This window comes from Lottia gigantea (assembly GCF_000327385.1).
Source record: "Lottia gigantea unplaced genomic scaffold LOTGIsca_5, whole genome shotgun sequence".
NCBI classification, from domain to species: domain Eukaryota; kingdom Metazoa; phylum Mollusca; class Gastropoda; family Lottiidae; genus Lottia; species Lottia gigantea.
In genome coordinates this window covers 929771-995240 of record NW_008709715.1, presented here as the reverse complement: position 1 = coordinate 995240, position 65470 = coordinate 929771, and the positions used below count along the sequence as shown (strand labels likewise).

General features: G+C 33.6%; 4 protein-coding genes across 4 annotated transcripts in view; 3 read left to right on the top strand and 1 right to left on the bottom strand.

The window, feature by feature from the left end:
* Positions 1–28897: 28897 nt before the first annotated feature.
* Positions 28898–40503, top strand: LOTGIDRAFT_106319 (hypothetical protein; the record flags this gene model as incomplete). The annotated part of the gene is made up of 3 exons (XM_009061769.1): positions 28898–29096; positions 37647–37746; positions 39774–40503. The coding sequence occupies 3 exons, from the start codon at positions 28898–28900 to the stop codon at positions 40501–40503; spliced, it is 1029 nt and encodes a 342-aa protein (XP_009060017.1).
* An 8295-nt stretch (positions 40504–48798) lies between these two features.
* Positions 48799–50360, bottom strand: LOTGIDRAFT_154035 (hypothetical protein; the record flags this gene model as incomplete). Its single annotated transcript, XM_009061768.1, has 3 exons — positions 48799–48894; positions 49740–49933; positions 50141–50360. 3 exons carry the CDS (start codon positions 50358–50360, stop codon positions 48799–48801), a joined length of 510 nt encoding a protein of 169 aa, XP_009060016.1.
* A 5098-nt stretch (positions 50361–55458) lies between these two features.
* On the top strand, positions 55459–58306 carry LOTGIDRAFT_154034 (hypothetical protein; the record flags this gene model as incomplete). The annotated part of the gene is made up of 2 exons (XM_009061767.1): positions 55459–55504; positions 56997–58306. 2 exons carry the CDS (start codon positions 55459–55461, stop codon positions 58304–58306), a joined length of 1356 nt encoding a protein of 451 aa, XP_009060015.1.
* A 4611-nt stretch (positions 58307–62917) lies between these two features.
* LOTGIDRAFT_154033 (hypothetical protein) overlaps positions 62918–65470 on the top strand; it is a gene marked incomplete at both ends in the record, with an annotated part of 2912 nt that continues 359 nt past the window's right edge. Inside the window, 2 exons of the mRNA XM_009061766.1 lie at positions 62918–62924; positions 64277–65178. Of these exons, the coding sequence (XP_009060014.1) occupies positions 62918–62924; positions 64277–65178 (909 nt within the window). The remainder of the gene's footprint in view (positions 62925–64276; positions 65179–65470) is intronic.

Genomic DNA, 65470 nt, shown 5'->3' with positions numbered 1-65470 from the left:
GGAACCACAGACCTCTGATTGCAAATTAAAATGGTGCAAATTGATACTACCAGTGTCCCCGATATACATAAAAAGTTCAGAAAACATTTTCTCGAAAACTCGTGATCTCGATGACGTACAAAGCTTTGAACAAGTTGCAATTTGAAGTCCTTTAAGTTTAATTACTGATGTTGGATACAGTTCAAGTGATCAAGAAGGCTGTACGCACGAGAGTTGACAAAAAGCTATTCCATGAAATTACTTAAGACTTTCATGAAAAATGTTGTTAATTCTTTAGGATTCCAAATTACAAACAGCTTTCTTTGACAAAAACAGTTGACGGAATTACATCAGGAATTATGGCAAATCAATTTCTATTTGTTGGTGTAGAAATAGTTATCAAGTGGAAAATTGAGAATTGACTGGGAAATGAGGTATTTCCCGTTCTTCCTGGACATTAAATATTTCATTATTCAGTGCGTAGTAACAGGCCTTTTTCTTAGAATCTTCACGATGGAGACGTCTTTATGTTCATTATGATCTATTCAAGAGTAATATAGCATGTGAAATATGACAGGAGAGTATAATAACGTTTATAATCGTTAATATTACGTTTTCGTTTATAAAAATATTGTAACTGTCTCCAAGTTCCCAGTAGATTTCTTTTATTTCTTATATACAGCGAGCAATAATTAGACTCTAACAACACATAATATACTGGATTAACGGGTAATTTTATGTAGTAAATATTCCGTTCCCAGTAAAAAGCGTGCGGATATCGGGGTTTCCGGATTACCGGCAACCGGATAAATGAGGTTCCACTGTATTACTTCAGTACATTTATGTATGTTTGAAAATAACAGAGTTTTATTTCTTTCTTTAGAAAGGGCTTTAGACGGGCAATACCAATTCCAGTGTGCAATGACAGAAAAAATGTTGCCATGCAGCAGCATTAGCCTACTTTTATTATTTCCAACCATTTGGGAATCTCTAACGTGTAGGTTTTACTGTCCCTTCCGAACGACAAACGCCTTTTCCATGTCAGACTCTCCTCCGAGAAGAGAAAACGATGGTCGATAAATTTGCATCATTCATTCCACTGTAATTGTGATAGACCATGCACTTCCTTTGCATCTTAGACGGTATTATATAAATAATTGATTCAGAAGCTTGTAAGTCTATTTCGTAACACGGGATAGGTAATTGGCCTCTATTACAGCTGTGTCTCGTCCTATTAAATATGTAATGTTTAATTACAGATCTTACGATTCCTTTGGAGATTTACTTTCCGTGCTCACTCTGTAATCACACTGGAATATAAACCAGACTAGCTATAGTCAGTTTAATTTAACATTCAGCGTTGTGGATCATTATGTCAGTCTTTGATTAATTGTTTCTTGGGTAATTTTTGTCCAAAAACCAACCAAATAAGACAAAGTTCAAATTATTGCGTAAGCTAGTCGGCAAGCGTCTTTCCTTGTCTCTCGATAGATATGAAAAGAAGTTATTTTAATGTTCGTCATTTGTATTCGTTCCAGTTATATTTTAATCTTCAGGATACGACACACCTCCAAAGTAAGTCTGATCTGTAGTACGGCCGGTTCCAGGGATTTAAACTGATTAAAAGCTAAGTCTTGACAACATGTGGCCACAATACAGCGGATTTCATAACCATTCCAAAATAATATTATACACAACATACATTGTAGCCAACATTCCAATGTTCGCTACATAGGTTGGTTGGTAGATGACAGGTCAACAGGATGATTTGGCGTGTAACAAGAGTTTATAGCAAAGCTAATAATATTGTACATCAAAGGGGTTTGCATGATATCATTATTTAGCCTTTACCGACAATGTCACATACGGTGTATTGCATAAAATAGCCAATTTACCCCGATATCTTGTTCATTTGACACAGTAAACTGAACTGTCAGAATCTAATACTGTATCAACATCGACTTTCAAATGAAACACTTCAAGTCTTATCATTAATTTAAAAACCTTTCCATATATAGCAATTTATTACTCTTGGCTGCATCCAAACATAGTTCCAATTCCAATCATACACATTTCTTAAAGTTTTAACTAGAAGTAGAGCAATTTCAGCCATTGATTTTAATGAAAAACGTGTACATGTTTATCTAAAAAGTGACACAAGAGTATACTGATTGCTCAGGGATAATAAATTAAGATTTGTAGGTGTATCAGTGATAAAATTCATTGATGAAAGTGTTTTGGTAGACACTATGTACATTTGTTATTTGACTTAAATTGCTTTCTGATCATACAAGAGTTCACTGATTGCTCAAAGATATAAACTCGGTCAAATTCTGGAGATCTGTATTTTTGTTGTAGTGATACAATCTATGGATTTGGTAGACACTATGTAGATTTGTTATTTGTCCTAAATTGCTTTCTGATTTTACAAGAGTACACTGATTGCTCAAGGATATTATTACTAATTTTATTACATGATTTTAACAAGTCAATTTCTTGCGATCTGCAAACGTTTCAGTGATACAATTTTATTGATTTAAGTATTTTTGGTAGACACTATGTCAATTTGCTATTATTGCTTTCTGAATTTAGTCTCAGATTGGTCTTGTAGAAGTTTCTTATATTTTGCTGCCTTTATTTTCGGGAAAAAACAGTCTGACCGTATTCACTCTTTTAGATTCTTTTTATTCTCTCTTCCGACCAGTCGTAGGAGTTCTGTCATTTCAATCGACAAGATCAAGTTGAAATAAAAGTACTTCAAATATCTCAAGCTTTTAATGTGATTTCATTAAAATATAAAATATTAAATAATTGTTCTATTTAACCTGAGCTAACATAATTTCACACATACTCAACAAGACGGACACTACCTTTTGACGTTGTTTTTTTTTTTCTCCATCCAATATTACATTGCATGGTTCTATTTTGTTACCTGATTGAGCTATTAAAACGATCAACGTTCATAGTGTGTGATGGGGCAATAAACAAGGACAGCCTTTTATTTTCCGATTTCCATATATATGTTCACTGATCTTTAACCTAAACAATCTGTAGCACGTGGAATCTCGATTTATTGACCACGCGAACTACTAGTCGACAAAACAAAAATGAAAATATTATCCGACAGTTATTTCATTTTTGTTTGGGTAATTCGATCCATGCCGGAATCAAGACCTACGATGGAGTATATCATGGCGGATTGACAATATTTCTGATTTCTTTCTTTACACTCAACACAAGACAAGACAAATATGTCTTTGACCCATAATGACCTTTGAATTTACAAGTAAAGCACGATTTTAGAATTTTATACCGAAAATAGACAAAATTATATATAAATGAACAAATTACACATAACATTTTATATTAGACAATTCCTTTTAGAAATTGAATCTCCTGCTAATCAGTGTTTAAGTGAATAAAATAAGGTTTACTTCAAAGACACATTAAACTTCACAAATGGTAAAAATTGTTCTAAAAATACCACGAAAAAGATGAGTTTTAAATAAGATTTTAAATTACAAACAGCCTTCTTGAAAATAACTGTTGACGAAATCACATCAAGAATAATGGTAAATCAATTTTTATTTGTTGGCGTAGAAATATGTTTTCAATTGTAAATAGTTACTTGTCAAAAGTCATTATTACCTGAGGAATGAGATATTTCTATTCTTTCCTGGAGGTTATTTCATACAGCTTAAATGGCAATTATTGATTAATTAGTAATAATTCATAAATACACTACTACTGTATTGTTTTATTTTTGAAATTTATTTCAGTTTCATTAATGAAACATAATATACATCCAATCTTTCATATTGGTGATCATAAAATATGAACAATGCAAATATCTGGATTACATGACTCGAAAAGTAAGAAGAATATGCTTTTCATCTAGCAGAAGCAACTGTTCCCTAGTTCATAAAATTGATAATCAATCAATAGAAGACTGTGGCATCTCCAGAATGGTTTTCATAGGGAACCATAGCATCTCCTATTTAACGAATCATGCCATCATTATCCTTAAGGCATATTTAAGATCAAAAGGGCTTAACAGACGAACCTTTTTAACACAGTATCTCACTTCTGTCGTATAAATTTAGAGAGACTGTGAATACGAGGACAATGCATGGGCTATACATGATTTTACATGATTTATATTCTCTGCTACCTATAATGCAGTTTGCATTGAAGATATGAGTAAATTTGAATCGAATTAACTTTAGTATTGCTCCTTGTTCTCCCAAAAAGCAAGGTTGACTTAGCAAATCGTTCAACGTTGGTTATAAATTTCATTCTGAAGCTAAGGTCACAGGTTCAAAAAGAAAACCTGGATCACCTATCCATGCCCGTACCTGGTTGTATGAATATTAAGTTTAAAAACCTCCAAGCTGTGTTGATGACATTACTCTGGGTTGGAGCACTGTTTTTATGTGGCAGTAAAATAGCTCAGTCAGTCATAATTTTAGCATTCTAATGCCACGGTGTTCAACCCTTATCACCAACAATGAAGGGCTTTCTGTGACTATTATCTGTACTGCTTTGAATATGGAAGTTCACAATTTTAATACCTCAATTTTCATGTTATTTTTAATACGGATGAGACTAATATTAATGTGTCTCATTCTTTTGGTCTCCATATTCAAAATATAATTTTTTTATAATTATAAAATGTCTGGAATTTTTATAAAAAATATTAAAAAGTGTTAACGGGTCAATGACTTTACGACAACTGTGCAATTATATCATTATTTTCTTGTCGAGGAGATGACATGTTGATATAAAGCTAATATCTCTAATGTCAACTCTGGTTAGAAATATCGTAGTGCCATGAAACCAATAATTTTTTCTAAATTTCACAGTCAAATTATTACATGGGTATTTCCCAAGACATGTCAGTCTCAGCTAATAATAAGCTAGAATGTCAACTCTTATAATTTTTTTAATTTCTTAAAGTTATATATTTTTTTTTATTTTTTTTTACGTTTCACAGTTAAATAATTACCCAGGTAATTAAGGATACATTACACTTGTTCACCATTTTCCATGACATTTCAGCATCTCCCATCGTTCCGAAAAGAGATGAATCACTCGAGATCAATATTGGAACTGTAGCAAGTAATGATGTGCCCAATACGTTATTTACTACGTACTACTACAGAAAGGCGTGCATCCTCGTTATATGCTAGACGATTTTAGCCTGTAATAAGATAATACGAGAAACAGGATCCGTCGTTGAACAGCGTGTGCATAATATTATTGTACTGTATTTATTACTTCGGGATTGAGATTTCAGATCTTTCGAGCATGCACTCCTAATCTGGACCAGCGTGTCATAAATCGATCTGAATCATCATTTCCTATACGATTCACAATAGGTATGACATCGGTAGCTTTCGCTCCATGTCAGTTAAAGTACATAGTAATATGACAGAAAGATCACCCAAAGAAGTAAAGGTGGATTTGCAGCAAACCGAACATTATTAACGGCATCGGCATTATCTCTACGAAACAGATTTTGAAGACCAGATGGCACTCCTGTGATCCACTGAAATCGCGTCTACCTAATGTAGTACTTGAGCTTCATTAGTTTTTAAACTAAGACGCAAACCATGAACTGCTTTTAAAGATATACTTTCCTGCTATACAATGGAACAAGAAAGACCAATGTTGAAAATTCCATATCTATATATATTTTGAATAAGTAAATGACATTCCAATAGATCCAATATCTTTTAGAATTCAAATTGACAACACCACTGGTATCTTAACCACTGAGAATTTCTATATACACGATCAGATGTCAAATGAAATAACATATCATTTATTTTCTTCGCTTAAAGAAGTGTGAAATTGTAAGGACTATTTCTCACAAAGTTTGAAATATTAACCCTAAAGAGGACCACTTAGGAAAGTTAATTACGTTGCCGAAGGAAGTATACGTACTTGTAAAACTATTAAACAACTCTCACAACACAAAGAAATAATTTCATAACGGGTGCATTAAGAAGTTGATGTCAAGCAGTTGTGTTGCAGATGTATTAGGATAATGGCGTAGGTTGAATCGTTTTTGTTCTAAACTAATAAAAATATCGTTTCTCGAAAGCGAATCAAGAAATTCAAGAATCATTTAAACAGATATAACAGTAGGCCTATCTGCTTTTAATGATATTCTTTTAGATGACATACTTCTAGATAAGTTAATGTCAAATACTACCAGAAAAACTTATATGACAAAAACGCAATTGGCCAATTAAATTTTTCAAAACCTTGGAGTACTCGTCATACAAAATTATCTCTGTGGATTATTTAAAAGGAACACCAGACCGACAAAGCCATACTGATTGGCTGAACTTTGGGCTAGCGGTACTCACCACAGAACACAGGATTCATAGTGGAACCCATTCGTTTTTAGACGTTTTTGAACCTTTACTCCAATGAAGTATGCTCTCGAGCTCAGTCTTGTTCAGCAGCAGAGTCATCGATCAAATTTTCAAAATTGTCTTAGGCCCAAAGCCTGCTCAAGGGGCGAGCTTTTAATGCTATCAGCGAGAATGCTATCCGGAAATCAAAACCTTATTTTCTAACTTCTTAGTGGAGGGGATCTCGCCCTAAAGATCTCTCCCAAAGAGGCGAGAGTTTTATGCTTTCAACGAGAATGTTGTCCCAAAAGGCCTTAGATGCAAGATCAACCCTAATTTTCCGAAGTTTCAAAACCATGCACAGTTTGTTATCAGTAGAGCTAAGAAGACGGAATTCGCTGAAATACTGATGTGTCTCCCTTACTGTAATAGTGAATTCAATAAAACCCGCGACTCTTGGTATGTATGTGTTTCTCCTTTCTGGGCTTGAGAGTTAAGCTACATTCACCATTCACTATCTGGATTATTTGAGATGGTGGTAACGAAGTAAGTCGACGAAATGGGGCGAGAAGATAAAGCCATGGAGGTCTCGTCATTTGAGACTTCAGACAATTAGTCCACGAAATGTGATCACTGATCAATCAGATCGCTCGTTTCACGTAGATTAGTCCCAATGAGAATAATGACTAAAAAGTGAATACAATTTAGAAAATAATTATTTGGGTTCGCAGAGTCAATTGATATTGACCAGACACATTGAACTAAAGTTAAAGAGAAGTATTATTCTATGGTGTAATAGAAGATGTTGTTTTCATTCATCAGTGTACAGAAGTGCTACAGAGTTTGACGTCACTCATCAACGTAGGTACTTTCAAGGCCTGGTTATCCTTTTTTACTATCTTAGTAACCTCGTATGAATAATGAAGTGTCACAGAGATTCTACAATCCTGATTGCTTCTTTTTAGGATTGTAACTAATGTTTCAGTGCCTTTTAGTTCTACAATTATTCTGTCCTTCCTTGTCGACGATATTGTAAATATATTGCTAATAAGTAATTTGCATATCTATTTCTCGACCATCAAGACGATACAACTCATTTCAAGGTCATCTTCTCAAAAGCGCCTTTTCTTAGAGTGTGCGTAATTCATAGTATTTTTAAGATCTAAATAATAGTATTATTACAAATATTCGAGTAGCCTTTAGGATTATATTTTTATGCATTTCAAATGTTATCATGACCTAATAGAAAGTTTTCATTTGGAATATAATTTGAAGCGAGAGAGATCTATTATAACTTCTTGAAAGACATTCCCCTGGCGATTGAAATTTTGTTCAAGTAACATCGTTGTGTTGTTAAGAGTTGAAACTCTTGGAAAATTCAATTTAGTTTAACGATGTAAAGCTCAGAATTTTGACAGGCAAACCGCTTGATGCTAACTTTATTAATGCCTATTATTATAATTGTAACAATACGATATCAGTAAGAGTAAAAAATGACAGCAAATTACTTCCTTGATGTCTGTTAACATGTTTACAAACGTTTTACAAGACAACTAACTCATTGACTATTAACAATTAAGTTGTAATAATATCTTTCACATTGTAAAATAGAATTGGAGCTTGTATCCAGTGGCGGAGCCAAGTTTACGTAATATTCTCTATTAAATAAATACGAAATAGATGATGATACTATTATATGTTTTAAGGACAGCATCACCATCGGTTACGTGCATTCGATTTATATCCGTTTAAACAGAATGTAAATAAAAGCTCCGCCGCTTAACGGACTACTTTTATCATTGATTGACGTGGCTACTACACGGCGTCGATGCCGTTCCTTCAAACGTCAACAGAGCCGAAATCGACACTTCACTGAATGATCACAGTATTTTCCAAATTCCCTTGAATGAGTACACTCTAAACAATAGCCTAGACCTATCTTGAATTCTTATTTTTCGTCTTTCAATAATTGCACATTCAACTTTTAGGTCGTAGGCAGTGGACTTTAAATAGTATGACCTACTTATTGCTGATTGAATGTTCATTCCTTAAATAGTGTTCACAGCTCACCTCGAAATTTCAAATCCTATGTATATATCCGCGTTTGATGGTTAAAATCGTCTTTTCTTGACATGTATAGAAAGAAATATATATAAATAGGAAAACAAATTCCTAGTTTGAGATATTTTTCTTTTACGTCTGCAGACTATTTACTTATATTCAAGCTCCGAATCAATCCCCGAAAATGTCGAATCTGTCCCTTTAAATAATTGCTTCTAACGGATTGTTTTAAAATTCTTGTGTAACAAAAATTATATCAGTTTACATTCATATCATATAGATGCAGGTTTTTCTTCACATGGTGTAAGTAAATAAAAGTAAATTTGGTTAAAATAAAAGCACAAACATAAAATATCGTATTCCTTTGACGAACACGAACAAAAAAAGTAACAAAATCTCCAGTGATATTGATATGTGTAGTTGTCATCTTCTTCTATGGATTGGCTTAGATTCATCAGTCACATTTTGAAGTAATGTTTTTCGTGCAAAGCCATGTAGTATGATATAAAAAAAAATTCTTCCCAGGACAGCGGCATTAGCCTGCTCTTTTCCATCTCTCCAGTTGACGTTCACAAGCTGGTTTTTTTCCCATCCAAACGACTAGACTCTTATTCTATGTCAAACACTCCGACCTACCTCACTGACATAGGGTGTTACCTCGACTGAACCCCGGACCTTCGGGTTAACGTACAAGCATCTAACTCAATGAGTTACTGTGGTTCCACTAGACAGATCATCGTACCATCAATATTTCTGATCATACTGCTATTCGCAATATCCTTAGAAATGTTTTGTATCAAAGGGACACTTTCGCCATCCGTGTTTTGAAGTATTTTTAAAGACTAATTAATATATAAATCCCAAATCAACCCCCGAAATGGCGAATCTGTCCCTCTAAACATTCTGTATTGGTGATAATGTGTTTAGAAAGAAATTTTCATGTCAATATGACTTCAAAGTTATATATAATAATAGCTTCAATACGTTTCTATTGGTGGTTGAATAATGGTCTTGTCAAAGTATCAATACTTAATCTCTATACATGTCGGTTGACATATACCATTAAAAAGAATTTATGTATAATGTGGATTCTAATCTCAGCATGTGAAAATCTGGTAACCATGAATAAGTCATCTTTCGTCATTTATCATTCAACCATTCTGTAAAAGGGTACAGATGATCTGTGTAAACCTTTAGTTTGAAATTTAGAAATGATATTCAGCGTTGATTAATGATCGTCTCAAAGCATAGATCGTATCGCATCAAAGACGTTAAGTTAAAACAGAAACCGTTGCAGCAAAGACATCAAAATCTCATATGAAAGAGCTGTAAATAATGTACCTCAAACGTTGTTTCAGACGCATACATCAATGTTGGTTTATAACACAGAATCAAATTTAATCCTCAACGGTCTGGAAATTTTTCTACAGAAGCGTGCAAAATATGAGCTATAGTGAGTGACTATCACCCGAAGGCTGGTCGTCTGATGTATTCGCAACATTCTACAGTCGATGTAATGATTTACAACGCAAATGAGGCTGTAAATCTTAACGATGAAAACCATTATTATTCAATTCTCCGAAGACAGAAGAAAAATGGCAACAGACAAATTTTTAATTTTTCATAACATAAGTATTTCTACTTGATAAATCATTAGTCATTTGATGCTACTTTTTATTTTGTTTTCTCATTCCACATGAGACACCCTAGAATTACAAATCGCTAGTCGTAGGAAGGCCAGGGAGGTAACACATGTGATAGTTCATGACTGCCACTATGCATTTTGCATCTCTAAATGAATGATTCAATGGGCATTCTTTGGTGAAGATTTCGTAATTTTAGGCCAGTCTTTGTGGATTCAGAAGATAAAAGACCACTATACAACCTTCAATGAATATATACAAAAGAATGATTAATGATTAGTGCTTACTGACATCACGATTCACAAGTAGGGTTATATTGTCAATTGATATTGTAATTCAAAATATTTCAATTTCTGTCGAGTTTCTAATCTTTTGTCAAATCATTTCTAAAATAAAATCTGATATACCATTGGATCTAGGATAAAAAGAGAAAACGATCTTTGTAAAGGGAATCTCGATTCAATTTTTTCAGGAAAAATACTATGTATACTTCGTGGAATTACTTTATTGTTGAGAATTTATGAAATAAAAAGTTTGTAATGCTTTCAGCGAAAGCAATAAGTATTATAAATATGCAAGAAAGTAATCAAACAATATTTTTCATTCTATTCGATTTTTTTTAAAATCCTGTGATAAATGATCGACAGATACCAAGTCTTAATTTTTTTATATTACGAAAATGTATTTGAAATGGTTCAGTCATTTATCATTTGTGATAAATGTCCTCTATTGAAACTACTTACATTGTTAATCTCTTCAAAACAATACCAACTCGCTCTGAATCACACTACTTTCAGATTAAAAAAAATAATGAACATTCTCCAGAGTCTTTTGATAATAATAATACCCGAGGACCAACTTTGATCCAATCGAAAATACTTGGAGGCAAGCCTCGACTAACAAGGAAAATTTTCTCAAGAGGCCACATTTACCAGAATTCTACTAACCTCTTAGAGCAGAGCAAGGTAGGCCAGCACTCTAAGTAGTTTGATCTGTAAGATATGGTAAAGGAAATACATTTACAACGTTTTCGATGGAGGTATTCATTCTTCTATTTCGCTCGATTTAGCTCCCCACGTCTGGATGCTCTGATTTAGAAATATGAGAATATAAAAAGCGCAATCTGATATGGTCCATTATTGTCTCAGATAATAACTGTGGCAAGAACTTAAATGTGGCATCACGATCAGAGAGTCTGAGTAGTGAGTGGTTATAATAACAGTAATAGCAGAATGTGTTATATCACACGAGATTTTAATCTCGAGGCTTTGGGACTTATCTGAATATCACTTTATTAATCAAATATATATTAATAGTTGTGAAATATAACCTATACTGTCTGATATTTATAACGACAAACACAGATACATGATACGTTCAGTTAACTCTTTCTTTCTCATTCAAATAGAAAGACTCTTTGAATGATATCATTTTTCATGCCATAAGCTACAGAATTCGACGAATTGATACGACATAAATAGATGAGAACATGCAGAGTATCTCTAATACAGTGTTATTTGGGTATTGAAACCGATGCAGACATTTAGTTTTGTTTAAACTATTCATTAACCATTGAAAATAGATATGAAGGATAAAGATAGAATTTTACTAATACTTTATCTATTGAAAAGGAATATTTTTGATACGTTTCCTGAAATGCAATCGTTCATAAATTGATATGAAGATTCACAAGAGACATTTTACCTAATGAGTTTCATATTGAAATTTCATACTTTTCATGAACTGAAATGCAACGATTCCTATTTCGAATGAAAACGTACTGTTATTCCTTTATTTTGAATTCTGCAACTCTGTGGAAGCGCATAATATAGTCGCAACCCTACTATTAAACGTCTGAGATCGTTCTCTTTCGAGAACTTAAAAAAAGAAATTGATTCAGTTCTTTCAGGCACATATTTTTGGGGAAAAGGTATAAAAATCATATTTTCAAATTTGCTAGAAATGTATCTAGGGTTCAAATGCGGGAACAAACCATTTTTCTGGGGTAACCATTGAAAACTAGCCACTGAATGTAAGAATGGGAAGAATAGAGTATATCCACCACCTGCTTCTTATTTCATAAAGTAATTCACAAAATTGCCAAAATTTTCATGAATTATTAATGAAGTCTGAGTAAAGATAGTGACATGTATGAATGATAAAGTGAAAATGAAGAATGAGACAACCTTTTCAGTTTGAGAGCTAATCTAATTAATATGCCTGTTTGATATTTTCAAACTTGGCTTCTAATGAAGATTGCTGTCGATGTCCATTGATTGATAATAAACTTAGAAATAGGTCCAAAGATATTTTAAGACGGATATTAGATTGTATCTATGATAATCTGGAATCTATAGTACTGTGGCTTATTATCGACAGCTGTCCTTCCATACGACATCTTTACTATCAATTATTAAACTGACACTAACACCAGCTTATAGCTCTAGTCAGTTCCCAACTATTTTAACTTATCCTTACTTTGACAACTATTCTTGAGGCTTCATTTCCTTGTCTTTGAAATTCAAAGTTAAATGATGTACTTGGTATTCCAATTCAATTACTGAAAAGATTACAAGACATAATTCTTTCTAACTTCAGACTTAAGAACCACGTAGCATCGGACCTAAAATGGTTACCAATAATCTTAACATACTCTCGCCATTCAACAATTGGCAAGTCCTGATATTTTCTTTATAGTTCAAGGACAATTAAAGGCATTGGATTTCACCGCTTGCATTTCAAACATAGTCTAACTTGACCCGTTTATTTCGAAAGGTGTGAAGACAGCACCTTTAAGATAGTGCTTCTCGATCTCGGTCCATACGCACCCCCAGGGGGTGAATTCGAAATTATTTATACACAAAGGGGGTTAGGGTGGAAAATTTTTTAAAAATTTAGTATGAAAATTGGGTAATAGTTCCAACAAGAAATCGGTTATCCATAGAATTACTTCTGAGCTCAAGTTTTCCACCTGGAGCAAATCACCAGTTCATGAAGTTTGACAAGGAAATCATCGAAAACTATCTTAATTTGAGCACAAAGGAGTAACTTTTTAACTTACTAGCATGGTCCAGGTATTAATTTTAAGTTTTTTGATGTTTACCAGTGCTAGGGATGAATGGCAGATAAATTCTTCTCTTGGAGAGATTTTGATCATAAATGTTGAGAATAAAAATAAATCGTATTAATTTAAGAAGATAAAAAAACTCTCGTTTTGATGACCAGGTGATTTTAACTTTGACGCATGTCACTTAAGTTTAATATAGTGTATCTGTGGAATTTATACTTATAATAAACAGCACGATATAATATAATTATATACTTCCCACTCGAGTATAGACATAATGAACTCTTGTTTGGCTTCATTATTATATGGCATTTGACTTTCTTTAACATTCCTGAATGATGGATTTTCAAATCTTTAAAGATTTGTACTCAGGTACAAGCGAAAGTACACTACCATGTATCATCAATTAGAATTTGTTCAAACTAAATTTGGAAAGCCTTTAGCGATGTGTAAAGACTATATATATATATATAGGTGTTGATATACAATGTGTAATAAACATCTGCTTCTTGCTTTTTTTTCTTGTTTGCCCAATGAGTGACCGAAACGAGAAAGTGAGGAAAAGAGCTCAAATGGAAATCACTTCAAACGACAAGGAACTAGTACATAAATGTAATAAAACGAAGAAATAGAAAGATTTTAAAAGTTCATTTGTATCCGACGGGGGTCCATTGTTATATAATCAATCAAACTGTTACTATCATTACCAGCACAAGATTGCTTTCTTCTGCAACCAGGAAGGTAGCGGTTGGTACGGAAATTCCAGTCCTATTGGCTTGTCTTATAAGACTACCAGAGGAAGTTACAAATCTTTATCCATTTAGGTGATATATCTTCTATTACCAATGGTACCAAACTGTGCTGTCTGTCCATTCGATACATAATTAAAATCATACTAATATAAATCATTCCCGGCGTCTTTACCTTCCGCGTTAGTAAAAGTACTGGACACTAAGTACACTAATTTAAATTAAATTCATTATTCCGGTTAAATCCACTAAAGGCGACCACCTAAGGCCATGTCTGTTCTCTCTTGACTTATATATTTTTAAACACGTTTGCTATGTATCAAATAATTCCTTCAATTTTAAACTACAATACATGTGATAATATCAAGCCGATTTGATAGCATGTAGAAAAAGCCATAACTGAAGCATTTAGATAATGACACACGTATATAACTTATAAGGCCCGGGAATCTCAGATGATACACTTTGATAATAGTCACTGTAATTACTAGGTCAAAATGAAATATAATCCTATATACAGATCTTAGATGACACAACATCTGCTCTTGTCAATCTTCCGGATGGTGATCTGATCTATTTATTGTATTGTCTAAGATAGATTCCAGACATCATTTCAATAGAGGTGGTGTAGGTCTAACAAGTCTTCTAAGAAAAATGATCAGTTATATTGTGCTCTTCACGTTCTCAATCAGCGAATTAATTGTTTAAGAGAAAGAGATAGACGTAGTTTTTAATACAGAAATATTTCTAAATTAGACGTTACCTTTTTTTTTAAATCAGAAAACTTTCTACATAAGCAAAATTACATGAACACGAATATTCTGTTCAATAAAGTAGCATGATTTTAAAACAAATAATACAAACATGTTTAATCAAAGATATGCGTGCACATGGTCCAATTAACATAGTTCACTATTTTTTAATAAACAGAATATCCTACCTACAAAGACATTGCTATAAAAAAAATATTCACGAATGTGCACCAATGTCCTTGCTTGACTACAATGATCCATTAATTTGTATTGTCTTCCTGTTGTAGATGCAGCCTTTAGATTTATTTAAGGGTTTTAGTCGTTGCTTATGGCCCCGTCACACCGGAAAGGCGTTCTTATTGCGCTGCTACTGCACAGAAAATTGGCGTTGTGGCATCTCCTTGAACGGTATAAACACGCAGTACAGAAGCCGTAAAATCGTTAAAACGCATTATAGTAGCTTATAGACCATTGTTGACGTGACCCCAGTGTTCTGGCAGTCTTTCTTCATTATAAAATCTATTCCAGGGATCCTATATATAAAATCCCAGAGATTCCGCATATGACGTGTACATATTTTTATCTACTATACCAGATACGCGTTGGACCCCTTTGCCAATTTTTTTTGACACGAGAATGTTTTGAATTTATAAAGAGATTAAATTCGTTAAAAATGGACACTATCAGGTGCAAGTTGTGCTCGAGCGATGCGTTTTTGTATTATATTTTGTATTGTATATCAGATTTGGTAAAATGATATTTTTAACTCCGTTAAACTGGTTTAACCTTGCACGTCATTTAATTATTACATTCTCAATGGCGAAAGTTAAGGTGCGGGTACACCAGCAGTCTTGGTCGGAGACTTGTCCTAAGTATCAACTAATGACACGGGCACATGAGGTAAGAAAAATCTCCAGTCGGTCGTTTCCGAAATGATTTGATGATGACGGCAAGAGACAATTTGTCAAATCAGGTGACACGATAATTTTGTCGTGGAAACACATGCAAGGTTTTCCTTATGATTTAATTATCTCAGATCTAGACTGCTGAGTGCCAGCAACTTAATTGTTTCAGGACTCATACGAAATAAACGAAATCTGCCACTCAAGTTACTGCTAGCAAATGTTTCTTGGTCATACAAATGGTAAGTCTAGTTCACTGGTTGATGAACTTTTTAGGGCATGAGTAGCGCCCCTTATTCCATTATTATTTTTTGATTTTCAGCGCATGAATCCTTGTCGGTTAATAAGCCAGATAAAACACTTTCCCTTGAGCTTTTATGATATTTAAAACCCTTTCCCTTATTATTATTGCGACCCAGTACATTTCCAGTCACCGAAAGATCACAGTTCGGTGAGTTTTGGCTAAAACAGAAAACCATCTCAAACAATATATCAAATATTAACTTATAAACTTAACCATCGTGTTACCAATATCAAACTAATTATTGCGATTTACCTATTGACAGATTTTCACAGATAATAATGAGATTGAGACTACATTTCTTCCTCTTTATTCAAGAAGTTAATGGGCACCTTTTTCAAAATTCATTAAAATATGTTAACCAATCCATCCATAACAGAATCCATCAAAGTAACAAAATCTGCGAAGAAACAGAAACCATCAAAGTAACAGAAGCCATCAAAGTATAAAGTAAATCCCACAATTTATTTCTACTGCTTCAAAAACTAAACAACATAATCCATTCATGCCATAATTTCTCTCAAATTGTTTTCTAACATTCATAATGAATGTTTATTGTCCTATAAATCATTTAAGAACAGGGTTGTACGATTTAAACTTATTGCTCTGGTGAAAATTAAAGTTAAAAAGTCCCACAGGTTAAAAGGTCTAGACTTCTAAATGAAATAAATTAAATCCAGGTACGGTCAATAAAGCTGGATTTCCAGTTATAGTGTGTGATTCGATTTAGCAATGCTTCTTAAAATGCTCCAAGGATAAATGTACGCACATAAACTCACCATCATCTTTTAATTTCCAATGAGATCAGCTTTTCTCACCGATTGTAAAACTGAAAGGGTATTTAGAGATATTTAAGCGATTGTAAAGAGGTTTTCTAAATATTTAATGTGTATCTGGGACAATGATGGCATCAATTTGCACCATTCCAATTCAATTCGAAATCAGACGTCTGTGGTTCATGCAATTCCACTTTAACTAAGTGTTTGATGATGACACTAATCGCCAAATAGGCTTTATCAAACAAGGCTCTTCGCGATAATTGAAACACTTGGTTTCAGTAGAATTCCAGGAACCACAGACGTTTGATTGAAAATTGGAATGGTGAAAATTAATGCTAACAGTGTCTCTCTACAATCGCTATAAGTAAAAATAAATAACTTATTCTTTGGAGCAGAAATCGTTATAACCGTACACTTCTTATATCAGTAGATATGTCGTGTACGTCAGGGAATACAATGTGTCAATTGATCAAATTGAAAAACTTTTACATTAATTGCATCTATCGTATTTTTGAAATTACTCCAACACATAATACCATTTTTCGTTTCATAACGATATTATACGTTCCCTGAAGGTTTAGCAAGGTTAAATATGACACAATTATTATTTTAAATCTCGATTATCCTGTCAACTCTGCCTGCAAGTCTGCTTCCAATTATGTCATTAAAGGAATTCTAAGCTTTTAAAAACCCACGAGATGGTATCGTAATTTCCAATAATTTCACTTAAAAGCAAATGAACGTGGCAGGTGTTTGTATCATTTATTCTAGCTATAGAATAGAAATTATGGAGGAGACATGAGAACTTGTTTTGATCTTGGAATGTCTCAAATCGCAGATTAAATACTACCTGATGAATGGCTTAAAGATAATACATGTCAAAAAACGACGTCTGTAACAGAAACCAAGACAAAATATTACAGAAATCATTTTATCATCTGAGATTTTAGCCTCTTGATATACACTGCTATTGACATTCAGGCAAAGGAATTGGAAGTCGACATATACGGTCATTCGTTTGGACTGGCTGCCAGAAATTCTTTCACATGCAAATTATAGCACAGTGTTAGCAGCTATCGAGCTATGTCACTCCGTCATCTGGACACCATATACTTGATTTCGGTTGACAATGTTTTCTGATGCTGCTCCTTGTCATTCTTGGCGATCCTGGAACATTGCTGGACAAGGTCCTGAAGTACATCATCTATTGAGTATGTAACATAAATAGTTGTGTGTATAAAATCTTCAACGAGCAACACCTGCTTTTTCACTAGAAGGTGAATAACACATTATTTTAAGGCATATAAGATTTATAGTATTTACAATTAACTAGAAATGGTGACACGTTTCTATTTGGCATATTTCAATCTTCATCTGAATTCCTTAACTAACTGTTACTGATCTTATAATTTTGTAGAGACTGTTTAGATAACAGTTGGTAATGGTGTGTACAATATTTGTGAAGACATTGAAACTGATATGTCATCAATGTGACGCCGTAAGCAAGAATACAGTCAATGTAATTATTCACTTTAATACTCTACAGTATTACTTACTTAATTAGAGCTTTGGGAAATTATTTCTATAACTTGAATGAAAGATAAACATTTATTTCTCATGGAGAAATAGAGACTAATTTTAAATTTTCTTTTACGTCTATCAACTTTTCGAATCGCCAATTTCAACTTGAAGGTCAAGGTTTAGAACTGAAAGTAGATTATAGTGTCTATAACACAGACTCTTTGTAATTGACTGGCTGCTACTAATGAGATAGAATAACCATTAGGCTTTCATTATTTAGTTTTTAATTTCAAAGATTCACATTAAAACCATCCAACGTAAGAGAGGCGATATCGACTAACCTACATCACAATATAAACATTTTGACCTTGAAGACATGGTGTTATCCGGAAGTTGTTCATTTCAACACCCAAAATGATCCACTTTTCTTATCATGACGTAGAGGTATAATTCAGGAAGAGTCAATAATTCATCCCTTCTCAAACAGGGATCCAGATATCGTGCTCCTTTGACATAATTATTCAGAAATATTCCGAAATGGCCTTTGTTTTTATCAGCCATAAACGAAAGTATACGTTGAATTTTTCCAACCTTTATCAGTCTTCCATTTATGAAAACCACTCTTGGTTTATACGATACTGCAATGTCCATTTCCAAAGGGCCAGAAATTTGACCCTTAACTGTGTGACGTAAAGGGTGGAACGAACGATACACAATTGTTTTGAGCTCAATTTGATAAAATTTGAATGATTTAGATAAAAATTGCACCAGAGACAGAAAATGTGACAACAAAAGAAATCATCTGTGTGAAGTTTGCAGCTTTGGATATTATGAAAATAGTTAACTCTTCGATACTAAAACTTTGGATTGAATTGGTAGATTAATCCACATTAAATTATTTCCAGATTTTGTCGCACTACAAATAATTATTTCACCGATTCACTTTGCTAAATCGTCTCTTTTGAATTTCGGTCAACCAAATCTCAAGGAAATGGAGATTTCGATACAGATGACTATTTCATTACATACATTAAGCTTCTGTGCATCAGAGAAATCGCCGGATGTAGGAAATTTTTCGACTGACTGATTTTTATGATCAAAGGTACATTGACAGGAAATTATCAACAACACGCTTATAATATTTTGTTTGCCAGTCGAAACAGGTATCGATTTTAGTTCCATTATTCTGTGATGGATTTCATTTAATCTACCTCAGTCAAATCGAGGATGTAAGCTACTCGATTTAGAAAATTCTAAGTGTAATCCTATTAGTTATAAGTTGCTCTCTCTGCAAGTTAAACAGGTATCTCATCTTCTATAACCACATGAGCTTTAGCTTCACTATCAGAAAATTGGATCCAAGAATGATAAACACAATTGCAGACATTTTCTAATGGATTCATCCATACATTTTGAACATGACAGTTGCACGACCTCTGTGATATATGAAACATATAAGGATTTGGGATAAGAGGAGGAAATTTATAATTATTCTTCCCTTTACCACAAATATTGAATACAAAGCCCAATAATCTAATATAACAATTTTACACCAACACTGTAGAGTGAGCACTACATAGAATTGTCGATTTCGAACGTTTGCTCTAAATATCAGTAAAAATAATCCGTTCATCTAGTAAAATCGCCATGTAATGAACATCCATACAGTCCATATGACAGTTATATGTAGGAAATGCCAATTCCTTTTACTTTTGTTATAAAATATGTTCAAATCAAAATCCATACCAAAATTAAAATCAATCCCTCAAGAAATAGAGTCAAAAGTGAGTGAGAGAAGTAGTACCCTTGGTTGGAAATTTTCTCTGATCATTAGCTCGAAAGTGATGGTCGTGATATGGTACAGACCTACAATCCAAAAATGAAAATAGTTAGTAATTGTACTTTGCACAGTATTAACAGACTCAAACCTGATCAGACGCACAAGAAGTATGACAGCAATATACATTCGTTAGTTTGAAAGATATATTGCTCTATTTTCCCGACAGAATTTCCCGGAAAGTAATATTACGCCAATTCCCATATTTCTACTCATCCATATAGGCTAGTGATAAAGATTCTTAACGATGTATGAAGCAATATTTACGATAGATTTAGTAGACAAACACGGTTTTATCTTGCAACCTACAGATCAATCATTGTGAAATAATATTGACAGAGGAAGGTGGAAGTGTGGAACCTGACAGCTTTTTATTATACTTTAGTTAATTTACCATGTAATGAGAGACAAATATGTCTTCAATTAAACCAATTTTACAACTGAAGACACTACGTCTATCAGTTCCAGGAATGAGTTCCATGAAATTTACATTTAGAAAGTTAAGGGGAAATAACTTGTTTTATTATTGTTAAAATACGGCTATGTAAATATTTTAATTAAACAGTTGAGTAACGCACAAATGGAATATGATTTCAAGATTATTATTGGAAGAAAAAGATAGGTATTTTTATTTCAGTTACCTATCTTCAAATTTGTTTTAATGATATATTGTACACAAAGTTAAAGCCATCATAGTGTTTCGGATTGGACAGAGACATCAAAGTGGTCCCAAGACAAATTAAATTCTACACTCAGTACAACAGTATATTATGGAAGAATCCAATTTGAAACCACTAATTTTTGTGTGTAATCAGATTATTTCAGCTTAGTCGTTCGAAAGGGATAGTTCAGACTTTTTTTCATGGTGTAAGTTGTATTAAATAATATGATCAACATTTTTTCGATATTATCAAAAGAGTTGAAAGTTATAATAAATGCCAAATATTTAAAAGTATTTTCTTGAGAGATGAAGATGAAATGAAAGAATATTATCGTAGGAAAATAACCGATAACCATTGACATAAACTGCATTCATGCATTGAAAGTCAGCACTAATTTACGAGAAGACCTATGAGATTTGGAAATTTATTGTTTCAGTAATTGTATGTGCCAAAGTCTCTAGTGAATACGTTTTTTTTTAACAATTTACGATATAGATTTAAAATTATTCATCACTGTTAGTATTAATAATGTCAGGAGATTTACGCTTGTTCGCTCTGTGTCTTTTTAAATTTGGTTCAGATTTAATTCTCTACGCAGACGCTAAAAAACATATCATAAAAAAAGATATTTAGGTCAAATGAACTAAATAAGAAACAATCCGTCTAAGCCGCCACAAATAAACAGGTTCATCAATACTGACTACCCGAGAGTAACTATGTTGCATTAAGATACAAGCAGTGACAAGGGTACACACATACGCTTAAACAAGATAGAAATGGACGTTAACTGCTCCTTGGTATTTGAAATTCAAAATAAATATAGTAATTGAAAATACGCTTCTGTTCTTTATATAAGGTGTCACATGCAAAATTCCATTTTATGTTCTGTTAGTTACCATTCACCAATTCTCCCCATAAGAACATGTCTATGAATGAGGGGGCTGTTATTACTATTCCGCGTAATTTTATTTGGCATCAACAACACCTGATGGTCATTCATCAAAAATAGACATTTATTAGTAAAACTGGGGTTATCATAACGTCATTTATAATCAAATGGAAATATCAGCATGTTCTTTCGACGATCGTGCTGAACAATAATTAATTTTTCACGTTCCATTCACGATTCTTCAATTAATGTGTGGACTGAAAATTCATTAAGGTTACAGCTCTTCAGGAAATAAGATAGGAAGAGACGAGACAGAATATCATCACGTGATTGATTAGTTTAATCTGATCAATAATAGCTAGTTGATTGATATCATTAATTGGTATATTTACTATGTAAATACTGAGCTAAATATCAACTATTGACCTTGTATACTATCTTATTAATTGTTTATTCAAATTACTCTGATGATATGCGTTCAAAGAGTAAGATATTTATTGGCGAGTGAATGAGGTGTCAATCAACTTTGCATTTCTCACAGCACCAATTTACTAGTAGCTTTTCACTATTACTCCCTTTAATGACAGCTTCAATAGAATTATATCATTCAGATGGAATATCAGTCATGGTTCAGATATCTCAAAAGAAAATAGTGGCATTATATCCGTATGTAAGGGTTACTAATGAAAATGGGGTCAGTATCAGGGCAAGAACTTAGTACCGGTATCAAATCTTGTACCTTCGAGGTAACGTTTTTTCCAATATGGCCATGACCATGTTACGTTTCCACGGCGCATTCACACACTCAAATAGTTTCTATTGATATCTATATGTCTGGGAAGACCGTCCATCGTAGATCTCGTGGTACGACCACTCTTACAAGCCGACCTCTAATACCCCATCACCTCGGAAAGACATCCTTACTGTGCTGATACGACATATAAAAATAATTAGAACAAAGCTTGTTTAAGTCGCCACAATCGTGGTATGAGCGTGAAGGCAACATTTTTGCCAATGATCGCCGAGTAGCGTCGTTTGTTTTGTACCTCTTGATGTAGATTGAAAATCGTACATATGTGTGGTCTGAAGTAAAGGATTAAATTAAGAGTTATTTATCATTTTGTTACACTGTCTCCAAGCGATATAAAATTCTATGCATTTCTTTAGCAAAATAGTTTTTTTATTTTGGATAAATCTAAAAATAGTCGTTCATTAGTTCGGAACGTAATACAAATTTGCAACACAACTTGTAACAGATTGAAGAATTGCCAATTGATTTAAAACAAAAAACATACGGCTGTAGAATAAAACAGAATTTATAGAATCGTTCGCATCTCTTGAGAGTCGGAAATTCTTCTTAAACGTGTTTACAATTTCAAGAGGGAATACCGAGTTGACATTTTAAGGTGAAGACTTTTTTCTTTTAATCCAAGATATTTTCATTTCACGCCACAGTCAATTTAATCTGTTTTCAGGGCTAACACTAAACGGGGCTAATTGAAATCGAGTTGAACCAGAGACGCAATTTGATTTGGAATAATGAGAGAATCTAATTGAAGTTGAAAAACAGTTGTCTAAGAGGTGCAGGGTTGGTTGGTAGATGACAAGTTAACGTTCGCTTCCAGCGGATGCTGATTTTGCAAACTAGGTAGCTGTTGGTACTCGTAGTAGTTGGTTGTTGGATTGGTTCTAATTGGATGATTCTGTGTTGTTCGTTTGGTTGTTGATTCTTCGTTAGATCTGGTCGGGTCGAATGACAAGGCGGTGAAACTTGGCCCTGGGTGGTGTGGCGTGAGTTACTCGATCTTCTTTATTCTTCCAAATTCGTTCTCATCGTGGTAATTGGTTGATTGGTAGTCGTTGGTTTGGTTTGGTTAGGGTTTTCTGATAATTGGATGACCTGAAAAAAGAGAGAATGTGAGAAAATAATTAAAACTGTAAGGAAAATATGAGAGTAAAAAACTTAGCCTATATATCTGTTCAAGACAGATTTAGTATTAAATTGATAGACGAGTTACATTATCGTATACCAGTGGTCCGTTGGTGGAGCCAAAACATTCTGCATTGTGAGTGGTATACCGTTGGTTTCCAGGTACTCTGTAAGTGGTTTATGAGCGGGTTTCAGTTCGGTGCATTGAATGGGGAGATGCGACTTAATGGCGACGCCGCCGCATCAACAATTAATTAATGTCGCTGAACTGATGGCCTCGTAGAGTCTGGTTAACAATTTGCAGATGGCTACAGATGGATCAGTCTGGTATGTAGCGGTGTTGAGGCTCCGTAGCATGTCAGCTCATTTCTGGTAGATCCTAAAGGAAACGATACGGCTCGATATCCTCCAGACTCAGACTTTCCTTGGTACAACGGTTTGATTGATCATTGCCAGGAATGGAGACGGAACCATACTAGTTCGATCTGATGGTTGTTATTGGTAGTTGTAGATATGAGGCTTATTGGACAAAAGTCCTTTCATACCTCTCAGAGGAAGTGATTTCTGATCATTTAAGGGATCGCGGTGGCTCAGTAAATAGACGCTTGATTACAGTGTTGTGGGTCCGGAGTTCAATCCTAGCATAGTCGAGATGTAGCTTCGGATCTCTCAACCTAGTTTTCTCAGTCAGAGATGTAGACACGAAAAAAGCGTTAAGTAGTTCCAAAGGGACAATAAACAAGATCCCGTTACTACAGGTTGCATATGTCGATCTTGAGAAGGCTAAGACCCTTTCGAAACTTCCTTCATATGACACCAATTGGTGTTTCCATCTTCATTCAAGTGCAGAAATGTAGGATGTAAAACAACCTTTCATTTCGGGTCATTCAACTGTTATGAGTAAAATGTGACAGAGGATCAATCAACGCAAGAAAGTGTTGGTATGATATGACATGAAAATGGTAAAAATATAAGTGATATATTGCCATTGAAAACAGCTTTAGCTGTATCAATTTTGTTCCTATATCCATACAATTTCAACTGAACCGATATATCCAATATCAATAATAAAAAAAAGCATGATCATTTTTCAACGAGCCTGTTAGTGCAGGTAGGTAATTGACACAAACTCCATGCTACTGTTATTGCTTTCAAATAATACAGGAATAGAAAACGAAGGCTTAAACTTAATCTGATAATCGTACGGATGATCTCTCAAACAGAAATATCTTGAAGTAACATTGAATAGTGGCAAAAATATCTTGAAAAAATATCTTCAATTTACATTGATTACTGGCAAAAATATCTTTAATTTATATTGATTACCGACAAAAATATCTTGAAGTTATTTTGATTACTGACAAAAATATCTCGACGTTACATTGATTACTGACACAAATATCTTGAAGTTACATTGATTACTGACACAAATATATCTTGAAAAAAATATCTTGAATTTACTTTGATTACTGGCAAAAATAACTTGAATTTACATTGATTACCGACAAAAATATATTGAAGTTATATTGATTACTGACAAATATATCTTGAAGTTACATTGATTACCGACAAAAATATATTGAAGTTATATTGATTACTGACAAAAATATATTGAAGTTACATTGATTACTGACACAAATATCTTGAAGTAACATTGATTACTGGAGGACAAAAATATCTTGAATTTACTTTGATTACTGGCAAAAATATCTTGAATTTATATTGATTACCGACAAAAATATATTGAAGTTATATTGATTACTGACTAAAATATATTGAAGTTACATTGATTACCGACAAAAATATATTGAAGTTACATTGATTACTGAAAAAAATATATTGAAGTTATATTGATTACTGACACAAATATCTTGAAGTTACATTGATTACTGGAGGACAAAAATATCTTACTGAAATGGGGCGTGCATAATAGTATTAAACAAAAAGAGTGGGTAAAAGGCATAGTGCTAGACTGACATGAGAGTTCGTAGTTTAAAAATCTGGTCATCTCCTGAAGGCAACCTGATCTCTTATCAATTTTGTAACACACTTCTCAATAACCTTCCATCAATAGGAATATAATCCCCATACATTTAGAACTGAAAACAAAAAAACCATATGAAGAATACGAACCGGGAGCGATTTTCTTTTTCTTTGATGATTGAAATTTTTCTTAAAAGGATATTATGTATTCAAAGAAAAGTTATTGTAAAAGGATTGATGATTATTAACACGATGTAAAAACTTATCTGAGTTTGTTTGTGTGTACTGGAATACTGAATACTATATAAATATAATTTGTTTTGTTACAATCATAATTTTATATGGAAATATTGTTCGAATTCCGTACAATTTTATTGCGTTGATACATATATTATATGAAATAAATTTAAATAATGCAAGAGTAAGGTAGTGCTAAAATTCGGAAATTCGCAAAGCATTAAAGGGATTATAAAGAGTTTTTTCTTAAAATTTATATGTGTACCGGAGACACTGAAAGCATCAATTTAAACCCTTTTAATTTTCAATAAGACGTTTGTTGTTCCTGCAATTCCACTAAACTCAGTGTTTGATGACGTCACTAGTATACATTTTAAGAAAAATCTCTTTATAATCCCTTGTTTCACCATCTTAGAGATGGGGTTTAATCTCAACAACCGTCATATACCCCAATCATCTTCTTTGGGGTTTGACAAATAAAACCTCATATTATACGACATAATAATAGCAAAACCCGTTTGAGAAATATTGCGTCTTATTAGAGAAAAGATTTGATCCGAAACAGGTTTCATTTTATGTCATTTCTTTCAGGATCACGACCCAAGATACTCGTAGGCGTAAACAATGAATATTAAAAAGAAATTTGAAATGCATTCAAGCTTAAATCTTCTATTCTCAGGAGGAAATCAATCACAAAATTTTGGAGGCTATAACGAGGAATAGATTCATTATGTTTACACTATCATCTACCTTACAAAGCATCAGATATCCATTAGATATTCTTCTATAGACCATGTTATTAGAAAACGTAAATATCCCTCGTTCGGGCTTAACCAAGCGGTGACAAATATTCATTATACCTCACGAAGAATGTTAATAAGAGTATCTGGAAGACTTTACGCGGCCTTTATTCAAGCTAACCTCTCATGAAAAAGATATCTTTCGTTATACCCTAGTTTATTTGAATTGTTAAACACAAAATATAAAATCAACACGCTTTGATATAAAAGATGCAGACATTTCTTTGATGGGTGCTCATTGATTAGTTTTACTAATAAACTAAAGTTACACAGAGCTGTAGGTTTACTTCATACCAATGTAATTTCTGATCGAAATTTTGTGTTGGAACATTTCATCCACTATTAACTCGATGTTCGACTCAGTCAGAACATCAGTTGCCTTTTATGATTGAATAGACATTGTAATGACAAAATATTGCCCGCATAATGCGTTTTCCTGTTGTCAAATGAGCACGCTCGTGGCTTACATTATATTTTATCAAAAGCAGTGAGTTGAATATAATTAAATGGAAAAGGCATACTTTATTACATTCTGTTCCTAAATATTAAAATCGTGATGATATTGTCAAGTTTTTTCTTGGTACAAAATTAACCCACAATTTTTCACCCTTTGAGTTGATACGACTTTGGGTTCTAAGTTCAGAGAAATTGTCTGAAAACAAACATCTAAGTACAAAAGAAAATCCAATTTCCTATTTCCCGTCAAAATACATGATATATTATTTTTTTCGCATTTTCTATCGCCAACAATTCAGATGAAATATGAAGAGATCACAATGGACGGCAGTTAATATATTCCTCCCTAAAGATACAAAAAGGTAGAAAAAGTAGTCGAAATGAATTCCAACTGCAAGACAGCGTCTGCAGTAAGAAATATACCAAATAAACGGTTATGTCGAATACGAAAGGAATGCGATATGAAAACCCAGAGTTAAATCAGGTGTTATAGAAAAGGTGAGCATGCCCTGCTCCACTAGCAACACCAGTAACGATACTCATTTTTCAGTGGAGCTCACATTTATAAGTTTGATTGTTTCGTGGTTGTTTCCTATTTTCAGTCTCATATGCACAATTTCAAATGTTGTGTTTTAAATTTTAGATCCAGGTACCTTAATTGGATAGTTTCGTGATTGTGCTAGACGGTTTGTATCCGCAAGGTACTAAGCTGATGTTCAAACGTTTTGTTTATGAACTTGATCTGTATTACGACTGGATGACAGTTATTAAGTTTTAATAAGTATTTGATTTAGAAATAGATTTGATAGGAATCAGCTCCAGTGTCATAGATTTCTACAGTGATATAAAAAAAATCAATAAGCATTATTAAGTACCAATGGGTTAACTGTTAACACGTGCCAATAAGAGATGTCTAATAAAGCTACTAACAATGAGAGATACATGTTGTAAATTCTAACTCATCAATTACCGTTGTTCAGATTTACGAATTTGTATTTGTTGACCCTTTGATTTTGCTGAGTCCAGGGTTTAATCTCGGCATAGTTTGAGATGCTTTCGGATTTAACCCGTTTTACCCCTGTCAGTGATGTTGGTCTGTAAAGTGTTTAGTCCTCCGGGTGGAGCAATAAACAGAGATTCCTTGCGCTTCAGGATATATACTATGTACTAGGACAACAGACAGAAATCCTAAAAGTGTAAGCTTATATCGCAGTTCTGGCAAAATTTGCTCATTACACGCTGTGAGGCGTTACCCGTCTTCATTAGCCAAGTACGACATGAACCAGGAGAGCAGTGTGCATCAATTCCGATTTCTCGTTGTCGTGACAGCTTGGTCAACCATTTAAATGTGATGTGAAAGTTATCTGTTAACAAGAGCAAATAAATCGATTTATTTTTTACAGATTATGATATGACAAGTTACTTCTGATAATTGACAGAGGTGTCAAGGATTTTCTAGTAAATCTAACATCCGTAATTTTAATATACAGACAGTAGGCCTAATCTGTTATAATATCTCCAGTGATTTCATTTCTTTTTTTTTAAAAAAGGGTTTGTTCAACTTTTAATCAAATTGAAATCAAGAAAGTGGTAATGGATTTATAACAAAAAACACCAAATATTTTAGAATGGCACTAGATGATCAATATCATAAAAGGCGTCCAAGATAATATTCTATAATATAATGTGAACACGCGAGCGAGCTCCGGTAATCTTCATCAAGTGTATTAGTAAGTTTAAAGAAAGGAAAGGTAGTTAAGTGTTTGATGATATGATTCCAGTATAATCAGCTATTTAAGGTCATCACAATTTTCTGACCAGTTCCACATCTTAACACAATTCAGTTAAGAACGTATCGTGATAGAGTACTGAAGTTTATGTATCTCTCTAAACCAACATGAATTTCACCAACTTTTCCAATGTGCTCAGTTTGAACTATACACCACCAAATGAAGGATATTTTCCGCTGATTAAACAACCATATTATATGATAATAATATATTCTATAACATATTTTATTATATTTATGTGTGCTTTGGTTGGAAATACGATGGTTGTTCTGATAGTTATAAAAACTCCTAATATGAGAACAGTGACCAATTATTTTATAGCTAATTTAGCTATTGGTGATATTTTGGTGGCTATATTTTGTATACCTATTACTTTACTGAGTAATATATTCAGTGGTAAGTTATATTTATTACTTTAAAGTGTCCCATCAATTTCAATATTTAGTAACTTTGGAAGTACATTTTTTTCGGTTGAAAAAAGCATGATAAGGGATATGTTCAAACCAACATGTTTTTGTGTGTTGTCTGCATGTTTCTTAGAGTAAAAGTCCTTGTAAAGAGAAATAATATGAACTAATTACCAAACTCTGACCAGCTATGAGAATCTATTCTTAATACCTTATCGTACGATGAGATAACTATTTTTTGGTAATATTTCTTACAATTATGGTGCCAATAAAGACTGAAATGTGTTGTATAACCCACTGTTAAAGATATGATAGACTTGCTTAACGTAACAAATTTTGGTCATAAGATTTCCGACAGTTTCCCTTTAAATCTTTAATTAGTTTTTAGTATTTAATATAAAATTTATTATGGCTTACGCCTTACTTGTCTGTTCGTGATTGAGCTAATCAACAAGCTACACAATGCTTTTTGAAATGAGGTCGGATGTTTTTTTTAATGTATTTATGATTATTACATTCATTACTATATGTATTTATCATTTTTACAGAAGATAAATTATGTTTCGGATTATGCTAATCCGTCTCTTTATACAGAGTACAAAACCCCAGAATATGAATTTAAATGTGACAGAAATTGTATAAAAAGGCATAGGTAATCCCGACGACCAGAAAGGGGTCGCCATTCTCAAGAATAATGAGAGGCCGTACTCGAATTTAGGACTGATATCAACGTAAACTGGATATTCTTATCAAAGATGAGCCAATGAGAATAGTTGTTCATGGTAGCATTCGATTACAATACTAGTCACAATCAAGACAGTTAAACTTGGCAATTAAGGTACATAAAAGTAAATATGCAAGATTCACTACTAGATATGACATAGAAGATCCACACCTAGAGTAAATATACAAATAATGTTAATAAACAGTGTATATACAAGATCCAAACGAGTTCAAGATCTACTACAAGGGTAAATATACAATATCCACCTCTAAAGTAAATCCGCAGATAGAGTAAATATAAAATTCCACTACTAGAGTAAATATGCAAGATCCACAACTAGGATAAGTATACAAGATCCACTACTAAGGTATATGTAACTAAAGTAAATATACAAGATCCACAACTAGAGTAAATATACAGGATCCACAACTAGAGTTAATAAACAGATTTACCACTACAAGATCTACTACAAGGTTAAATATACAATATCCATCCCTCAGTTAGATCTAAGATCCACTACTAAGGTAAATGTACAAGATCCAAAACTAGAGTAAATAAACAATATTCAAGTTCCTCAACTAAAATAAATGTACAAGATTCTCTACTGGAGTTAATATACAAGATCCAATAGAGTTAATATACGAGTACAAGAACTACTACAAGACTCACAACTTAAGTAAATATACAAGATTCACTACTAGAGTAAATATACAAGATTCACCAGTAATGTAAATCTACTAGACCTAATACTAGAGTTAATATACAAAAGTAATTACTAGAGTAAATATACAAGATCGACAACTAGAGTAAATATACAAGATCCACAACTAGAGTAAATATACAAATTTCACTACTAGAGTAACTATACAAGATCCACTACATATACAAGTTTCGCTACTAAGGCAAATCTACAAGATTCAATACTAGATAATACTAATATCCACAACTGGGGTAAATATACAAGATTCCAAAGTAATTTCTAATCTTGCATGTCTATAGACCACGATATCCGTTTAAAATTATGTCCATTAGTATGAGATGAGTTTATCGTAAAATCGGTCTTGACAGATTGTACAGTGTTTTATATCTTTAATAAAACTTCTGTATTAGAATGTCAGAGGTTGAGTGACAAGGGACTATAAAAACATTTAATTTGAATTTATATCGAGATTTAAGGGTAATTTTTGTGATAACTTTAAGCAGGTGTTATGAAAAAGCTAATCCATTTTGAATGAACAAGGATGTCTAATGGATTCATTTTACAACTATTAAAAATCCGTACAAGCTACACAATTCCGTTATTCAAAAATCTCGTCCAAAGAATGGCAAAATCGGGAATAAAATCGGGAGTAAAAGTTCTGCAGTTTTGGACTCCTTCAAAGAGAAGTACGATCAAGTGATTCGGGTGTTTTTAAATATCTCTGATTATGTCGACATATGGCTTTTTAATTTTTTAACTACGATTTGTGTTAAGTCCATCTCTTTTATATTGATATTTATTCTAAATGTTCTGGTTAAACCTATGATTTGTTATTTTCCGTCGTCGCTACTTTCCACTGTTAGGTAGTAAAAATAGCACTATTATTATATATTATAAAATACGTTAAACAGTGCTTAAAAATATAGTTTCTGATGTGCGAATTTTTTTTCCAAGTTTGTACTATGTAGCATCTTTATTTTAATTTAAGAAAAATTAAAAATAAAACATCTTCCATTTTTTACTCATCAATATTCGACAAGTTTTCTGTGCATGTTAATACAGATAAAGGAGCAAAAAACAAGCCTATTCTCATTATCGTTATGAGATCGAAATCGACTTGTCACTAAGAAAATGAAGATCGTAATTACATCAGAAAACCTTGGTTAAAAGAGAAAAAATAAGATCAGTAATTTGTTTTGTACTCGGGGTTGCCATGAAAATACGGCTTTGTATTGGTTATTTATTACGGATGGGTCTTAAAAACGACCCCAGTGACATTTAGGCATTTGCTGACTGAATCGTCCGAAAGGCCCTATTGCTCTTTTCGGTTGAGTGTAGTCTTGACAAACTTTCTATTATAAAATTAAATCCCACAGCTATGGATTAGTTCCAGTAAAAAACGAGTACTTTTTCAAACGATACCGATAAAAAAAATGTCACAGATGGTTTTGGAGAGAGGTTGGTCCCTCAAAAAAACTGGCATAGCTCCACGTGAATGCCTTTCATTTCTTAAGGTCTCGATCAACAAACGCATTTTGATAGATCTACGTTCAGCATCTTGTGAGATTTGGGGTTGTACCATCGCCTGATTATAGTGGCTTTTGCAAACATCCTATATATGTCACTTTTCAGAATACATACTCGACCGTATTTCAACAAAAATAATAGGATGTTCATATTATCGTCATGTCCATTGTCATTGATATTCCCGTTATACTTATATGCAGTTTCGACGACTGTTTCCCTTTAACAATTAAAAAATCTAGAATTTCTACCATCAATCGTAGATTATATTGTCACCGTGATTTATTGTTCTAGTTTGTGATTACTACAGTATAAAATACTGAAGATTCACCAGATTATCATCTGTCATTTAGTTTCAATCGAAATATACGTCTTGGTTTACCCCGAAGTCTGTCATGTGGCACAATTATTTAGAATGAGCCCTCATCCGTGGCCTAAATTTCTCGAACCTGAAGTTGTGCAGTAATGATGGTAAAATATTACAGTTGTTTCCTTCCGAGTATTATTGCCTGTCATCAGTAAACAAGTCCACAATTCAAGAATTTGGTGGTAAAGCACATTCATAATATTTAGAGTTGAGCAACTACTCATAGCTTTAGAGGCCCTTTACTTTGATCTTCCATTTTTTCCACTTAAATAATGGTTATTGACATACTGATATTGGTTATAACTAACTATTTGTTCAGTTATGATAACTGTGATCAGTTACGATAAAAATATATCACCTTTCTTGGAATATATTTTGTTCAGAATAACTTTCCTTGAAGACATGTATTTATCATAAATTTATACTGAAATGTCTGTATTTGTCACGTATGACTACTTGCCATTCTGAACTAGACATTAATCTAGACACTTCCCGGGGGCAAATTGGATTTGACCGATTATATTTGTGGGGGGGGGGGGAGGGGGAGGGTTTTTTTTTGAGTGACCTATTTGCAATGTGATTGCATTAGTGAAGACATGTTTATTAGGTGAATTTTAAATGTTATACGTTCTGTCTGACATAAATAGATACCCAGTTGCCTTAGGTCTTCAAGACTCGTGACATATATACATTTTAACACTTCATATCGTCAATTACTGCTGGCGGTTCTTCATGATTACAATGATCTTTAATAAGTCTTATCTTTATTTTGTAGTATTGTCGTCTGATGATAACCGGAATTTTCAATCAAAATTAGTAAATTGACCAGTGGTTTAGCTTGTACACTACTTTCCTATAGCGACTATTCTGCATAAAACGACTTTACTAAATATAGATGATCACAAGGACAAAATGGCTGCCAAGCAGTTTAAATATTTATTCAACTTATAAAACATTTCTCAATCTTCAAAATCTACGTTTTTTGATCAATTCATAAAAATTTTGTTTTGTTAAGAGGTTGTTATGTCCACCGGTAGGTCCTACCGTGAAGTGTTCTTTGAATTTATTTGAACTGTCATACATTTATCTTTTCAATGGTTCATTTAACAAGCGTACGATTTCACGTCAGTTTACCAGAATCATTAATCTCTTGGAATCATTCTTTGACTTATCTTATCTATCAGACCTTATGGTTCGTAATTAATAATGATATCCCCTTAATTAATGTCTGGTCTGGAATGTAGACTGACAAATATTCCCCGCAGGGCAAACACCATCATGAGCAGAATACTGGTGTATATCAATGTTTAAAGTATTTATGGATGAGGTCTCAGAATATATACACCTACACAATCGTAGTTTATTTAATCTTTTATCTACTGAACATTCTAGTAATTTCAGTTCATCATAAATATCAATTATAGTCTTTACCTATACTACGCAATCACGATATTTATATTGCACAAGTAACGTATCATTTTCTAATGAATGTATCAGTTTTAAATGAAGGTATCAGATTATATCTTTCATGAGTATACATGTAAGTTTTTCTAGATCACTACAGTAAATATCCAGGTGCTAATTTTATAAGAATACTCTTTACGATAACTCTATGGGATCAAGTTTAATTACTTTATATACTTTAATTAAGAAATTATTTGTTTCAAATTCTAACGGACCAATTGCTTTGTTATTTAATGGTAGAAAAAAAAATAGATTGAAAATATGTTATGGATTTCCGCCGTACGGGAAAATTCAAATGCACAACTTTCAGTGAGATGAAGTAAGTGCATGCAAAATGCATCCTAGAAAAGGCTTTGTAGGGTTCGATATCCTTATTATTTTTGTAATTCGCGATACAGTATTGAAGTCATAGTAATATAAGATTCCGATCCATTCTTAAAAAATACTAAAGATCAGACCTTGGGGTGATTTTGTGTGTGTTTTTAATGACCCTAATTGGGTTCTTTCTTATATTATTTTAACGACCTTTCCTTAAAGCAACGATAGTAGTATATATGGTAAACAACAAGATTATATAGCTTAATTGTTGAATTGTTCAAGAGTTGCGGTCATCATATGATTGGATGCTTTAAGGGGTATTATTTGAGTAACTATCACCAACACAAGCGTCATTACCATAAAAAACAATCTATAATTGGAATAATTGAATACGCTCGTCAACAAGATCTCTCATCAAGATCAAATTTACTGAGAAAAAATCGTTTTGAAAATCCTGTTGAGTTCAAATTTTGGTCAATAACGCTAACCTAAAGCCGTATAGTTTCACAGAGAATGTTTTTAAGACTTTCCAACTGCTTTTTCACTGGATGGTATCGCTCGGAGGCAAATGGCAAGTTATATGGACAACGATTTGACACCCTTTGTATTAATATTGTAGATCGAAAAGGGAGTTAAAATACTATTCTTGAAAATGTCTTTCAATGTTCAAAGTGACAAGTTAATATTATTCGAGTGCATTTACTCACGGAAACTTTTAAATGACACTTGAAAATATTTTATTATTGTACACACTAAGATATATATTTTTAGAGTTTCAAACCAAAGAAAGACAAACTTAGATCTATGAAGAGTCGTTATTTATTTTATTATTGACAATTTCTGGTCGAACTTGATATCACATTACAAGGATCAAGGAAACGGAAAATGTTCATTAGCTCAATTTTACTTTGTGTGAGAAAGACTTATTGTTTTAAATTGATTTGGGGAATATTTGATCAGTTCCATTACCTGTGCTAAGTGAGATGTGAAAATAAGATTTCATTAGAGAACTACTTTAGCTTAAAAGTTTTATAGCCATAATACTTGCCTTGATTTTAGTCTAAAAACATTAAAACATTGCAAGATACATAATAGAAGGTATAGTTCGTGAAAAATACAAATAAACAATTGTGGGAGTGTAGTGCAAAAATGCTAATTAAGTGTATGTGTACTGAGAACTGATGATTCACATTGACCTTTAAGCTGTTGTTATTTCAAATTCTCTTCTTTGACAATGTATCATCTTCTCAATGTTAAGTTTGTACACACTGCGTCTTATACATCCAATACAATAGCCACCTTTCTTGTATTCCGGAAATTTGCAAAAGAAGCGATTTAGATGGATGGTTAGCATAAACAGCCAATCAGAGTCATCGGCAAAAGTGTAACACAAATGTGGCTATTGCAGTCAAGGTATGAGATGGCGTTCATAATAGCTTGACATAGTGAAGATGATTTTTTGCTTCCTTTTAGAGAAAACACAAAAGAGAAATTAATTTCTACAAATGTTTCAGATAAAGTCTCACAATATCGGGTAATTATTGTTCGCATTTGACGATGTCTGTAACTGATCTGAAAATTATAGTTCATTAGTTTCTTTTCGATGCTTCTGAAACTCTTCCTTATTATTGAAATCATATTAGTTGACTTGACATCTATATTATATCATCTGACACATCATGATTTAATAGTCAGCATCGTGCTTTGTCGAGATATACTTGAAATATGACCAATTAAATATCTATTAGACTGATTTATGCTCAAATGGCGCTAAGCTTCGAGGACTTTAAATATGGTGAAAAAATCAGTAATTGGATGACAGCCCGCAAAGGGAACACTATTTTTTTTACTGTATTTATCGATTTTACCGTCTTTCAAGAAAAAGTATATGACATATGAAAAATGTTTTTTACTAGGATCTGGTGTTATTCTTTAAGAAATCGATGCTCGATATAATATTTCGATATCCTGCTAAAAGAAATAAATATACGTCACAAAGGTCTATATACATAATCACAAAACAATCCTAAAGCGAAATTTAGGAGTAGAGGTCAAATTTATTTCTCCAAATAAATACAAAAAGTAAAACGTCGACTAATAGCGACAAATTGGAAAAGAATCGCATAATTATTGAATTTCTGTCAAATTTGAAATCTTTTGAATGAATCCTCACGATGTACTTGAATTATGCATTATATATGATGGTAAAAATGATTTTTCAGTTCATTATTTTTTTTATTATTGTCATATATTGATTAACGCTAAGGATATGGAAAATCTGCTTCTGAGCTGTCTAGAACGGTTTAAGCTCAATAATGTCAGACTAGTATTGATTTGATATTTCCCACTTCGGGTCAGGATATCTGGAAACTGTTAATACTTATAACTTCTTAATCATTTACGCATTTTAATGATCTGTAATTATAACCTCAAAGCATTACAACTTAATGAGTGATACTATAATGTCTAATCTAGCTAAGGGTTTAAACGGATGGTGCGCCGTTTTTTGACCAATCATACTTTAGTCTCAGAAACGGATTTTTTTAAGCTAAGCCAATCAATAATAGTTCACAGCTCACTAGGGTCTCGGTGGGGAGAACATTTACCCACGATTGACAATTCCGCGTCCAAGGTGTGAGGCATGTTACAATGTAATTATATATTTCTGTCTTGTTGATTTCCTTTGTTTCAAAATCAGATTTTCTCTAGGTATTAAACATCCTATTCTGACCTTCTTGATATTCTACTTCTTTTCATTATAAAACTCGGCATGTACCAAATGATATTGATCTGAAATAAAAAAAAATTCTCATTCAATTATTTCTGTAATGTTTGTAGTCTGCGTATTTACATGATATCTAATCAGAAATATCGACACTTTAAGAAGTTTCGGAAATGTATTCATATTATATTTCTACTGTTCATGTAAAATATCACAACTTCATGAAATGAAATTTTTGGGAAATTGAATATGAATTAATATCTGTATTGGTTATACCCTTTTCATGCTGACTGATAAACTCGTAATAAATTCGTATAACAAGCTAAATGCACTTCTGGAATATGAATGGTTATCGACATTTATGCTCTAGTCTTTGGGGAATTGATATTGATGTCGTCTTGCGTATAAGTTTCAACGTTTCGATCTTTGTTTACCCAAATACCATCACTTTAATGCGTGATCGAACGCGACATGTTTTGCGAATAATATTGCATGTATTTGATCGAAACTAAAAAACCATTGAAAAAAAAACCGGCTAGTTTTTGTTTGATAAACGAAGTAAAAACATCATTCTGACGTTGTTGGTTTTTAAAGGCGTCGTAATCCGCTTTTGATGAAACTTTGTATGTAATCTTGCACAAATTCAGACTTGGTAAAATGGCTTAAGAGTTATTACCCTTGCCCTTTGAGTACATATGATCTTTGTTTTTCTATTTACAGGTTGGCCTTTTGGTGCTTTCATGTGTCGTGCAACCCCATATCTTCAAGGAGTATCAGTTTGTGCCTCAGTAAATACATTAGCAGCTATTGCTATAGATAGGTAAGGATTAATCAGTTTACTAACTTTTAAGTAATCCTCTTTCTTCCAATTTCCTTTAATAGACAGAGGAGCTCTGAAGCCATAAAAGATAATAAATGGAATCTGGTAACTTATAAAGATTAAAAGACTCTTACCTCATTTTAATTCAGTAAGAGAAAAGTCAATAGGCTGATTTCAATCTGAAATTTGATCTTTCACGTCGGAAAATGTTGCTGACTTTTAAGTGAATTTTGATCTTACTGATGGTATATCAACTGTTTACCAGGCATTTGAACAATGGGACCAGAAGTATTTTATTTATTAAGTAAATCTTGTCTACAAGTCATGAGATATCAATTTCATCATATTCCTCTTTTTCCGAACAAACAAAAGTAAAGACAATGACGACTAGTTAATTGTAGAACGATTAAATTATCCTGTTTAAATCTACAATTTGCTTTTATAAGATGCTAGATAAAATACATGGACTGTAATATGTTTTTACAATTCCAGTTCGCGCAATGACACACACTTCGGCCCGCCAATGATTAAAGTGTTAGTGAACTGGCGTGGGGAGTATGTGAAGGGTGCTAGGATACGTACCATTTCCGAAAGAACATTTCAAAAAATGTGGCTGGAGCATTGCGCATACCATACTTCCTATGCGTAAATTAATAGTGCCATCATGTCAATGTGACCATTTTTTGCCCTGCATTGCGTATACAGTGAGGCCTGAAATGCTGCTCTCCGCACGACCATTACAGGGACAAAAATTGTTCAAGTGTATGGGGGGCATTGAGATGAAAATTCAAACGCACAAATTATCGATATTAATTGGTAACAATTGATTAAATAGATGGAAATGATAAAGCATTAGAATAACGGCATTGAAATGAACCTCATCATCTTAATGACTTTCGTTACTGTGCAATACTAGTTTAATTTAGCTGAAAACGACTTTTTATCATTGGCATTTACAGAAGTATATTAGTCTACCGAGTTATTGTGTTAAAGCGACATAAAAATGAACTAATATTCAGTCTGATAAGAGTTATTTCAATCTGCATCTTTTCACTTTATAAATGTTACTACCGTCATTCTGATTCAAGACAGTTTTGCTATAAAATGGATATAGAATTAGACAGGATATTATCTTTTATTATTGATATTAATTGAATAAGATGATCACCAAGTTAATGCTACGAGGAGAAAAAGGTCATTGATTATGATATCCGGTATAACAGTATGATGAAATGAACTCTAATCTGTCTTCTAACATTTGCTGTCAATGAATACAAAATAGTTTTTGCATGTAACATATATCTTGAGATAAATGTTGCACAGTCAATTTAAAAAAAATACTTAATATGGGCTACGCTATGGCAATGCAGATCATTTCGTCGAAACCGTTCGCAGTCAACATAGACGATAGTTACAGATTCTGAACGCAGCAAACAAATCAAATATTTCCTAGAAAGTGGAACATGCGCAACTTGTATGACAAAGTATCCAAGATAAGAAAAGGAAATATCTGCTGGCACCATTAAAACGCATATAACACCTCCAAAACGTACCATTTGCATTTGACAAAATTTTGATTTAAAGACTGTACTATAAAGATACACTCATGTTTGTCTTACATGACTTGTGTGCCACTTTATTTTCCGAAGAGATATTTGTTTATCATGGAAAACTAAATCGTTCAATTGTTGCCATTATGGCTACTATTCGCCGAGTCACTGCGTTTATTTTGGACATGTTCAAAACAAAAGCTAAGGTTCGGCGATCTGAACGAGTTAAGAACGCCACGAGGAAGTCTTAAAGTATTGTAACAACTCCTAGAGAGGTATAAACGCTGTAAAACAGTAGAAAGCGATATGGTCACACTCGCGGTATAAATGGGGACGACCGTTTTTCGGTTTTAGGGACTTTTCTCTAGTTTCCTCACATTGACCACGACTAGTCGCAAATGGTAGCAATCTATAAGCATGATCACTGATTATCTTTCAGACGTTCAACTATTACCTATTTCCATTTTATCATTTCAGATATCTTGCCATTTGTCACTCACCAAGATGGCGGACGACAACACGAACTGCTCGAGTTACAGTTGTTACCATCTGGTTGTTTTCCTGTCTTCTACTCTTACCCTGGGCTATATTTTATGAGGAATATGAACACAGGACAAGTCGACAAGTGCTTAAAATGTGTCACCAACTTTGGCCTGATTTTGAGGCACAAAGGGCCTATTTCATGGGCGCCATTTTCATTGGTTGTTACGTACTTCCACTGACTGTTGTGCTGCTGTGCTATATTTTTATAGGATTAAGGGTATGGAATCGGCATGCCCCTGGTGTGGCAAAAGACAATGTAACTATACGTAGATCTAAAATCAAAGTTGTGAAAATGCTGGCTGTGATGGTTTTATTGTTTACCTTTTCGTGGATGCCTCTTCATGTTATTTTTATAAAACTATATTATGATCCGCCTATAGATCAAGCCTCACAACATTTTATCTGGAACGTGGCTATTCCTATATCACAATGGCTTGAACTTTCGAACAGTGGAATCAACCCTATAATTTATTGTTTCTTCAGTAAAAATTTTCGACGTGGTTTTAAAAATGTGTTGACTTGTTTCACGTCTTCCACTAAACGTCAGCGTTCTCGTGGATTCTCAAGTGGTGTGACCAAGTACATGACAATAGAATATACCAATGGTAACGTTACAATATCATTTCGTAAAGAACAAAAAGAGGATAGTTCTTCAACAGTCTGAGATACTTATACTCTTATCTATAGACAAATCAAAGAGAATTCTCTGTAGATTGTCACAGATTTCACTAAACCAAAGATCTTTTCTCTGTTCAAGTGTAAATTACTTTTAGTAAATGGATTTTGTAGCGCCATTTTTAAGTCGTTGTCAATCAGAAAGCGAGTAATAAAGTCGCGATTAATCAGAATTTATTCGAGTTTCGCCCCAGAATTAAATAAAGATTTCATCAAGTATTAAATGTAGCTGGCCGGTGTAAAATAAATAGACAATTATGATTTAAATCAACTTACAACTGCGCCAACGGCTGGATAACGCTTTTCGTGAATTGTGTTGGGAAATCAAAGGTTATGTTAAGTTTTAACTAAAGCATACTGACCCTTATGTATAGTTCACTTTATATTTTGGTTCTCCTCATGGATCTCTGTATAGTTAATCTTGGAATGTAATTTTTTCCAGATGAATTATCAAATACCTTCGTGTTGCAGTCATGTATATTAGAATAAATTTTGTTTTGTCAACTTTCCATCCTCACAATATTAGAAAGCTTAAAATTGTTAAAATTTGATATCTTTCTTAGATAGTCATTCATTTTTCTATCTTTGATACAATAATCTTTGCTAGCACTATCGGCACATATTTGAATTATTCCGATTCCCACTTTCGTCTTATATACTGGCACAAAAAGAAGAATTTATGTGCTCTGGTGTATTAAAAGCCAAGAAGACAACTTGAAATTCATTTTTAGACCTCATAGTTCAGCTATGGTACGATCTTTGAAGTGAATTATGGTGAAAAAGACTAAAAAACTTGAAAATACCTATTGCTTTTCTTCAAATTTTCTCAGTTCCCAATCCTTGAAGAATTACTATGTCTGTAAAGTATTCCTTCGACGATTATTTAATTTCCGGTTGGAAACGCAATCTTAAATGTCCATGTATTATTTATGTGGAAATCAAAGGTGAATTTTCAGTAGAGAACGGGTAGAGGCGCGGTGTCGCAACATCCTGATAATATAACAATAGAATTAACACAAATGATTGGTCTATGTGATTGAAGAGGTAATATTGGTCAGAAGTTAACGGAATACGATATCTGCACGTTTCGGGTCTGTTGGTGACAAGAAGTCATCAGCGCCGTAAGAGAAGTTTTCAGCACTTTCATAAAATTTCTTTCTTTTATCCTAAAATAATTTTTCAACAATACCACAGATGCATATGATAAATCCAATTTGGGCGTCTTATGTACTTGAAAACATGAATAATAATCTGAATATTAATTTTTTTTATAATTATTTTTCTTAATTGTATATCGCTGGCGATATTTTGTGATGCTCTTTGTTTCCTGTGAGACCTTTTATTTATGAACGTTCCTCAGATATGCATTAAAATTCAATCAATGTTTTTTGAATACATCTGGAACGTACAAGTGATAGAAAAAGCATACAATACTGCGTGTACACGAACAAAACGAAAGTTCACATTTGTTTTTTCGCTGATATAGATTAATACTTGATTTTAATAACTCCTCCTCCTATAATGAAAGATCGAAACTCAGTGACCTATGCATCGTTGATTTTTCGAAGTAAGCACTTAGGTCGTATCGACACCGTCGGATCCGAACAGTCTGCTTAAAACGTTGGCAAACTAACCGTTTGACCTAACCACCGTGCCACAAAATGCCAGCGCTGATTAAAGTCAAAAGGTTAATTTGGCGATCGACACTAACTAAAGTGGTTATATTAAAACTAAAACCTGATAATGAAAAAACGAATTTTAATTAGACTGCGATCCGATGAGATGTACACCGCAAGTCGACCTGGGCTCACCATAATTTTTGGCGGAACGCCGGAAAATCACCTAATGTAATTTTGAAAGTAGGGCGAAATTTTATTTGTTATGGCTCAGGAGGGGCCAGGAGCCAAAAATTAACGCCTACGGAGGGGCCAGGAGCCAAAAATTAACGCCTACAGAGCACGATATACGATATTCACGAACGCTGCCTAGAAAATCTGCTTAGTATTTGACAGTGACGATTAGCTACGTGTTATCATTAAAAATCAAGTGATTCTATGAAATAAATGTCTGGAATCTAATCGTGATATTTGAATGTTAAAATGTAATGTTCAGAGTATGTAAATCTTGTATATTTGATAAACATTATTAAAGGTATTGTGGTCTTCTGATTTTTCGATCCAGCATTTGAAACTATTTGTATAAATTTTATGACAGAAATGACTATGACGTCTTAGAATTGTTTTCTTTTTGTTGAGTTCTTTACGAAACGATCTCAAAGAGCTGACAGTTCTAGAGTTTTAGTGCTTCGTATTTTTACACATATTTTTAAGTATTTTCTTTTGATAAGCCCTTTGCGAAAGGATCCAAAAGAGCTCTCAGTTCTTTAACTTCTACATCTTCACAATATCAAGCTATTACGAATTCATCGTATACCTTGGCTGTAATAGCCACCTTTATTTCACGGAAGTCAAATAAAGCAGTTATTTGATTGGATTTTACGCAAAGGAATAAAGTCAATCAGAGACCTCAAGAGAAATTAAAACCATAGGTTTACAGTTTTTATGTTAAGGGCTCTAGTTTGCTGAATTTGCTAGCGTAAAAAGCAATCAAATCACTGCATTTCGTGGTACAAGGTGTAAGACGAATTTCGTAATAGCTTTAAATTCTGAAGTTGAAGGTTCTAGTGATACATATTTGGAAAAAGGGATTGAGAGGCTACTAACTATCGACTGCTGAAACGAAATGTTAAAGACCAAATCCCTTTATCAGCCTGTTATATTTTTACCTGATAAAGTAAAGGTTGTTATCGACTTTCATAACATGCTCAAGTGACACTCTTTATATCAATGCATTGTATTCTATGAAATAAAATACCGATTCTATTTTCTTAACCAACTTCTATGAATGATATTAAAAACTGTTTGTTTGAAACAAGAAAAGATGTCTCGTTGTTTTTTTGTTACCATGTTGTTATCAAAGGGAAGGAAATATCGTTAAGGAAAGCCTTGTTCTGGCATTTTCCTATTAAGATTGACTACCTATTGAAGTGCCCAATGAAGAAGAAAATATTGTTCAGGAAATCCCTTTTCTGGCATTTTCCTATATAGATTGACTACCTATTTGAAATGCCAAAGGGATGAAAATATTGTACAGGAAATCTATTTTTTTGCATTTTCCTATTTAGATTGACTACCTATTGAAGTGCCCAATGGAGAAGCGGAGGCGTCTCAAAGGCTAGCTTCCATGCCGAGCTGAAACATTGAGACATTTGACTTAGTTGTCAAGATTTGAGATTATACAAAATGAATTTTTAATCAGAAAATAATGTTTTCAAACAAGAAATATCGACATCTTGTCTTTCTTACGCTACAGGATCCTTGGTTTCAGATTCAATTAACATTCGCCATTCGAGCATTCAGATTAAAATGCAATTGTGAACGTCTAATTTTTCCTGCGTGTGAATTCAGTTTTCATATAATGATAACAATATATATAACAATACGCAATTGTTATGCATCCTTTGCTCTGGATTCCACGGCAATTATAACAGTTGTCGTTTCTGTCGTATTTATTTGTTTTACCGCTAAGCTTTTATATGCTCTTTCTAAGCTTTTATATGCTCGTGTTATTATGTTAGGGTTGTTCCTTGAAATGATAGAAGACAGGGTTTAGATAATATAACTTGTATTGCTTCAGTTGTTGATTCATTACATGATAATAATAATAATATGTTATAAAACTATACATTAAAATACAAATGATAATTATGAAGAATTAACATAAATTCAATATAAATATTCAATACTCAATGCATACATAATATATAAAGTTGGGGGTGTTTATATAAAATGTCATAAATATAATAATTAACTAATATAACATTGTTTGGGGAGAGTTTACTCGCGTGTAATGTCGAGAGGCACTACTTGCCAATATTCTTAGGGCACGACTCCAACATTATCTTGTGCATTTGTGAGTTAACGCAGTGAGTCCTGCTGCAGCCTTGGTAGATAATCTAAGGCTCAATTTAATATAATTGAATAGTTGCTTTTATAGATTATCCACCGAATTGCACCAGTTGGGGCAGTCAACAGGCAAGTATGGAATCTAAGGCTCAAAGTATAATGACGTTTGATTAATTGCTTTTATAGATTCCCTATCAGGCTGTGACTACCAATGCTCTCATATAATATAATAAATATTTATAAACTGAACCTTACCTTGAATGATAGAGGACAGTGTTTAGATAATATTACTTGTATTGCTTCAGTTGTTGAAGAATATGGCAGAGGCTGGGTTATATAGCCCATTCTAGGACGCTGTATCTATAATCAAATACAGAGCTAACAAGCAGTTGGTTTGTTGGTTGGTTTGGCAACCCAGCATAGTAATTAAAACTATAGCCAAATTCCTCTAATCAACAACCATGCTTAATTAGCGATAATACCCTGTCTTCCATTCCAGGTGATAGTTAATCTCTTGTAATGTTATGCTAATATTCATTTGAGAGAATCGATACAAGTGAAATTATGATCAAATTGAAATAATACAAATTAATTGTTATCATATGTGAACTCATTTAGACCAAGTTCAAGAGTTCAATATGCTGATAAAAAACTATTAAAAAAGTAAATTTAATGGTTGTAACATATTGGATAGAATTAGTTCCTTTTGATCGTGGTCATTCAATATTTTATATATATGACTGACCACCAAGATAATTCAACACTTGTCTCATTAAAAATATTAATTGGTTTTCTCAAATGAGTATAAATATGAGTGGAATAATAGAATTCCACAGTTCCAGTATTTTCCATCGTACATCTGTATGTGTATTTAACTAACCAGTTACATCCGAAATGGAATGCCATACCAAATTGGATAACAAAATAAATGAGTGCAAATTCAACGAAAAAGACTGGTGGTAGTTAGTCAAATCTGTTGCATTGAAACATAAATCCACCCCAAAAGACTTTCCCTCTTTACTCACAAAAACGGCATTATCGATGACGACTGTGAAAAGGCTGAAGCACTCAACCAGCACTTCATAAGTCAATCCAAACTACCCAACCCAAATTTAACCCCACCTGCACTAACACAAAGTCTTATCGAGAACCTATCTACACTCCAAGTGATGTTTATGATATCTTGATCTCCCTTGATACAAGCAAGGCCTGTGGTAGTGACCATATAAATAATACCATTCTAAAACTGTGCTGTAAATTTCTGTACCCTCCATTGTCTTACCTATTCAATTCTCTCCAAAACTCTCAGTGTTTTCCACTCATTTGGAAACGGGCCGACGTTACCCCAATTTACAACATTCCTGCTCCAATTATAGACCAATATCCTTGTTGAGCTGTCTTGGAAAAGACTTTGAAAAATGCATGTACAAATACCTCAACAACTTCCTTGTCTCAAATAACAAAATTGTCCCTGTGCAATCTGGCTTTAGGAGCGGAGATAGCTGCACTTACCAACTTGTTGATATCTATCATCAAATATGTGGCGAGCTTGATAAAGGACTCGAAACTAAGGCCATCTTCTTCGATATAAGTAAGGCATTCGATCGTGTCTGGCATGAAGGACTTCTATGTAAACTCCAGGCCATTGGGATTACCGGGAATCTTCTACTTCTCATAAAAGACTACCTCTCGGATCGCAGACAATTAGTTCAAATAAAAGGTCAATCATCAACTGAAATCATCGTACCCAACGGAGTGCCTCAGGGTTCAATTCTGGGTCCACTACTTTCCCTCGTATATATAAATGACATAGCAGAAGATATAAAATCACACCTTAAATGACACCTCAATGTACATGGTAATTCATGACCCCCTATCTTGTCAAAGAGCCTTAGATCTCGATTTGCTAAAGATCGATCACTGGGCCAAAACATGGAACGTCGTTTTTTGTCCAGAAAAAACTAAAAGCATTACCTTCAGCAAAAAGACTAATGCATCAAATTTCTCCCTCTTTTTCAATAGCACCTCTATCTTTGATTCTGACGAGCATAAGCATTTAGGTATAATTTTCAGTGCAGATGGCAAGTGGAACAAACATATCGATCACATCATTTCTAAAACAAGAAAATCCATCGACTGCTTACGATCACTGAAATATCGCCTTTCTCGAAAATCCTTAGAAAAGCTATATTAGTCATTTATCCTACCACTCTTTGACTATAATGATGTCGTTTGGGACAATTGCTCACTTCGGGAAGCTTAACGCCTCGAAAATCTTCAACTTGACGCATTGCTAACCATCTCAGGCCTGACACGGGGTACATCCCACAAGATACTATATAAAGAAACTGGCTTTTTATCATTGAAAACCAGGCGCTATCGGCACAAGCTCACTCTCTTCTACAAGATGATACACCACCTTACACCACCTTATCTGAATATATTAGTGCCCCGCCACACTGGCGACATTCATACCTACAACACCCACAACCAGGATCAACTAAGATCAACATTCTGCCAGAGTACCCTTTTCCAGGAATCCTTTCTTCCATCAGTAATTCGTGATTGTAATAATCTCCCTGAGTACATGAAAACGACTACATCCATTCAATCTTTTAAACAACAGTTAAAAGCTAAAGATACTCAGATTCCCAGCTACTTCTACCTTGGAGACAGAGCATTAGAAATAATTCATGTAGAATCAGAAACAGTATGAGTGAACTCCATTGCCACATGTTTGCTCGACACCTTACTGAAGATCCATCATGTCCATGTGGCCACTCCTTTGAAAATGCTGATCACTTCTTTCTTTACTGTCCACGTTACCATACTCAACGTTCCAAGACGCTTCATACACCCACCATGCATTTTCTAGATACCAAATTACTCCTACAGGCATCCCCCAGACCTTAGTCTTAAAGAGAACACCACTATCATTAGCATTGTCCATGAATATATTAAACTAACGCATCGTTTTTAACCACACCTGTTTCATTGCGTCTTTGGGTCTTTATTATATTCATTATAACCAGATCTATCCGAGTTAACAGTTGCTGAATGCTGTTCTGATCCATTGTTCGTTTTATGTAGGATTACCTGATCTATTTTTTCTTGCTATTGAGACATATCTGATATATTGTTCGTTTTATTCAGGTTTATGACTTGATGTATTGTTCGTTTAATTCAGGATAACCTGATCTACGGTTCGTTCTATTCAGGATTACTTGATCTATTGTTCGTTTTATCCGGGATTACCTGACCTGTTGTTCGCTCTACTGAGCTTACCTGGTGTATTGTTGGTTGTTCTGATCCTTACTTGGTCTATTGCTCGTTGCATTGAGGCTTACCTGATTTATAGTTAGACCGTTTGAGGCCTACCTGATCTACTGTTTATCTTATTCTTTATCTCCTGCTCTCTATTGTTCGTTCTATTGAGACTTATCTGATCTATTGAAACTTATCTGATCTATTGAGACTGAACTGCTCTATTGTTAGTCTTTAACTGCATTATTACTCGCTCTATTGATGTTATGTTTAGGCTTATTTGATGCATTGTTTGTTAAATTGAGGCTTATTTGATGCATTGTTTGTTAAATTGAGGCTTATTTGATGTATTGTTCGTTAAATTGAGGCTTAGTTGATGCATTGTTCGTTCCATTGAGTCTTACCTGGTCCACGGTCCGTCCTACTTACCTAGTCTCTATTGTTCATTCTATTGAGGCTTACCTGATCCAATGTTCGTCCTAAAGAGACTTACCTGGTCTCTTTCGCTCGTTGTATTAAGGCTTACTTGGTCTATTTGTTTGCCCATGGGGTAAACCGAGGCTTACCTGATCCATTGATCGCTCTATTGATACTTACCTGATCTATTGTTAGTGTTATTGAGACTTACGAGATCTATTGGTCGCACAATTGAGGCTCATTTAATCTACTGAGTGCTTACCAGATCTACTCTTAGCCCTTGAGGCTATCCGGATCTATTGCTCGTTCTATTGAGTCCTACCTGATCTACGGTTGAATCTATTGAGGCTTACTTGATTCATTGTTCGTCCTATTGATGGTCTATTAAAAGTCCTGATTTGTCTGATCCATTACTCGTACTATTGAGTCATACCTGATATATGGTTCGCTCTACTGAAGTAAACCTGATCTCTATAGATCTATGGTTCGTTCGATTGAGGCTTACCTGATTTATTGCTCGTTCTATTGATACTTACCTAATTTGTGCTAGCTCTATTGAAGCTTACCTATGGTTCGTTCTATTGAGTCCTACCACTTACTCATGCCAAACTATTGATCTTGTCCTTACCTCCACCTGTTTATCTTCGTAAGACATTCCAGTTCTCTATATTAGCCTCGATCGACCAGGGTCGTTGTGGGGCCATGCCGATTACCGACACATCGATGAGCAAAACCTCCAACAAACATATTTTATTTCATCCATACAATTAAATTTACTGAACCATATCTGCTGTCTTACAACCTTGATACAGTTGAGAGAACCTCATTTAGTGTAAATAATTTGTAAATTTTTCCCTAATTTGTATTGTATCGTATTGTAACTATTTTTGAATGGTAATGGATTTATATAAGCTTTAAAGCTTGTTTCCAAAACCATATGTTTATCTATATGTATATTGTAATATTTGTAATTCTTGAATAAATATTGTTTAAAAAAAAAATACTTCTTACGTTGTTAACCAGCGTAAAAGGCTAGCATAGGCTCTCAGTCGGCGGTTGTCAGACAGACATTGAAATGAAAGCTTAAATCCTAAATTGAAATTCCTTTCTAAAATAAAAGTGTTTAAACATGCACATTAAAAATTTCTATAGATTCTTTATTCAAACTACTTGATTCATATTTAATGTTTAAATAATCGAATATTTTTTGCATATACAATTGCAGTTCATGCAGTTCAATTTGTCAAGAGTCTATTTATTTAGTTTTTAATCAATTAGAAACAAACACATTATTTTACCTTTATTCCTTCGACAACTATCTTTAAAGTTACATTCCGACATACATGGGAACTATTGGCAGAACTTCTCTTATCTGTATTCTATATTCAGATATTACTTGTATTAAGGGGCGCTTCCAATATACCAATATTTGATAGTTGCTACCTTAAATCGTTGACGATTTGATGATTTGTTGAGTAACATATTGTTACATTATTGGCCTGAAAATGTATTCCTGTCCCCATAATTTGAAAACATCTAACATAGAGTAGTCAGCATTTAATTTATACATTTTCTCTACCTCCTCGGCATATTTCGTAGCAATAATAGTAGAATCCGCTAAAGCATTTATCATGCTATAATACCTGGCGCTATTTTCAGTAAACCACCCTATGTGGCGGATCATTTGTTCGGGATTATTAACTGACCCAGACAGAGCCATCGTTATGTCACATCCGGAACGGAAACTATGCGGCGCCTCGCCCTGATCTAAACCTAAAGACGATAAGTACGATTTTAATCTTTCATAAACTGCAGAATACGTTACGGGTTGGTCTAAAACCCTTCTTGCAAGATATTGCACTATTGGAGAAATGCCGAGGAGGGATATCACAATCATATGACCTACCCTTAAAATTACCAGTAAATGATCGAAAAAAGTCATTAATAATAATTAAAATTTGAACCATTCTGAAATCTTACCTACATTCCCAAACTTAACTTGATCAAAAATATGCTCCCAATTTTCTAATTGCTCGTGGATTTGTCCAGACACAAAACAGACAGGATCTCTAAGTGGCAAAGAGTTAATGTCAAAGGAACCCTTGACTTCAAAAACATCCTCAACAATAGGATACGGGTTTAACGATGACAGAGTTCCACCTCCAAGTGTAATCCATGCTGGTTTATCTCGTACTCTCATACCAATCGGATCAAATCCACTTTCTCTTTCACTTTTTTTTTGTTTTTTTGTTTTTTTTTTTGTTTAAACAATATTTATTGATAATTTACAAAATCATACATATGCTATAGATTAATGCTGGTTTCAGAAACAAGCCGAAGCTTATATAAATCTGTTACCAATACGAATATTTACAGATGATAAAAGTATAATTTACATAATATAGGAGTTGACAGCAGCGAAATGTACATTGGAAACAAAACAGGAAGTGACAAACATATTTACAAAAGGAAAGGGAATAGGGCCGAACAAATTCATTGGTGAATAAAATGTTAGTGATAATGACAAATGAAAATAGTTGAGAGGGGATGAGGGTGTTTATCGTTAATCAAAATAAAATAATCTTCGTTTTAAAACGGAGGCCATACTTCGACAGCGTTAGCTAGGTGTCAAAACGTTTTGTAGATGATATAAAGTTATGAACAGTTTGAAAGATATACAGATTTGTTTCTAAAGATAATTTTGGATTGCCGTTAAGAAGTGTTAATATGCAACGTAAATGAATAGGGAGAAGATTAATTGTATTGTTTCGTTGTTTTGAAAAGTTGCGACAGTAGAGAAGAAAGTGTTCAGAATTTTCAAAGGTGTGGCCGCATGAACAGGATGGATTGTCGGATATGTGCATTAAGAATTTGTGAGCGTTTAGTTGACTTTTATAATGACGTAGTTTGGTATGTATTATTTGTGATGGACGGTCGCCACAGTAGAAATATAATGGTACAGAGGATTTTGAGGTGAATTTTACCAGCAGGGATTTAAGCTGAGAGAGGGAAGAAGAATTACGTATTGAGTCGGGCAGATTGTTCCAGATTTGTACAGTAGATGGGAGGAAAGATGATTTGTAAGCTACAGTGTTCCATGGAATAGTGCGAAAATTGTGCTTGCTTCTGATGGGGTAAGGGTTTACAATCGAAATATGAGGTGGTACCAGAATTCTCAGATATTGAGGTGTTAAACCATTAATCATTTTATAAAATAGAGTTACTTTGTGACAAAAGCGACGATCGGTTAAACTTGAGAAGCCGGACTCTTTGTATAAAACTGAGTGGGAAGTTCCCCGAACAAGACCTGTTATAGTGCGAATTGCGTCCAAATTGATATTTTCTAATTTAGTTTCATCTTCTTTTGTACAATTGTTCCATAAAACATCAGCATAATCAAATATTGGTAAAATGAATTGTTTGTATATAGTTTCTAGAGATTTCCTGGAGAGTCTGTATTTTAAGCTTCTCTTTCACTTAAAGCAGCCTCGTAGGTATTCGAATACTGGGATAACTGAAGGAGATTTAAAAATAACTAAAGATTTAAACCAGCATCCACATAGAGATAGAACCCACTTGAATAAATCCAGCCTATTTGCCTTTAGCTAGCTTCAGAGTCTTTAACTTGATGAGAGCTGCTGTCGCAAAACAAACACGCTCCAATTCAATTCAATTCATTTATTGGCACTATGTGACAATTAGCCATGGTACAAAAATTACAACAATGGTACAACAACAAACAGGCTCCCCTAGGTCTAAAACACCTCGAAAATATATTCGAATATGGCATTCTATTATAACCCCGACCGTAACCAAACTAATTATTATAGGGAGTTGGAAACATATATGGAGAAACCATAGCAGCGTTTTGAGCTTCATATTAAACCCCCGCATCATCATCATTGACCTTCCTGGGCGTTTTAGCTAAATCATCCAATGTTAGAAGAATGAGTAGATCAGTTGTCTCTTGCTGGAGACAAAGCGACCTAAGCCTATCGCGTAAGTCACTAACCATCTGACTCTTCGTCCTCTCCAAACAATCAATCCTGTCTTCTAAGCTATGCCTAGCTCTCTTGGGGGCTTTTCCACAGTTTCTGAATCTGTTGGATCATCAATTCCAATGTTACAACCACTTGCCTAAAATAATAACAAATTAGTAATTGGCTCACGATAGTAATAACATTACCATCCATAAAATCCAATCATGAAATCGAACGAGAATGACTTGTAATTATATGTTATATCTATAGATAACAACCAATACGAGTGAAAATTTTATCAATATGTTAAAACAGGCATGCCTGATTAGGAATATGTTGTAATTTTTTGACCAGGTTGACCAACTTCATTAGCCAATACAATTAGAAAATGAAGGGCTAGTCTTGCATTTACTGCATTGTAATCACGACCAGACGTTTCCAAAACATCTTGTAGTGTTTCATTTGACATATTTTCAACAATCATTTTCCTTGGATATTCGTGCGAATTGCTTTGATGCCGTAACATTTCTGATACGTTGTTTTTAGCAGGAACGAGGTTGGCCCCCTTCAAAGAAGAGCCTTTTTTCAAAACCATTGGCAAAACCATGACTGAATAAAAATTGATTAAAAATTTAAGACCACCTAGGTTTTCACTCATATAAGATCTAATCGTATCCACCAAGGACTAGGCTTCCTAAGCGATTTACTAAATTTACTCCCACCAAGGGATTAGCCACCAAAGCATTTATTCAGATCAAAATAATATTACCCTTAGATATAGAGAAAGACGTCTTCTTCTAACGATGGATATTGAAAGAATAGTCGCATGTCTTCCTTTTGCAAAATTTCCACACTGAGACTGGATTTGTCTCAAATTGAGGTAGGTAGGTAGGTAGGTAGATGACAAGTTAACATTCGCTTCCAGCGGATGCTGATATAGAAAACTAGTCTTGCCAACTGGGTGACACGTAGGCCTATTGCTGATTGGTTGTTTCATAGGACGTCTCTAATGATAGTATCAGTTCATTAACGTTATGTTAAATGTTTTATGTATTTACGCTCCAAGTGAGTGCCTTAAGTTGATGTTATATTACATAAACACGTATTCGAGTTGATTTAATTATAAGGAATTAATTTTGAAAAGGATTATATTCATTATCCGAAATGGAATCTGTACGCAATGGTATGTTTATTTTAAATGAATGTAGGGTGTAGGTTTGTCTTTTCAGATTTGACGCATTCAAATCCAATATACATGGAGAGTGCTCAAAGCGCTGACACATGTCTTTTATAATCTTTATTTACAGTAAGTCTAATCGTAACGACCAAACAAGTGTGATTTCAATTTGGATTTAAAGTCTTCTATATTTGAAGATGATCTAATGGATATGTTGAGGAAATTCCATAAGTGTGCAGCAGCATATGCAAATGTTCTAGCATCAAATCATTTTAAATTAAATGATGGTTTCACAAGTTGAAATTTATCTTTAGAGCGGAGATTTCTAGAAGGATCATATGGTTGAACAAGATCTTGAATGTAGGAAGGACCAACGTTATTAACTAGTTGAAAACAAAAACATAGTATTTTGAAATCAATACGCTACATATACTACTAACCCATTTGGCAGAATGATATTAATTGGTATAAAAATCAAGGAGGTTATTTCTCGAAATGGATGCTAATATTTCTGCGCATAATATAAATATATATGGCGACAAAGGACAGTCCTGTCTTACTCTGCAGATAGCAAAAAGGACGTGATGCTCAACCACTGTTTAAAGCGATACTTGTTATGTAAGTGTAAAAAATATTTATCTATATTTTAAGCACTTAAAATATATTTAACCAAATTTATTTAAATATTTCCCCGAAGCCAGAGAAATCTACCAACTACTACGACTACCTAATTTGCGATATCAGAATTCGCTGGAAGCCAACGTTAACTTGTCATCTACCAACCAACCTATGTATATCATGTTTTATGAGCTAAGTCCTATTCATCCCAGCTCATTGCAGATATTTCTATACTTGACAGGACATGACTAAATGACATTTAGATGTAGGTAGAGCATTAAAGAAATAAGAACACTACTCCTTTCTATACTTTCTATACTTGATATTTTTGCAAACTAAATTTATCTTAGTGCAAACCTTTTAATTTTGTATTAGCTTGGATAAAAAACTTAAGATCTGAACTTAATATCCTTGGATATTAAAATTGTTCTATTAAATTTGACTATGCATATGCATATTTTGAATTGGACTTGAATTTGAATACTAAAACCTGCGAATATTTTTTTAAGAAAATAGGCGACAGATGTTATTATCATCAGCTACATTTACCAGTTATTACAAGGTGTCAATCGAAAACTAAACTCTAAACCTAAAATCTATAACGATTAAACTTATTCTCCATTATTATTACTCATTTAATAGAAAACTGACTTAACCCATTTTTCAATACCCGTAAACATTGGAAGACATTAAATCGGATAAAACTGTAAAAGAATATTTCAACCATATGGATTTGACTAATCGTATACTTTTCGTCGCTTCACGAATCGACGGATGTAAATATTTTAATATTGATAACGCCGAGTAGGCCTAAACAAAAGCATCCTGGAAATTTAATTCGACCAAATCTTAAAATAATGAATCATCCTATATGGAATTACTAAACCCATACTCTTCGTGAAGCGAAAGGTGGAAAGTAAACATTTCGAATATTTATCGAATCATCCCCCCTCCCCCGTAGGATACATTTTTCGAAATAAATAACCCCACCATTTCTCTAGATTCCACCACGACCTAGGAGTATGGGTCTATTAAATTTCATCGCTAAGAGAAAATACCGTTAACGTACGCGGACTTATAAGATTAATCGGGTCAATGGAATTAACTGCCTCTATACTCTACGACAAACTAACGTGTTAAGGTCCGTTCACACCAAAGACGTCACGCGGAACGGGACGTCGAAAAAAAACGCGCGTTCAACGCCGCGATAATAATATCAATGGATTATCAATAAAAGGCTCAGACCAGAGACGCGCGTTAAGAAATGACGCGCGTTCAACGCCGCGTTGTCGCCTGAAATAACTTCTGTAGTTATTCAGCGCGTTTTGCGCTGCGTCTTTTAGCAGTAAATTTGTAGGGCTTATGACTAGCTGTTAATAAAGAATAAAATTATTATACTTTGACATTCCGAAGTTCCCTTACCTTAGACAAATGGCCAGCCGTTCCATTGTTGTAATTGCCTCGCGGTAATTAGTGTCGGACTTCTGTGTTTCGGCTTCTATGAGACCAAGCACGTGCTCAAAATGCCATGGGGTCATTCTGAAGTACTGCAAGAATTTGTCTTCGTAGGTGTGCAGACTTTTAACCAAGTGTTGATATTCGCCGAACTTCTTTCTTTTTTTAAAAATATCATGGACCCAAATCGAACGCTGTCCTTTTCGTTTTCCGTTCTTTAATAGACATAAAATGTCAAAACATCGCCAATGTCATCTGTATCCGCCATCTTGTAATTTCCTGATTCCTCAACGCAGCGTTTCAAGCTGTGTGTGTGATCCCCGTCATGAGCGAAAAACGCGGCGTTTAACGCTGTGTTGAACGCGCGTTTTTGGTGTGAACGGTTCTTTAAGATACAGACGACATTAAGGTCATTAAAGGCCACTGGAATTTAATAACACCACACGCTACGAGAAACCCATAGTCATATATATTTGGCTACACAGACTTAAATACGTCAAAAGGTATATTTGGACGTGTCTTCAAAGAAATAATATTTTATTTAATTTTAATGTGAATGAATTGATGTATAGGCCTATTAAAAATATAGAGGGTAGAGGTGGAGAATATAGAACTTCAAAACGAAAGGTGTGGTGTCCTCATATCTTCTAATCTTAATTGGGCCTAATCCATTACACTTGTAGATATTTTCCCGTATATTATCTTCTCCATTAAGACCAAATAATAACAATCTGATAGATTTGCCGATAAGCCCACCTTGTGCTATAGATGCCGGTTTTTATTAACGAAAAACTATGTACATAATAACATATTATGTTAGTGTGGATAGTAATACATCGTAAACAAATATGCATAAATAATAAGCAACAACCTATATACATTTATATTCATTGAATTTAGTAAATTACTCATAAACTTAGATTACTCATAGGCCTATTCTCTGAATACTTCGTCGTAAACGACTTTGCAGGTCAGGAAAAACCAAAGATCAAAAACATTAATTGAAATAATGAAAATAAGCTCTGGAAACCTGTGTCTGATACCTAATGCAAAAGTCGTCTCGAGAGTCGATACCCAGACTTATATTCGTGAATATATTTCTAATAATATTGAAACAAAATTAAACTTTGCGTCTCGCAGGAAGGTAGACTTCAGTAGAATGGCGTTTGTTTACAAACAGTTACCAAGGAAGGTAACCACCACGTGATGATCACGTGTCTACATTAACAAATCAAACACACAACAATTTCCCGCTTTACTAGCGAATCGCGGGAAATATTAATTATTGACTAATCAACTATGTCTAACAATTGGGACGTCCAACTAATGGAATATAACCGGTTGGAGCAGACAGCCTGTGCCATTATTATTATTCTCGGGGTTCCTTCGTCGTCAGGAAAATTATCACTAATTTTACTTAGATTGAATGTGCATGATCCAATGAGCAACATTATCTTGATCATGTTTCCACGTTGAACGATGAATTTCTATTGACTATAAATTGTTCAATTTTATTCATACGTATGCTTTTCTACTGCTTTTCTATTTAATAAATAATACTGCAATAAAATTATTGTAAACATAAATTTTATTTTTAATTTTTCAGCGATTAAGAGGAAAACTAAAATTTGTTTTGGTGTCTTGGGTGTTTTGTTATTGAGTGCATTCCATTTTCGGATTTTTAGAAGTTACCAGGGATATGAATTTAAACTTGGGAAAGATAGTAACTATATCAGTAAGAAAGATTATTTTGATGGATTACCCAGTATAACATTAACTATAAGAACTTCAAGTCAACCCAGGCTATTACCGTTTCTGTACTGTACTGCCCTTAGAACAGCTGTATTGTATTGGTCACAAGATATAGGATCCATTGGAATTATTCTTGATAAGGAATCCAATGAAGACGTTAAAATGGCAACAAGTCTCAAAAGTCACCAAGAAACCATGGGTATAAATTTCAAGATATACTATGAAGCTCTTCCACATGATCCGACCATTTTCACTAGAATCAGACGTCGATTTCCAAGTTACAACAGACAAATATTTTGCAGCTTTTTGCTGGATTTATTTATAGAAACAGATGTTATAGCTTGGACAGACACTGATGGGAAATTTACCAGCCCAGTGACTAAAGATAATATTGTTAATAATGGAAAATTACGAGCCAAGGGAATGGATACATTCAAATACGGGCATATTAAAATGTGGTCTAGGATGACAGAAAGGATGATAGGTCATCCTATGATCAGTGATTTCATGACGTATTTTCCGGTATATATATGGACAGACACTGTCAAAAACTGCAGAAAACACATCCTTAAACATATGAATGTAACATCTTTAGAAACAGCCTTTATGAAAACAGGACCAGGCGGTGATCTTAGTCCAGTTAATGTTATAATGACATATGCTTACTATTTCGAACATGATAAATACGATTGGCATCTTGACCTAAGAAGAAAATCATTAGATGTTTACAACAAAAAACATGTGAGTCCTGGATTCGAATTGACACCGGCTCATTTAAAGCCGGAAGTTCATGTATCAATACATGAGAAATATTACTCTGATCCGTTTAATACTATTAATAAAAAGGCCTATTGTATGGCAATTAGGAATACAAAACTATATAGAAATATGGCGGACAGTATTAAAAAGATGTGTCAACCGTTTCTCCATGATACGATGTGGGAATTATTCCAATTTTGCAATAAAGTCGAACAAGAGCACGTGACCACTTGGTGCAAGGACGATAAAGCATTGTGCATTCAATTATTAGATGAACAATACTCAAAAGTACATGATCTGGTCGATTCAGATGTTTACAAGTTAAATCTAACCAAAGTCTCTGCTGTAGAAAATGCTGCCAAGGACATGGGTTTTCAATGTGAGTCTTTTTTTGAGCCTGTTTAGTGGAGTTTCTAGGAAACATAAAGTGTAGTGTTGGGGTCAAAGAATAACATTAGATTTTATTTTAATTTCATATTTCGTATGCACCAATCTTAAATCTACTTAAGAATTGGCAAATTTAATGATAAACTTAAAGTTACTCGACTTTTACTTTTAATAATATTTGTAAATCAGACGAAATTTCCTAGGGGTTTCAAAATGGACCAATTGTTTAGCAATGTAAATAGATTTGGTGACATGAACCTATTAAAAGACATTTCACACACCGCCCAGGACTCTTTAAATCCAGGCAACTATATTTTACATCTATTTTGCAAAAATGAAAACAAGAAATGGATTTCATATCACATTAAGTTTCGTATTTATTTCTTCCATAGGAGAAAAGAAAATTTTAATAATAACATTCATAGCAGTTCTTTATTTCAATTACATAACAGTTAAATATACTTAATTAATTGTTAGTTGGTGCATACCATCATTAGAATAATCTCTAGTTATATATTTAAAATATTTTAAATGTTAGGTTTAAAATGATTCTTTTCTTCTTAGTATGATTTGGTGCATATGGGTCGTTATGTATATAATTCTTTTATGTATGTGTATTTACATCCTGATTATCTGTTCAAACCATTCAGTGGAAAACCCTGCAAATATAATATTCAAATCCCACATCACATCCCAGATTGGTGTCTGTGTATATTACATGATGTTATGCCGGGGTGTCAGGGTTGAAGATTATTGGAGGCAATTTTGCATTTCAGGATTATTCCTTAACTATAAAAACTATAATATTTTGAGCTCAAAATGATAGAGATAATAGACATCTGTTCATAAACTAACTTTATAGACTGAAACATCTCTAAAAGCAGAATTTTAAAATTCCTTGTCAAAAAAGCGAAACCGAAAGTAATTCTAACTTCACTAATAACTTTAATTAAACAAATAGTCAATGTGGCCACCCTTTTCAGCGCAAATCGCTCATAAACGCCTTTTCAAGGACAAAATTGTATTTGTGGTCAAATTGACTTACTTTAATGGCTAATGAAATGACGATATAGTTACTTTCAAAATGGAATTTGAATTAAAAATATGTCTCATATCTATGTAATATCGATATTGTATTATATAATGTTTCCTATATTATATACCCTATATAGAAATTTTTATTGTATAAACAAAAAAAAAATTTATTTATTAATTAATTTGACATTTGTCATTTTCATAGCTAAATTGTCATTGTTTTAAACTTGAAAATGACAAGTCAAGACTTCTAATCATATTATACAGTTATTGGAAAATATTCGGTCAGTCGGTCATTATTGGTAATAATTTCACATCTTGCTAGTGACACCTAACACTAGCAGTAAGTCAACTCAATTATCTATGATTTCTCTTTCTATGTACCATTATAATGAGTTGTATCCTATCTTTCAGATGAAAGATTAGTTTCTCTGTCTAACTCTGTAACAATTTATTTGTCAGTTTAAGGTGGTCATTCATCAAAAAATCGTTGTACTGGACATAGATGTTTGAACATCAACACATTGGGACTAAATAATATTTTGTACTTGAGTAAGTCATGTGTCTGAAAACCTATGCCTTCAAAGAAAAGCCATCGACAAATTATAAAAAAAGTCAGTTTTCTGTATAATGTTTTTTGACCATCAATCTTTATTTTGTAGAAGATAAACAGAATCATAACAATGCATCGGACTAACGAATATTTTTAATTTGGGTTCGTCAATTTTCTGTACAGTATATTTTGAGCATCAAATATGACCGTATCATTGCTGAAATTTTCCGAAATATAATGATATGAATGGAGTTTTTACGTCCTACTTTTCTGCACCATGTTGGCTAATGATGATGGCCAGCCATGCAGGATGCAATGCGAGAAATTCTGCCAGGACAGCAGCACTAGCTTGGCTTTTTATAAGCCCACATTCAGCTAAGATTCCATATACGCGTCATGCGGATGCATCCTGCGGACATAAATGGCCCTTTCGGATCCGTCTTGCGTCAAATATGATTCCATATGTGCGTTAAACGTATGCTTATCTTTCTTTTGACGCACGGACTTCTAGACAGATGGATGCTTTGGTGCATAAATTTATGCTGGAGCAAGATGAAGTTTTTATTGCCAGACTTGCTATGGAATGGTTGAAAATGAAAATGAAGAAGAAAAAAAAAGCAAGTATCGCTATTGGGTCCACAATATCCTACTGATACTTCTGTGGAGCCTTTTGAGTCTTTTATGAGAATATTTACCGTCTATTCCTTCGATTCCGATGATCCTGGCAATGCTCCTCCAGTTATTATACATGAAATCCGCATCATGGTGTAATTGCGATCTATTATCGTAACGATGGGGTGTTTTTTTTTCACTAACTCTATGAGTTTTTCAGAAGTCTGTGTCGAGTATGTTGATTTCCCCATCTTCGTTGTCAAAATATGGCGGGAAAAATGACAGGTAATCCCCACATAATACGTCACATTTGGGAGATCTCCGCTCGGAAAGGCGTTCGGATGCATCAAAAATCGCTACACCCGGCGATTTCTTTTTGACGCATGACGGAGACCATTAATTTGACGGATACCGCTTCCGCATATATGGAATCATACCCTCTTAAACCAACCATTTTGATTTTTAACGCATGACGGATGACGCGTATATGGAATCTTAGCTTTAAGCTAAAACAAAAAAAGAAGTCCGTGCGTCAAAAGAAAAATAACGCATACGTTCAACGCACATATGGAATCATATTTGACGCATGACGGATCCGCAAGGGCCATTTATGTCCGCATGACGCATCTGCATGACGCGTATATGGAATCTTAACTTTATAATGTGGTCGTATATTGTCGTCGCCCCGTCCGTCCGTCGGTCCATAATTGGTTTGTGAGCACAATAGAGACTACAGTTTTCATTTCAGATTTAAATGGAATTTGGTGAGATCATTTATATTCATGAGATCTTGGACAAGTTCTAGACCGTCAAAATTTCTTTGTGAACACAATAGAGACTACAGTTTTCTTTCGATTTAAATGTAATTTGGTGTGATTATTTATAATGATGAGATCTTGGACAAGTTCGAATTTGACGATCTTTCGATAAATTGTTTTTGAGTTATTGCCCTTGATTTATGAAAGACGTGTAAAATTTTCTTTGTGAACACAATAGAGATTACAGTTTTCATACGATTGAAATGAAACTAATTGGTGTGATCATTTATAAAGATGATATCTTGGACAAGTTCGATTGGTGACTGCACGTGATATACTGACAATGTATCAGGGAAGTGGGCGTATCTTGCTAGGCAACCACTTGTTTTTATTTCCAACGGTCGAGGATCTTTAACGTGCACAGCATGCAGCACACTGGACCTCACTTTATTGTCTTATCCAAACTACTAGACGCTCTTTCGATGTCGGCCTCTCTTACCTGCATCACTGACAACGGAAACCCGGATTGAAAAATTCGGAGGTATTATCTCAAATTTACCAAAACTTGCATTACCGAAAATGGCTCTTTTAAAGTTTTCTTTCTCACTAAATATATAATCCCAATAGGCTGCAGATTATTGAAACGAAAAATTTGCGAAGAAAATAACCTATATCAATAAAACTTTAAGGGGTGAGAAAATGCTGTTAGATAATAACTCGTCTGAATCTTGACTGACTTTGATTAAGGAAATTGATGATTAATCAGCTGATGATCACTATCCGAATGAATTTGTGGAAATAAATGAGTATACTATTTTGATTGGTAAACCCAATAGAACTCCTAATATAATTATAACTTTTCCATTCAATATAAACCGGCAATAGATTTCCAATCAGATTATTTTTATTTCACAGTCCATCTGATTATGTATGTGATCTTATTTTATAATAAAACATATCCCGTTCTCAGCTTCTGCTGTTAAAATTCCAAGTTCATATAACGATATTAGTGCTGTTCAAATTCCAAGTTCATATAACGGTATTGGTGCTGTTATAACTCCAAACTCTTGGTATCAGTGCTGTTATAACTCCAAGCTCTTATAATGGTATCAGTGATATTATAACTCCAAGCTTTTGTCAAGGTACCATTTCCTATTTTTCTGTAATAAATCCGATTAAGAATAAACTACTGACGTGTTGCAAGATACAGTACATATATTTAATGTTTAATGTGAAGATAGCATTTCTTTTGAATTTTCCATGAAACATATGTGAAGATATAGAATTTACTGCTCTATAACTGATTACACTGTGTTATTTTAATGGAACAATACTACCTTATTGTTTGCAAGTTATTTATTTTGTTCATGGTTCATTGCCACTTCAATTTGTTCAGTCGTTTTAGCAGGTATACAATACTACAGTTTAAATAGATCGTTTCAACCGTATCTTTCGGCCATAACCTGTTTAGCTACATGTCACATCATAAAATATGAACATTCTAATTAATATCCGATCAAGAAATACACCTATATAATTAATGATTATGAGTTATTTCGTCGGTACATAATCACTATATCTTAATACCTGTCATTTTAATTCGTCAGTCTAACGCAGTTGCAGCTGAAATGAGGAAAAAAAGAAATAAAGCTTCGAAGTACCACTAAAAAGATGAAAGGTAGGTCAATTTTCTACATATGTTTTTGTGACAAGAGTTATGACAACTGTGAAAAATTAGACGAGATAGGATGCTGAGATTATTAGAAAAAAGATTGTCAACTGACTTATCTCGATCAACTGATTCATCTTGAAATGAAATGAAATGAATGGAGTTTAACGTCCTACTCTTCTGCATGATTTATCTTGATCCTATCAGATAAAAATAGAATACACACATGAAATAGGACAAATTGGACATCGCCGCTACTAATTTCAATGAGGTGTTGTATATATTTAGCATACAATTTTAACTTGAAAGTAGAAAAATAAGACTTATATAGTAGAAAAATAATTTTAAAATCTATAATAAATGTAGAAGTATGGAAATTGTGCTGCATATTTCTGAATTCAAGAATTATTGTCTGTTTCTGTCCATGAAAATATAATTCATTCAAAATCTCCTTAGGCCTAATGAGTTCTGTCTCAACAAAATAAAAAACATTCCTATGTTGTCATTTTTCAATTGTCAGCTCAAGGTCGAATAAATTCTGGTATTGATCAGATTTTTCAAGACGCCAGTTGTTCTTAGATTAGCCCTCATTGAAATGATTTATTTTATTTATGATTAAAAACTATTTTAAATAATTGGTCCAACGTCTATAAGATTGAAGGTGTAACTAATTATAATAATTAAGATTAATTAATATAATATAAATATAAATTATATCTTATGCTTACGGTAACAGTAATAGTGATATATATCAAATATTTTCCAGTAATAAATTCATGTGATTTCTGATAATAACTTATAAAACGAGTAACACCAGTTTTATTATGTGATCCTCTCAAGATGTTAGTTCAAATATTTATTTAAGCCTTATGTAATATATTTGATGAAACTACTAGGGTCAATAGCGGACGATTATATTCTCGTATGATATTCAAAGACTGTACATCGAGTTCAGCTAAGTTTTCATACGCCTTATATTTGAAACTTTGAAGCCCGTGGTCAAATCAATATAAGAAATTCATATAGACATGTTATTTATTTGTTAGCTTCCAATTCCCAAATGCTACGAACCTCTAATACTCAGTCTGGTGATCAAGAGATTTCATTCTGGCCGATGAACGTAATAAAATGTATGTTATAATGTCCAGCTATACGGGGTTAATATATCCAAGGAAAGGTTGGTTGCCTGGACACGTGTTCTTATTCCTTATTTTAAGCTACGTGCGATGGTTTTCTATCAACTATTTCTTTAACTATTTAAATTTGATTTATGCGTAATATTATGCCCTTCTACTCCCACAATGAAGAAAATATACTGTAATTAAACTGTCGTATATATAAGTTTAATTTAAATTTTTCAGGGATTCGGTGTGTATCGCGACGGAAAAGTAAAAGTTGTTTTGGTGTCTTGGTTATTTCTTTATTGTTATTGAGTGCATTCCATTTTCGGATTTTTAGAAGTTACCAGGGATATTATGAATTTAAACTTGAGAAAGATAGTAACTATATCAGTAAGAAAGGTTATTTTGATGGATTACCCAGTATAACATTAACTATAAGAACTTCAAGTCAACCCAGGCTGTTACCGTTTCTGTACTGTACTGCCCTTAGAACAGCTGTATTGTATTGGTCACAAGATATAGGATCCATTGGAATTATTCTTGATAAGGAATCCAATGAAGACGTTAAAATGGCAAAAAGTCTCAAAAGTCACCAAGAAACCATGGGTATAAATTTCGAGATATACTATGAAGCTCTACCACATGATCCGACCATTTTCACTAGAATCGGACGTCGATTTCCAGGTTACAACAGACAAATATTTTCCAGCTTTTTGCTGGATTTATTTATAGAAACAGATGTTATAGCTTGGACAGACACTGATGGGAAATTTACCAGCCCAGTGACTAAAGATAATATTGTTAATAATGGGAAATTACGAGCCAAGGGAATGGATACATTCAAATATACTATCGGATGGTCTCAACTGACAGAACGGATGATAGGTCATCCTATGATCAGTGATTTCATGACGTATTTTCCGGTATATATATGGACAGACACTGTCAAAAACTGCAGAAAACACATCCTTAAACACATGAATGTAACATCTTTAGAAACAGCCTTTATGAAAACAGGACCAGGCGGTGATCTTAGTCCAGTTAATGTTATAATGACATATGCTTACTATTTCGAACATGATAAATACGATTGGCATCTTGACCTAAGAAGAAAATCATTAGATGTTTACAACAAAAAACATGTGAGTCCTGGATTCGAATTGACACCGGCTCATTTAAAACCGGAAGTTCATGTATCAATACATGAGAAATATTACTCTGATCCGTTTAATACTATTAATAAAAAGGCCTATTGTATGGCAATTAGGAATACAAAACTATATAGAAATATGGCGGACAGTATTAAAAAGATGTGTCAACCGTTTCTCCATGATACGATGTGGGAATTATTCCAATTTTGCAATGTAGTCGAACAAGAGCACGTGACCACTTGGTGCAAGGACGATAAAGCATTGTGCATTCAATTATTAGATG